The following is a 72089-nucleotide window of genomic DNA, read 5'->3' as shown; positions in this document are numbered from 1 at the left end:
AATATTTAATTTAAGTAAATCATTTATAATGATAGCTCAGCAAAAAGGCATAAATTTTTTGACCTAAAAGGAATATATTTTTCCTAATATCTGGCTTACTGCCACTAATTTTGTCCTTATTAAACCAACTTGGTATGGAAATCTTCCCCTAAAACTTTTTGTAGTCAAGTCTTAAGCAAAGAATATATTCATATATCTTCCAGCAATTATGTAGAAATAATCTTTAATGTTTGATTTCTGTATATTGATTAACAAAACTGTATTTCCTCCTTATAGTGGGAAATTGTTTATAGTAATTATTTTTAAACTTATTTTCCCATGTTTCTTTTACAGAGTGACATGAAAGGAAAACTATTATTATACACTTACATTTTCATATATTTCTCCAGATAACCAGTCATGTTCCACTCTAGACCTAATTAGGCATAGTAGTGATTAAATCATGAGAAAAAGGAAATTCCTATATTCAAAATGTACCAAGGTAGATATTACAATAGGCAGTATGTAAGCAACAATGCCCCCACTAAAATATTTTTATTTTCCCTCCATTGTATCCCCAATAGTTGCTAATTTCTTCTGTTCTTTATTGATCTATACTCCCTGATTTTCCATTCCTTTTCATTCTTCACTCATCAACCCAATAGAGCCTCTGCTACCTCGCACTTGACACTCTTCCAAGAGCCTCCCTTAACTGTTATCCTTCCTTCTTTCTCTTCCATTTTTAGTTATCTGATAATGCCTCTGGATTAATCTTTCAAATTCAATGCTCTCCCAAGTGATTAATTATTGCCTCCAAGACAAATTATAATATGTTAACTAGCTACATGAAGCCCTCTACATCTACCTGTCACATATCTTTCCTGGTTTATTTTGCATCCTTCCTTAAGATCAACCAAGTTCCCAGCTCTGTGTTTAACACCTAGGAAGCACTTAATAAATATTTGTGAATGAATGAATGAATGAATGAAAGTGTTCTGTTTCTTACATATTTTATCCATTCCACCAGCAATGTCTTTACATCTCTTCTACATAGCCAAATCCTAAGTTGAGTATGGGCCTAGTGTTGTAAAATTTATAGTGTTCTGTCTATAGTGATGTCTCCTTTCTATGAACCCATGAGCTTCACATCTTCTTTGGGAAATAAATTCCAGTAGATAAAAGACAGGAGTGATATCCACTAAATTTATTTAGCCTGGAATAATATAATATGTATTTAGGTGTTACAATACAAGCAACTGAAATCTGAAATCTGTTATAGGCTCAGAGTTATAGTAACATCACTGATGACCAAAATATTTCTTTTATGAGTCTATGACTCACCCTCTTGCCAAAAACTTTGGCCAAAAAATACAGAGAAAAAAAATTGTTCAAAATTGCTTTCATAAAAATGTAAATTATCTGCCTGGATTTGTGGGCATTGCAGCTTTCAAATAAAAGTGTGTAGGGATATAAGTAGAATGAGTTTAAAACAATCTTTAGATGTGTGAAGAAATGTATACTCTATTCTTTTCCCCCACCCCCAAGGAAATAGTATGCAGCCAAATCTTTTTTTGTGGATAGACTGAGGGGCATGTAAGGGTTTTTTTGTGGATAGACTGGAGATCATACATTTTAAGTTTGCTTGGGTTTTAAGTGAGCCATTCAACTCCTGGAGTGTCTCGTTTTATAAAGATAATTATATCCTGCTCTTCACAATGAGCCTGGAAGGAGAGATACTTCACCTTCTGACCTGTGCCTCCCCCAGGTGTTCTGACATTTGAATGGGGATGGGAATGAGAACTTACTCCAGTTTTCATGCTATACCATACAAAATAGCTCTCCTCTCTATCGGGATTTAGAAAAATCTAACTTTTAAGCATAATAAGCCCCCTTTCCCCAGTTATATAGCATAGGAATGACCAGGATGCCATATGAGACACAGAGTAGTGGACCCTTTCTTCCCACTCACAGGCATCTGAAGGATCTTTCCATATTATAGGGTCACATTACCACTTGGATCAAAAGCCTCACATAGCTTCTCACTTGGGACATCACAGAAAGAGTTCTTTTTTGGGGGCGGGGGAAGGGGGACGGAGTCTCGCTCTGTCGCCCAGGCTGCAGGTGCAGTGGTGCGATCTCGGCTCACTGCAAGCTCCGCCTCCTGGGTTCAGGCCATTCTGCCGCCTCAGCCTCCGGAGTAGCTGGGACTACAGGCGCCCGCCCCCAAGCCCGGCTATTTTTTGTGTGTTTTTAGTAGAGACGGGTTTTCACAGTGTTAGCCAGCATGGTCTCGATCTCCTGACCTCGTGATCCGCCCGCCTCGGCCTTCTAAAGTGCTGGAATTACAGGCTGAGCCACCGCGCCCGGCCACAGAAAACCTTCTTATAAGGTCAAATATTCAACTGTTCACAATGTGAACTCCAGCCTACCTGTTCAGTCTCATCTCTCACTGCTTTCTTACTTCATTGTACCAGACTATTTGCATTGCCCCAGGCACTTCATGTGTTTTATGACTGAGTGTTTCCCATACCATTTCCTCTAAGAACAATGTCTTTTTCTTGACTGTTTTTTTTAAAGTCCTAAGCATCTTTCAAGTTTCAACCTAATTATCAAATCCTTTGCAAGGCCTTCTTTAATTCTGTTGTCTAAGTAATCACTCTTCCTCTACCTCCTGACATTTTACAAATACTTCTATTATGAAATCATGAGAAATACAATATTTTCTTTGGCCCACAGCAATTCGTAGCCTATTTGTTCAAAGAGCATGAGGCCACATCCTCACTGTTACAATGGCTCTAAAAGTTAAAGGGTAAAGTCATTGACATTTTGAAGCAAATATACCATTAGCATTAAATTTTCTTTCACTATTCTTTTTAAACTATTGATAGATTTGCATGACATAAAATTACCATGCCAAAATGACCCTAAATAATACTGAGCTTGTTGCAATTGTGACCTAAACTCATCACATCTATCTCTTTTTTATACTGCCACATCCATGTAGCCTGATTCTGTCTCCTAAACTCAGTGGCTCGACCAGCCTTAAATGGTACCTACGATATTACACGAGTATTATGAGATCACAAGGATGAATAGATATATTCACTGTTCATGTAGTTCATATACAGTCCAGGAAAGGAATATACATCTAATCCAATAGGGTAAGTGCAATCATTGAGTCAGAGAGTATAGAGAGGGGAATGGTTAATTCTCTCTGATTTTGAAGATTAGGTAGTGGTAAAAAATGGGAGTCAGGGAGTATTTCACAGAAGGTAAGGTTTGAACTGGGAAATTTTTCAGGTGGACAATAGGATAAAAAAAGCATCCAAGTAGAAGGAATATCCTATACAAGGCTGCAGAGTTTGGTAGCAGCATGGGCTGTTATTCAGTGCCAGTGAAGCTTAGGAAGCAAGAATGGCATGGCAGGACATACGGCTGAAGGCATAGGCTGGGGCCACATCACAAGGGCCTGTTCACCATGCCAAGGAATTCAGACTTTAACTTTTAATGCTATAGATAGCAATCTAATGGTTCTAGGCAGGGAAGTTACATACTTGGCATTGTATTTGGATGATATTGAAGCCAGAGGAAGAGACACCAACCAGGAGGCCTTGACATTAATCTAGAAAAAAATTGAAGAGTATCAAAATTTAAATAGAAACAAAGGGGAAGAGAGAAAGGAAAAAAGTACTAATTTAAAGGTAGCAGTACAAGTTCTGTTTGTGAGTAGTACCAGGATGGCTCAGAGAAATCTAGCTTTTCAGTTCGAATGTCTGGTGGTGGCAGAGAAAGGCCCTATGTTCAGCAGTGGACAATCTGTGTTGGAGGAATCCGTATTCACCTTTGATGTGCTCATGCTGATCCCTGAAACGGCTTATTTTTAAAGCCATGCTGGAGGTGGGGTTAGAAATGATAAGAAGGAGTAGAAGGAAACGAGTCCACATAATCCCCTCATTCATTTGTTCTGATTCCAACATTCAAGCTTTTGGAATGATAGGTTTTGAAACCACCAAAATAAACATCTAATATAAAGATAAAGAATACTTTGCCTTTTATAATCCTGAACATGCTTCTTTCTGGCTCCCAAATGGAAATCTGTCCAATTGGTTCTCCTTCTGTTGAAGGTAGAATAGGGAAGCTGATATGTGTTAAATGTTAAAGCTTTATATAAATTGTGCCTTAATTTCTATAATAAACCTCCATAAATTAGTATCATTATTCCAATTTTACAGATGAGAAACCCAAATCTCAGAGAAGTTAGTAGACATTCTCATAGTACCCCATCTGGTAAGTGGTAGAGGCTAAGTATAAATCTACATCTGTCTGATTTCAAAGTTCATGCTTCTTTTATTATATGATGTTGGATGTTAAGTATTTAAAGAATATTTTGGCTCCAGAAATCAGGATTAGGAAAAGCTGACTGTGAGAAAACTAAAGAGCCACTCTGTCCCTTAAGCTATAATGTGCTCTAAAAAGCATTCCTCTACAGAAGCATTTCTGCCAAGTGTTCACACTCAGTTTCAGAAATGATCACACCTATCTTATTTCATTGAAGAAACCCTGATAATCTGCTGAAGCCAAACAAAAAAACTATGAATCAAATAATAAATGATCAATCAGAAAAATATAATTGTTATGAAAAACTTCTTGCAGATTTTTATGAAGTTACATCCATCAGTTGCGAAGTACTCCACACACATTTTTTTAATCAGACCGCCAATCTGCCAATACTAACTTCCAGTGCTCCTCAACTCTGGCAATTCTCAGCCCTAAAAGAACTGGGATGACTACAGAGGACAGATTTCTCTTAGAATCCCTGTATTAAGAAATCAAAATGCCATTTAAATCAAGAACAAACCTACTTAATTGATAGATTACTATATTCCATGCCTTAATCAGGACTCTCTGTTCATACTAATTCTATCCAGCATAGCACATTGATACCTCACCTTTATTTCTGGGAAACTTCAAAGCAGCCTTCACGTACATGGGAAGACGTGAGGGGTAAAATAACTGTTTGGACAAACGTTTGCATTCCCTCAATAGTTCTAACCACACTACACAACATATGTCAAAATTTTAAAGAGAACAGAAACTTTTAATTCTTTGTGCAATGTATACAGTTCCTGAGCTTTGATGTTTCTATTTATGCCCCTTTATTTGTACAAAATTGTCTTGTTAAAAAAGAAATCTTTTATGTCTCATTACTGACCTGTCAAACATTATTTTAACTTAAAAAGTAGCTGACGCCTTGCAGTAAACCTTTAAAAGCCTCCTGTTTAAAAACAATATGCCATTATACTGTACATATTTAATATGGTTATTTTTTTATTACAGGGAACATGTCACTGAGAGAAACTTTATACATAGGATTTTACTTTGGAATGAATGTAGCCACATAAGAGTTCAGCCGCTGCTGTCTCTTGTGCTGATGCTGAGTGCCTGGTGTCTCAGGAAGTTCAGAGCCTTTGAAAACCTTAGAAAAGTCAAAGCCATCTCCACTCCCTTTCAGGCCTCATATTAACACCCCAAATTATTCTCTTTACACCATTTTCTAACTTTCACAAATTTCAAGTAATCACTTAACTCCTGAATTTTTTTTTTTCTTCAGAATGAATTAAACATTTCTTTCAGGTACCATTTCTTTTGACTGCATAAAAATTACTCCCTCTCCACCAACACCACCAACCCCTACATTTTTTTCACTGTTTGGCAAGCATTGACTTGACTTCCCTTCCTTTCCCCTCAGCTCCCCTTGCCAGTTTGGTACCCCTCCGGACACACTGTTTGAAGTGTTGCCCAACAGTCTCATTGAGGAGGAGGTAACAATGCACAGAAATGCTGTGTGACTTAGTGAGCTTGAAAGATCTGGACATCAGAGGGAAGGAAGTGGGGGATCTGCATAAAAGAGGTTTTCTTCATGATTACACTGAAAGGAATTGTTCTGGAGGAAGTGATACATGTTCCCATTCCTGGGGGTAGGGTTATACTGAAAGGCAGAATGTAGCAGGAGATACTATAATTGGCTTCCTTACAAGTGTTTAAAAGCCCCTGCATTATTGTCAGTGGCACTTTTTCCATTTATATCCTGCAATTGTTAGTCATTGTTTTGAAAACACTGTAGTATTAGCCTTGTATTTTTTGCCATTATGTGAATTATTTCAAATGATGAGCAACCTGTAGAAGTCAATCTTATATTATACCACAGAGATATCCAATAGCATTTGCTGAGATGATGCTGAATGAGGGTACTTGCTAAACAGCTCTAAGTTTTTGAATGAAAGTGCACTGATTTTTATTAGAAAAGACTTTTCTTATTTTATTTTTAGGATTCTGAATAGAATATTCAAAAGGAGAATGTTTAATACCTGTGTCTATATTTGAGTCATTTTCTCTAGAAGACTTGGTGACTAAATTTCCCTAATTTTCTAACCATCACAGTTCTTAAACTCTCAGGATAATATTCTCTTATACCCTCTAACTTTCCAACTTTAATTTTTGGAAATTTCATTTTGAATCTATATTGTTAAAGTTGTTGCTGGTTTTTTTTTTTTTTTTTTTTTTTTTTTTTTTTTTTTTTTTTTTTTTTTCAGATGAACACTACAGTGCAAAGAACACAGTTTGAGAAATTTTAAAACCTGGGCTCTAGTCCAGAATCTGTTGGGTTACCTTGACCTTTCTTTCCTCAGGTCTTTCCTTTGTGAAATGAGAAGATTAGACTAAGTTTCTGAAATCTCATTAACCTAGATTTAAGGTTTCAGAAATAGAAACATAAGTAAATGCATGAAGTGAAGAACTAACCTCAGAGAGGAGAGTAAAACCTAACATATATGCATATTATTGAAAATTTCAGAGGTTAGGCATTGAGTTATTCATTCACTAGTTCATTCATTAATTTATTTATTCTTTCATTCTTCTGTCATTTTTTGGACATCAGTCTACTTAGGCTCCAAGTCATAAATGTTATTTCTATTCCCAAAGAATTCACAATGGTCTAATGAATCATCATTCTCAGATTTTTTCTTACATTCACTCCTTTGCCTTAGGTGCTACAAATATATTTTTAATCAATAGTGGTTTCTTTTTTTTACTTCCTACTTGGTAAAAGAAGTTTTGACAAGTAAAACCTGACTGATAAAGTAACATGAATTTTTAATATTTGAGATGCTAATCACACCCCTGCATTTATTTTTATTTTTGATTTTTGATAGAGACAGAGTCTCACTACATTGTTGCCCAGGTTAATCTCGAATTCCTAGCCTCAAGCAATCGTCCCACCTCAGCCTCCCGAAGCACTGGGATTATAAGTGTGAGCCGCCATACCTAGCCCAATTAGTTAAATTTATGATTATTAAGTGTCAACTGGTTCTGACAAGGTGAGTTACCCTACATTATTGTTGCATTTTTCTGTTAGGGCTTTCCCTGTGCCTGCCCCCTGCCATAGGAAATTGTTCAGGATGTACTTCACATGCTAATAAATTTGATTATCTCTTGCTCCTTAGTTATTGGGATTTAATTTAACCCATATTAATTTCAACATCTCTCATGTTTATTTATATTTCTCTAAATCTAGATAAATTTTATAATACATCAAAACACTTGTTTCATTTTATTTTAAAATAAAATGGAGACAATATATACAGCATGTCATAAAATTCCCAGACAAGAACTCACTGATAATGGGAAGGCAGCAGTTAATGAGTTCAATCATCTTCTCTAAGTAACTGTAAGTGAAGCTGTTCTGCTTTATACCTATCTTGTATGTGCTTTTGGGCAACAAAAGGAAATTGCTCAGAATACAAAAACAGAAGTTAGTATTATGAAAATAACCACAAGTTGATAGAATTGAAGATTTTAAGAAAAATTAGAGGGAAGTAGAATGTAGCATAAAAAATAGAGAACATGAATGACAATCATGGTTTCAACAGGTTTGAAAGATAACAGAAAATATGTGCCAATATACTGGTGACCTGTGAGTGGATAATCAGACTATCAGCAAATTGATAAAGCTGTACACAAAAACCAGAAGGTCTAAGAGCATGAAGAGAGCCCTCCCCACAGAGCCTGGTTGTTTCTGTTGTGGCGCTGTGGGTGTTGTTTGTATCCAGTAGAGTGCACAAGCATAACTCCTGACATAATCAAAGCACAGTTTTGTTATTGTTCCTGCTGTCTTTTAAAATATGTTCAGTGGTAGTACCAAGAAACTGTTAGAACTAATAAACAAGTTCAGTAAAGTGGTTGGTTACAAAATCAACATACCAAAATCAGTTGCATTTCTATGCATTAACAAGAAACTATCTTAAATTTTTTTAACTATCATTTCCAATAGTTACCAAAAATAAGAATACCTTGGAATAAACTTAACCAAGGGACTAAAAGATCTCTACACTGAAAGCTGTAAAACATTGATGAAGAAATTGAAGGAGATAAAAATAAGTGGAATGATATGCCATCTTCATGGATCAGAAGAATTAATATTGTTTAAAGGACCATACTACCCAAAGCAATCTCTAACATTCAATGTCAATGTCACCCCTAAGCCAGTAAAACTCTTAGAATAAAACGAAGAGGAAAAGCTTCTTGACATTTGTCTTGGCAATCATTTTTTGGGTATGACACCAAAGGCATAGGCAACAAAAGCAAAAATAAACAAGCAGGACTCCATCAAACTAAAAACCCTCTGCAGAGCAAATTAAACAATCAATAAAATGAAAAAGGCAACCTGCAGAATGGGAGGAAATATTTGCAAACCTTATATCTGATAAGAAGTTAATACCCAAAATATACAAGGAATTCATACAACTCAATAACACAATAACAAATAAAACTAGTTTTTAAATGGGAAAAGAACATGAGTGGATATTTTTCCAAAGGACACATATAAATGGCCAACAGGTACATGGGAAAATGCAAATTAACACTACGAAAAGATACCAGCTCACACCTCTTAGAATGGCTATTATCAAAAAGACAAGCAATAACAAGTGTTGGTAAAAATATGGAGAAATTATTGTGCACTGTCGGTGGGAGTGTTTTTCATTTAATTATGAAAAACATTATAGAGGATCCTCAAAAATATAACATAGAACTACCATAAGGTCCAGCAATCCTACTTCTGGGTATATACCCTGAAAAATAAAATCAGTATCTCAAAAAGATACCTGCACTCCTATGTTCATGGCAGCATTATTAACAGTAACCAAGAAGTGAAAACAACGTAAGTGCCCATCGATTTCCAGTGAACGTTGAGGGCATGATACTAAGTCAAATAAGTCAGACAGAGAAAGACAAACACTATGATCTCATACGCAGAATCTAAAAGAGTAAAACCCATAGAAACACAGAGTACAATGGTAATTGCCACTGGCTGAGGCTGGGGAAAATGTGAAGATGCTGGACAAAGATACAAACTTTCAGTTATAAAAATGAAGTCATGGAGATCTCATGTACAGCATGATAACTATAGTTAACAATACTATATTCTATCCTTGAAATTTGCTAAAAACAGATCCTAAATGTTCTCACCACAAAGAAAAATGGTAACTATGTGAGGTGACATATGTGTTAACAAACTTGATTGTCATAAGCATTTCACTATATATATACACACATAGTGAAATGTATGTATACACAGTGAAATATATACATACACACATAGAGAGAGAGACATATACATATATGTCTCAAATCATCATGTTGTATACCTTACACAATTTTGTCAGTTATATCTCATTAATACTGTGGTAAAAAATAAACAAACAAACACTAATCTCTTCAATCAAAAAAAAAAGTAAAATGAATTTAGTAGTGTTGATCTTTTCCTGACCCTGATGAGAACATAAGAAATCATACATATTTTTAATGATGATGTTCAGTTAATAATATTCTTAAGCTCGATTTGCAAACACAATTTCAATTTGGCAAGTAATTCCAAATCCCATGTATTATCAATCTAAACTTGGTGTAGCACTAAATATTCTTTTCTTCTCAGCTGGGTAGAACCTGTGAATTCTGCCATATACTGTGCCATTATGTTTTTCTTTGCCTCTACCTTTTCTCCACCCACAATCACATGGACCCTCATTCCCATTTCCTAAGAAATTGTTGTCCACTCCTCACAGACTCTCACTTTTAGAGTCCATCGCCCTCACCTCTCAGGAAGAGTCAGAACCGCTCCTCTCTTGCATGGGTATTCCACATCTGGTTTAACGAAATCAGTTTACCCCACACTCAATAGAAGAATAGTTACTATCCAAACACGATGTGCTTCTTTGCCTTTGTCTCTCTCTCCTTCTCTCTTTTTATCTCTATCTCTATTTCTGTTTAAGTAAGGCATGAATTAGGCATCTTCTAATGATGCCTTTTAATCATAGGGAACATGTTTGAAGCATTTGAATGATGCCATGGAATTACTTCACTAGATTTCAGGTGAAGAAGGTAACACTCTAATCTGTCCCCCTTTGTGATTAATGGGGACTGACAACTAGTAGCAGCACTCTGAAATGTTTTACGGTATAGCTCATGACTAAACTATAGGCTCACTCGATGCAGCATTATCATCATTCCCTGATGTTTTCTGTTTGGGGTTCATGCTCCGGGCCAGAAGCTTCATGGCTTTTATCCTGCACAGGCACAAGCGGCAGGTCCAATATATTCCTAAGACTGATGCTTCTCCTAGACCCTCTGTTGAATCCAGAGCTACTCAAAGCATCCTTGTCCCGGCCAGCACCTTTGTATCCGTTTATACCTTCTTCTCTGTCTTTGGCTTTTTCAGATAATTCTACTCGGCTACTGGTAAGCCTCTCTACGGTAACTGATGCATGTTTCCCAATGTTCAGACCCTTGATTTTTATAAACTATGATTCTAGAGTATTAAAGCTCTGCTTTTCCCACATAAAATTTTTTTAAAACCCTTCATATTATCAGAAAAATTTAAATGGTATGTTATTTAACAATATTCAATTGTTAACTTATTCATTTACCACAGATTCACAGAACTGTAAGCACAATTATATAACGGTAACATTACAAGAGAATGGTGGTATATGTGCACAGTGTATGTACTTGTATGCACATAAATGTGTGTATATCTATAGAAAATCAGATTATATTTATTATCCATCAAGTAATAATATTAAAAAGTAAACATTAAAAAAATGCAAAGATAACACTAATTACCACAATTACAATTACAACAATTACAACCTGTTTTAAACTTAAATTTTATCTGATATCATTTATCTTTATTTTATCTGATACCATTTATCTTTTTTTTTTTTTTTTTTTTTTTTTGAGACGGAGTCTTGCTCTGCCGCCCAGGCTAGGGTGCAGTGGCTGGATCTCAGCTCACTGCAAGCTCCGCCTCCCAGGTTTATGCCATTCTCCTGCCTCAGCCTCCCGAGTAGCTGGGACTACAGGCGCCCGCCACCTCACCCGGCTACTTTTTTGTATTTTTTAGTAGAGACGGGGTTTCACCGTGTTAGCCAGGATGGTCTCGATCTCCTGACCTTGTGATCCGCCCGTCTCGGCCTCCCAAAGTGCTGGGATTACAGGCTTGAGCCACCGCGCCCGGCCGATACCATTTATCTTTATTTTATCTGATACTTTATTTTATCTGATATATTTAAGGCCATCCCAGTTGATTAATTGGTTAAATTACACAAAGTGTATTTTTAATTTTTCTTCTTTAACCCTCATGTTTTAGTTATGTCTGTTGAAAAAAATGTCTAATTTAATATAGTTGAACAATGCTGACTTTAACAGGAACAACTAGTCTATTTGTGTTTAAAATAATAATGGATATATTTGAAATTAAATTTCAGATTGCTCTTTATGACAACTGTACTATTTTCTTTTCTTTTTTTCTTTTTTTTTTTTTTTTTTTTTTGGCAACGGGGTCTCACTCTGTCACCCAGGCTGGAGAGCAGGAGAGTAGTGGCATGATCTTGGCTCACTGCAACCTCTGCTTCCAGGGTCAAGCAATCCTCCCACCTCAGCCTCCCGAGTAGCTGGGACTACAGGTGCCCCACCATGCCCAGCTAATTTTTATATTTTTTGGTAGAGACAGGGTTTCACCATGTTGGCCAGGCTGGTCTCAAACTCCTGACCTCAAATGATCTACCTGCCTCGGCCTCCCAAAGTGCTGGGATTATAGGTGTGAGCCACTGTGTCTGGCCTCCTATTTTCTTACTTTGTCGTGAACTATACTATAAATATAAATATACATACGTATATATACACATAAATATATACATATATACATGTATGTATATATTTGGTGATGCTTGTGTTAGCCCACTTGCCAGCCACACAAAGAGGAAAAATGGTAATTATCAGCATGATCAGACTCCAGCATAGCATGGTGGACAATCCAGTGTACTCGGAAGTTTTCACTTTAAGCTCTGCCCACCTAGAATCCCTGGGGCTCATGGTGATGGCCTAGAAAACACTCAAGAGGCAGATGGTACCGTTGGATACTACCCTGCTCATTCTTCAAATATAGAAAATAAGTTTACATACAGAATAACTGCAGAGATGTTTCAACCCAAAAGCCACCATGGTCTGTGGGACTCCTCTAGAAAGTAGAGATAAGCTATTGGCTACCACCAGATGCTTCAGGATAAAATTCATGGGCCTTAATGTGTACCTAGTCAAGTACAGGGAGAGATAATGGTAATGGAGAGAGAAGTCTTCCCTCATTTCAAATATACTCTATGATAAGAAGATTATTCTTATTGCCAAATCTCTGGAGGCCTTTCTGTTTACCATGACTGATACTTGTCTTCAGAGCCAGAGGATCTTGCATAGAAATAGGATGCACAGCCAAATTAATCATTTCAGCCGAAATCCAATATTATCTACTTACAATTAGTTCCCTCTCAAATATGTTCAAGGTGTTTTTTAAATATTATTAAGAGATTTCCAAGAGTTAAATATCTGACATTTAGAGGAAACATACAAGATATGAATCACTGCTGTGAAGAGCATACATGAGGTAACGTTTTTGTTCTTCACAAATCTATGATACACACACTACCATTACTTTCATTATAAAGAGAAAGGTAACTTACACAGAGAGAGTAAATGATTTGTCACCATTCACAATCTGGCTTCACTCACAGTGGGGGTTTGGAATTGCCTGGGCTGGAAGCAAAGACAGTGCATTTAGCCACCAGGCGATTTTGAAAAGTTGATTAGTTATGTTCTTCAATCAGATCTATATTTATTTGTGTTTTTATACCTTGTCATTTCATTTTGGATTAGTGGCATTATATTTTACTTTATATTATTTGTTGTAATAAATTTCCATTTATGTGTATTTATTCTATAAGTCAGTATCAATTATGAATAAAACTTCATATAACTTAAAAAAAAAAGAAATGTCTTCCTTTTGTCATCATATTTTATACTCCTCAAGGGTTTTAAAGCTATCTAACTGGTTCTGGGTCATCTATTGGGAAATTTCTTCTTCACATCGTTTAACTTTAAGGTCTGCCCATCTGGAGTTGCTGGGGCTCATAGTGATGGTCTGGAAGACACTCAAGAGGCAGAGACATGTTAGAAATCCATGTCTACTGTGCCTGTATTACTTAGTCAAAAACATCAATTTTAACATTCAGTTACAGAGTCACGAACAGGGCTTCTGTCCTTGAAAGTCTGCTCATTTGGATCAGTCTGTTTACACATTGGAAACAGTGTTTATTAATAGTTGTAGACCAAGGTTGGCAAACTCAAGATTTTTAGCAGAGAACATGAATAAATGGCCCTGACCAGGTGGGAACTGCAGTATACCAGAGAAAATGTGCCTGTTCAACGGGATAGATGTCACTTGGCTATTGTGAGGGCAGTGAGGTCAGAGCTAAAAATGTTGACAATCCAGGTTTTTATGTCAAGTCTCCATATTTTTAATGTGGGCTGTTAATGTTTTAAGAACTTTGTTCAAACTTCACACTAAAAGATTAACGGTCTAGATTTATATAAAAGTATATCAGCTTGTGATTTTTACAAAAGGTAGTGTCCTCATCTGAGCTCAAGTCATTCACATACCTGTGCTTGCTGGCAAGGAGCTCAGGTGAGAGTAGGGAAAGCTGATAAACTCAAACTCACTCTGCCCGAAAATAGAGCTCAGAGTAGAAACATGGTATGCTCTTCACGTACAAATAATATAAACAGGGAACTCAGTACTAACATGGAAGAGGGGGATGGTGGATAAATATACTTTTGTTGTTCATGATTAAGAGCTATGTTTTACCTTTCTTGTGCATTTACAAACAAACAGATGAATAAAACAAGCAGAACAGGTTTCCTTTAATCACATTAATCCTGGACTAAGCACACTCCTCTTCCTGCTTTGCTTAAATTGTTCAAGTGTTGGTGGTGATATGTGTTGAAGGTCCTTATCATTGGGAAGTTGCATTTGCATCCTAAATTTAAAATAAATTTTTCAGATGTTATGAACCAACCAGACTTCAGCTGCTGAATCTTAGATGCCATCTCAAGAACTTCAATTAAAATATTACATTATGCACACGCATAGACCTCCACATCCACTACACCTTCCCCGCAAAACACAGATGGGAAAAAATTGATATTTAAAACAGTGCTACCTTGTCATAACAAATAAGTATCAATATAATCAGAACATTAGATTATTGAATATAAATAATTGTTTAATTCATAAACTTTTAGTCATTTCATCATGAAAATTGCATTGCATATCTAATGTTTAATCTATAGCCTAAAACAAATGCTTACGTACTGATCTATTTTCCACTGGTTTACAGTTTGATAGACTAACTTGACTTCTGATGGATTTTGGTTTACTATTAACTATGTAGGTTCAAGAATGGTTTAATAAATATTTGAGGCAACACATACATTAATTAGCTCCATTATAATAAATATATACAATATTTGTAAATATACATAATGACGTTTTTAAAGGTTATTATTTACTGTCCAGTTAACTTATTGCTTAAGTCCAATATACTGCAAGGTAGGAAATGGGGATTCAAACATATTTATCAAATAAAGAAGTGAATTAAAGGCCAGAGCAGAGAAATAATGCTACACAGTGACTTCTTACTCCAGATTAGCACAAACTTACAATGTGGAAAAGTGTATCCTTAGGTTGGTGACATTATTTGAAAGCTACCATAAGCTCCACATGTATACACATAAACATCTAAATAAAGGTGTGGACAGGTATATGAAGTTTTATGTCAAACTTAGATCTAAATAATTAAACATTTGTTGAGATGTATTTAATTACACAATAAAATCAAATTGTTTAAAGCTCAAGATTTTAATGTATAACAGCTAATAAAGTGTGTAATTTACAGCACTAAACTTGTAATGTTTGAGGAAGCACTACACTTCGGAATGACCCATACCTAAACAATAAATTAAAACTATTTTTATTTCTACAATTTTTAAATGACTTGCAACAAAGAAAACATAAATCATTTTGGGGCTGCTGAAGAACAAACGTGCTTGGTTAAAACATTTTATTCTTAAAGGTTCTTCGAATTTGCGATATTGAAAGAAAAGGTAGTTTTATTTGAGTCAAAAAATGGAAAGGAAGAAACTCCAGTCTAAGTGTTGCCACACTAAAAACACATTCCAAACCTCTTGGCTTTCTCCACTTTTTCCTTCAAGCATACATCAAAGATGCCTCACTTACTGGAATCACCCAACTGCCTGCTGTCTGCTTCATTTAAAAGCCGGAATATTTGGGATGGGCCCCAAAACACATATTCATTAGCAGAAGTTCAGAAAACAAGATGTTCGTATAGCATATGATTTGAAAGCTATGAACAATGCAGATGTTGCAGAAATTTTGATTAACAAGAGCTCTAGAAAGAAATCTCAAAACTTGCTAAAACCAAAATACTTTCCACAGAGATAACCTTTTCTACTTTGGGAGAATTATTTACGTGCTCATGGTAAAACACCTCCAAGTGCCAGAAATTTTTCAATAAATTTGTCATTATAGGAGTCGATGTCCTTAGTAACATCTAAGAAATGCTGATAGGCAAAATTTTCTGCTGGACTTGGTCCCAGGGTATGGCCTAATTCTATACACACTATGGGTCTACAGCTGGTATGCTGTAGGACCTCATCCAAAAGTAGCAAAAATAAGACAAATATGGGAAGTCTCTGATCAAAAGGGACAATAATACTCTATGAATTTTCTTAAATCCCCTTTCAAAGATTTCAAAGCCTCTGATAAATAATATGTCATGAGCCATTCAGGTGACAGGAGGCAGATAAAGGGAAAAATATCATTCTCCTTTATTGCATGAGCATACAGCCTGAAAAGATGAAAGGAGAAACAGCCATAACTCAAGCTTCTCTTCAGTTAAAAGGCACCAAATACATCTCCAAAAAATGCATCTAATCATAACTATGTGCTTAACTTAATCAAACACTGCTTATTTTCCTTTTTTGATATTTTTGGCAAAAATAAATTGTGTCACTTAATTTCTGGTTCCCCTGTATTTTCCCTCTCCAATCCAGCCTCAGACTGCCTGCTGGGGTTTCCAGAACACAATCTGGTCCTTTCCTTATCTTAATTAAAACCTTTAGTGGGTCCGTTAGTCTTCACTCAATTAAGAAAAGGATCCTCTGAGTAACATTCCTCAATTAATACCACTCCTCATTCATTCACTCAACAAATCTCTCTTTCTACCACATTTCCTACACTCTAAGATTCTCACTCTACCAAGATTCTTAATTATTGCTTGCACAAGGTGATAGACTTAAATGTTTTTATATCTTACTCAATTGTAATACTAGAAATGCTGTATACTTGTCTGATAAAAGAAAATTCTAATTCATAAAAAGATGGAACATACATTCTTTCCTTTGACAATCAATTCTTGAATAGTCTACCTGAGAAAATGCATCATTTCTTCCGTTGTGCTCCTATGCATTTTTTAATATCAGTATTTATTGCATTATAATTAATTGAATACATGTTTGTTTCTTTCACTGAATGTCAGGGACCATCATGGCTTATTCATGTCTGTAACTGACAACCTGAGAACATTGCCCGGAAAATGGAATGAACACAAATGACTGTTACCATTTGAATGTCCCTTCCAAAACTCCAGTGAAATTTAATTTCCTATGTGACAGTGTTGAGAGATAGGGCTTTTAAGAGGTGATTGAATCATGAGGGCTTTGCCTTCTATATTAGTCAGTGTTCTCTAGAGGGACAGAACTAGTAGGATATATATATATACACACAACTGTATATATATGTGTATATATATCCTACTAGTGTGTGTGTGTATATGTGTGTGTGTGTGTGTGTGTGTGTGTGTGTATCCTACTAGTATATATATGGAGTTAATTAGGAGTATTAACTCACACAATTACAAGGTCCCACAGTAGGCCATCTGCAAGCTGAGGAGCAAGGAAACTAGTTCATCCCAAAGATGAAGAACTTACAGTCTGATGTTTGAAGGCGGGAAGCATCTAGCATGGAAGAAAGATGTAGGCTGGGAGGCTAAGCCAGTCTAGGCTTTTCATGTTTTTCTTCCTGCTTTATATCCTGGCCATTAATCTGGGTGGATCTGCCCTTCCCAGTACATTGACTCAAATGTTAATCTCCTTTGGCAAAACCATCATGGACGCACCCAGGATCAATACTTTGCATTCTTCAAGCCAATCAAGTTGACACTCAGTATTAATGACCACACCTTCACGATTGGGTTAATATATTTATGGATTAGTAGATTAATGATTTAATGAAGTAATAGATTATCATGGTAGAGAAACCAGTGACTTTATAAGAAGAGGAAGAAAGACGTGAGCTAACACTTAACTCACTCAGTCCCCTAGGTATGTTATACCCTGTACTATCTCTGGACTCCTCAGAGAGTTCCCACCAGCAAGAAGGCCCTCATCAAGGTCTGCTGCCCCTCAACCCTGGGCTTCTAAACCTCCATAACTATAAGAAATAAATTTCTTTTTTTAAAATAAATTACCCAGGTTCAGTTATTCTGTTACAAGCAACAGAAAACTGATTAGACACTGACAATTTGTTGAATTGAAAGAAATTAGATTAAGAAATTTCTTTAAAACCCCATTATTTTTTCAACATTAAGATGTTATGAGTCAGTAATGTGTATATGTCACTGCACTAGAAGACATGAGCATTCATAGAATATAAAGGTGCCAGTTAAGATTCGCTTAATGATCAGAATGTGAAAGAACAATTAGGTATTAATAATGCAGTCTATATCTGATATAGTAGTTATGGTGAAACCTGATCTAAATAGAAGCCCCTGTTCTTCTTATTATTCCATATTGCTTGCTAAGAATATTTTCTATTCTCCTAAATTAACACTCTGTACCAAATGAAGTATTGATGCAGCTTTAGCACTTACACTGAGGTTCTCAGTTCTAAATAATTTTGGCACACAATTATCAGTATAGAAGCTATGACCATATATGTGCCTTTTACTGATGAATTTAGAGAGTGAACCAAAATTAACAGGCTTTACTACAATGTCTCCGAGTCATGGGTCCACAAACCCAACTATGCTGGTTCGTGGCCTATTAGCATCCTGGCCGCACAGCATGAGGTGAGCCACATGGAATGGATCAAGCTTCATCTGTATTTACAGCCGCTCCTCACTCACATTACTCCCTGAGCTCCATATCCTGTCTGATCAGCGGCAGCCTTAGATTCTCATAGAAGTGCAGACCCCATAGTGAACTGCACATGCAAGACATCTACGTTGCTCACTCCTTATGAGAATCTAATGCCTGATGATCTGTCGCTGTCTCCCATCACCCTTAGATGGGACTGTCTAGTTGCAGGAAAATAAGCTAAAAGCTCTCACTGATTCTACATTATGATGAGTTGTGAAAATATTTTAATATATATATATATAAAAAACAATGTAATAATAATAGAAAAAAAGTGTACAATAAATGTAATGTGCTTGAATCATCCTGAAACCATCCCTGCATCCCCTGGTTTGTAGAAAAAATGTCTACCATGAAACTGGTCCCTGGTGCCAAAACCTGTGGGTACCACTGACCTGAGGCACAGAGAAGTTTCTAAGAGCCTAAAACTACAAAGCAGACAATTTAAAATTTTTTAAATGAGTCTTCATGGCCAAACAAATTTAAACATCTCATCAGAAAGAATTGTACAATTTCTGTGCCTTGATAGTAGTTGTTATTTTACACCTGAATTATTCTTTTAAAACAAGCTTTCAATGCTGAATAAAACAATGTTGCAAAACTAGTTAATTTCAAATTATTATCCTGTAAAAATTCCATCTAAATTAATCCTAGTCAACGTATAAATATTATATGTGTATGTACTCCAAATTAAAGTAAATAAATGGGCTAATGTGGCATTTCTTTCAGATGCAGAGGGGACATTTGGCAAATATTTTAACTTTCTAAACTCTATATAGTAACACAAGTTACGAAGAATCTGTGGTTGTAATGGTAAGCTTTATCTGTCAACACATCAATGAAAAATCTATATTTGAATCCAATGAGTTCCAGGTCATTTGTGTATGAAAGCACATAATGTACTGTTTTAGGATATGGGGTTGATTGCCTCATTTACCTTTAGATATAAACAATAGAATTTTTCTTAGATAAATATGATGCAATGTGAGCTATGTACTCTGACATGTAATGAATGGTTTGGAAGCCAGTAAGTTCCAGGAGAAATGTCATTCAAAACATCAATATATGAGCTACATGCGAAATGATATTTTTACTCTGCTAGGGTATGCTTGAGTTTCAATTCAAGGAAGGAAGAATAAAATGGTATGTAGGATTATGCAGGAAATTCACATCTCAGAAACATGATAGGAAAAGAATATATCTCAAGAGACAACCTCAGAAAAAGGAGAGATTTCTGAGTCTTTCCAAGTTTTCAGAAGACCATCATACAAGTTTTTTCTATATGTAAAAAATTCATTGAGGGGTAGGGAGGGGGGAGTAAAAGGATTTCGATGAGCAATTCTCTATCTGCTTAGTAAATTTGCCAACTTTGTAGACCCACTGGGTCCTCTAGAATCTGTATAGCCCATTCTATTCTTTTAATTCTATTCTGAATTAAAAGAATAATTCAGGTGTATAATAACAACTACTATCAAGGCACAGAAATTGTACAATTCTTTCTGATGAGATGTTTAAATTTGTTTGGCCATGAAGATTCATTTAAAAATTTTAAATTGTCTGATTTGTAGTTTTAGGCTCTTAGAAACTTCTCTGTGCCTCAGGTCAGTGGTACCCACAGGTTTTGGCACCAGGGACCAGTTTCATGGTAGACATTTTTTCCACAAACCAGGGGATGCAGGGATGGTTTCAGGATGATTCTATATCACAGATAGATGAAACATGGCTTTTATTTATTTACTTATTTTTGAATTTGCTTTTGAGAGATACCGATGCAAGACTTTTTTTATTTTCCTAGAGTCCTACTCATGCACACACATATCTTTCTAGGCTCGTCTGAGACAGATTTATACAAGCAGGAAAGATTACATTCTCACCAAGTACATATCACTTATTCTTAAAATAAATTAATGGTTTGTCATGGGGAAAGGGGGACATGGGAAAAGGAGGGCAGTTAGAATTGCTCAAAAGAAAAAACATATTTTGTGTAAATTATTACAAGAAAGCAGTGGCATATATAAAATGTGCATAGGAAAACAAAAAGGTACATTCGGAGTCAAAAAGCATAATATATTTTATATCTTTAATAGTATTCCTATTCCACAAAACCAATTAATTTTAAGCTCTTCCCTCCTTGTGCTTGCTTTGAAAATAAATTCACCTACGGTAGTGATTACCACAGTTATTTTCATGGCTTTTCTTATGTCATATCCCTAAAAAGTGCAAAAATTTATTTCCCTGTATGCAAAATTATTTTGATGCAATTCACATGTATCCCAAGCTTCAGCGACATTTGGTTATTATTAAATGATTATAGTGGAATGGAAACTAAGAAAGAAGAAGCATTTCAGTTCTTGGGCACAGTCACTCCAATCTCTTAACTCTTTTGCAACCATGAATTATTTTGTTCCATTAACAAAGCAATAGCTTTCTTAAACTAGAAAAATAATAAAAGAAATGCATCAAAAGAGGTGTAAGTCACAGTATTTCTAAAATCATGTATCATTATAATATACATTCTGTCTAGAACTCCACTTCAGTTTCCTCCTTGACAAATTACACATATAAATCTCTTAGACCAATGTTTTCTATCAGAAATAATATATTTGGGGCAAGATTATTCCGGTAAGGAACAGTGTTACAAACTTGGTTGAATATTATCCTTGTCCAACTCCATTTGTGACAAAGTCTATCCAGAATTGCATATTTTTGTTGACTTTCAGTTAGCCTTTACTCTGAGCAAAAACCAAGGGTCAATACCAGCTAAGTGGTATCCTGGTCCTGAGGCTCGTACTTTATGGAGATCTGCTGGAGAGTAACTAATTATATAACAATTTTAAAGAATGCAAAAATCTTTCTGAGTTTTAATTCTGCCCACTTTCTTTTTACATATTTCATCAATTTGTTGAATTAGCACAAATATGTCTAATACTGAAAATGGGATGTTCCTTTTATATGTTTATGATGTGACTATATGTCACAAACTATCAAGGCTCTCAAGAGGAAATTGGTTCTGCTTGCTAACTATTAGTAGAAAGGATTGCTTAGAGTTATTCACTTTAAAAACTAAATTATTTCTTGGGTAGGTTACCTTTTAAAATGTAATTGATTATATCTACACTATATAACAAGATAATTAATTTATTTAGTTACTTAAACGTACATTTGCAATGAATTTATCCTGGCAGATTCACCAAGGAAATTAGTCTCTTAAAACCAGATGTTCTATCGATGTGCTTGATGAGTTAGTTTTTTGTTTGTTTGTTTTTGTTGGTTTCTATAGCCATAGTGGGTGGCTGGTAACCCATGCTTTGAAAATGTTTCAGTGTAAATAATCTTGGTCACATAGTATAGTGAAGAACTTTGAAGACTTAATAATTCATTTGTTCATATGCTAAAAAGAGCTACAGAAACTGTTTCTTTATAAACTCTTGGACCTGCCTATTCTATTGGCCCACTTCGATGTGGAGATTGGGTGGCCATGTATTCAAGAAGTAGTGTTGATTTTTGGTCTAGTTTTCAGAAGAGGTTGTCAACCCTTCTATTTTGTTGGTTGATTTTTAAAACATAGAGTTTGCCCTTAATCAGTAATAAGAAATTTTTCCTTGCCAGAGAACATATTTCCAAACTGTTTGCTAGCTAACTTCTATCATAAGCCATTTGAAGGGAATTTCTGGGGATTTTTTTGAAGGATAAAATACATATCTCTTTCTAGACATCCAAGTTTTAAACCCTAAATCATTCTACACTATCAAAAAGCTTCCTATTCATACCCTTTCTTAGCTTCCAACAAGATATTTACTTTGTTGTACTTCGTCCTCAGCTTATATTAATATTAATAGATATCCTGAAACAGGTTTATGAAATGTACTGCCCTAGGTAATTAATAATGATATTAAAATATCATCCACTACATCACACAGAATTTCCTACACAAAAACCCATTCAAAGACACGGGCCTTTGTGCTTGATCTTATAATTAACTAATGTGCCTTCTCCTTAAGTGATGATATGACTCCTGTAAACATTATAGTTCCTTTTATTTCAGCTACCAAGAAGCTCAGAGTTAAATTTATTAACTAAAACTTTATTTAAGCATTTACAATATGCAATATGCATTGTTTGTTCTAAATTATCCTTGAATTTGCTTTTCTATGTTTTTCATGGCCCTGACTTTTTAATTTATGTATGTATTTTGGGTTTTGTGTATGTCATTGAAAAGTGTCTCAAAATATTTTCTTGAATAAGATGAGTTGTAGTTAAAAAGAAAGAAAATAAGCTAGATGTTCCACTGTATTGTAAAAAGATTCTGAAAAAGATATGAGTAGAGAAGAAGAAAGAGGCAAGATAAAGTAGTGCTGAAAAAAATAACTGAGCACCAAAGGTAAATAAAATACAGGTAGTACTTAGTGAAATTAGAAGAATATTGAAATAAATATATAATAAGATTAGATGAGGCTGACAAAAAAAGATAAATACAGATTGGAATGTAGCAAACAAAAAGAAATATAAACCAAAAGACAAAGACAGTATGTTGGAATAAGTTGAATACTTTGACACACACAGAGCAGCAAAACCATTCAAGTAATGTACTGACAGAAAAGTCAACACTGCTCCTGTGCATTACTGATGTGGTATTCTAGGCGAAACCAAAACCAGGTTACCACCTTCTAATGCCTACAAGGGTTGTCTTAATGTGTGTTATATTCACAACAGGTTTTATTACATCACCAAACATTTAAAATCCAATAGTTACAATGTTACTCTGATGTTCTCAAATCCATGAATTCACTTAATAGATCAACAAACTCAAATTTAATGAACAGAATGCTTTGAGTTGTGATCCCTAAGAATCAATGAATCTGGAAGGATGCCAGAGGTTTGATGCACAAGGTTATGCAGGGAAAGATGGTGATGAGCCTTCCATGGGCCCAGTGCAGGTAGCCAATGCTCCTCTTTCCAGTGTATCTTCCCCAATAATGCATTTGTATTTCCTTTTTATCTCTCAATAGTTTACTTTTTTCAGTGACTTTTAGAAAGTCACTGAATTGCTAAGGCATTGGTTTTCAAAGTGTGGTCTCTCAGATCAGCAGTATCTGTCTTTCCTGGGAATGTTACAAATGCAAATTCTAAGACTGAGGAATAAAATATTTGGGGGGATAGGGCCTTGCGATCCGTGGTTCAGCAAGGCCTTCAGGTGATTGTAATGCACTTTGAGAACCACTGGACTAAAGGAGTATTTGAATATGAGGGGGTCATTCACAAGCACACTGAATGTGAGTGATAGGAATAGAGACAGGGTTAGAAAAGGAGAATGGAAAACTACAGAAAAAGAAAATAAGCAAGTGACAACTTCCCACTTTCTTGTACCAGAGATTCAAATGTGAGTTTGAGTTCATATTAATCTTTTAGTTTTCCTTTTTAATTTATTATTTGTATATTTGTGCCTATGTTGGTTTTCATTCTTCGTTTGCACTGAAAAGAGAAAGTCTGACACTAAGTTTATTGAGGAAAATAGAACTATCTAATACTTCACATTCTCTAGACTTCCTTAACTCATTATCCTCAGACAGCAAAGCACCCCAATTCCTAAGTCATTCTGCAAATGATCAAGATTCATTTTAGCTTTAGCTCCATACAGGGATCAACACCACCAGTGCAATTTAGTCACCCCTGCGGTAAGCCTCTGCAGCTGTTTAAACAGTGCATGGCCCATAACAACATGACAGTGTAGGGCAGGAAGTAAAGAAGGATTCTATTTCTAATTGAACCTCTGATGGGAGTTGAAATAGGTGGTATTTGATTTCTGAAACTAGAATTCACTTGCTTATCATAAACTTTCCAGCGGCACACTTTCTCTCTCCCTCTAAGCACCATCACTGTCAAAAACACTTCCATTCCTGCAACTACTCCTTAATTATGAATTCCCATATGGGATCTGATGCTATCTTCTTTGAAAACAGGTATTTTTAGTTTTGAAATGTCTCTACATTGTTATGGACTGAAAATTACAACCTACTTCATAATCACTGGAGATGATTTAGAGATAAAACAATGAAGATGGTCCTAAAAAGATCGACTTAAATGTTGACTTACTTAGCCTGAATGAGAGTAGATTAATAAATAGATTGACCACACAATTACCAGATTTTTAAATCTGGAAAACTTTTCAGAGATAGTGAAGGGGGTGACTGTTACAGACTTTGTCAAGACAACAGGCCTGCACTGGAACTTTCTTCAGTAAATAGGGAACAGGCTCACTATGACTAGGGCACTGACTGGCTAACTTCAAGTATATGAAAGATTTTAATGAGAAAAGTATTTATCATTTACTCTCTTTATCCATGAAGACCAAATAAGAAAAAAAGCAGGACACATTTTGTTATTGATTTATATGTTTCTTGAGGGTCCTGCTATCATTGGGCTCATTATCTGATTATTAGATATATGTTTATATGAGACAATTATTTTTAATAAAATTACCAGACACAATTAGATCATCTTTACTTTCAAAATATTAATTGTAAAAATTAGTGACTGTGAGAACTGTAGAGTTGCCACCCATGGGGACTCGTTACCTCTGCTTATAAGTTACTGTCCTTAAACGTAATAGGAACTCAGTCATTTTCATGAATTGTATTAAAATTCTACAGTTATACAGCTCTCTTAAAGAAAAATACTAAGATGTTGTTGTCACATTTTTTCCTAATCTACAGAGTTCAAAATTTCATTCCTATTCTTTGGAGGCCTCCCATATGTAACTATTTCCTCTAACTGTCTATACATTGTTGAGGGTTGGATTATAGAAATCCATTAAAGTATAGGCAAGGCAGTTTCACATTGTTTACTTGGTATTCTTTTAATAGTACATCCTCACCCACTGTTCCCTCTTTCTTTCACTACATGCTCTACATGCTACAAAACCTGAAATTTATCTGATGGATCAAATTTAATCATAAAATTTGACACCATCAGATTTAATAATAAAACCTGACATTCAGAACCTTGACTTTCAGGAGCAAGAATTACAACATATGAGGAAAAGTGGAAAGAAATAAGGAAGGGAAGAGAAGGGAAGGGGAGGGGAGCGGAGGTGGGGAGGGGAGCGGAGGTGGGGAGGAGGGGAGGGAAATGGAGAGGAGGAGAGGGGTGGGGAAGGGAGGGGAGGGGATGGGAGGATTGGGGAGGGGAGGGGAGGGGAAGACCATATGGCAGGGAAATTTTCAAGAGAAGACTTCCCCGAAACATTTTACGTATTTAACAAGTACTAAATATATCTCTACAAAACATAAAGGCAATAAAGGTGATCAATTCAGTGACTTTAGAATTTCATAAAGAGTTCATATCAGTGTCAAGAATTCAAAACAAATTGTTAGTTTTGAGGTTCTTTTCTTTTTTTTTTTTTTTTTTTTTTTGGCCTCTTAGTCAATTCACCTAACGTTGGAATAGATACATCCTAAGGGTCATCACACACAGAACATGATTAGCAATATGATACTCCGTTATTGATTAAATATATACTTTCCTCTTTTCTCACTATAATATTGCATGCAACTAAAGAGTAGTGCCAAATAAGTGATACGGAATAGTCCCTCATGGAGAGAGATCAGTTCTGTTTGGGATGTCCTTGGAAGACTTCAAAAAGTAGAGCTTTGTTGAATTGGGTGCATCATATAAAGAGATAAGGAGAGAGAGAGTAGAAAGTCATAGAGCAAACCAATTTTCTTAAAGATTCACAGTAGTCTTCCCTTATCCTTGGGGATGCATTCCAAGACCCCCAGTGGGTGCCCAAAAGCTTAGAGAGCACCACATCCAATTGCTGTCAACTGCAACACATTTTCTATTCATGTCTTTCACCCACAAATTTAATGTCTTTTCTATCATAACTAAGCATTTAGAATGCACTATGGTCATAACCCTTGCAGTATGAGGTGCAACAGCAAAACTAGCATGAATTCTTTTTCTTTCTTTACCACTTCATGGATAGAAGATTTGTTTTTACCATGTATTTTAGCAATCTCAGCATAATCATTTTTCCTTTCTTTCAGTCCTTTCACTGGTAGGAAGCACTTTATGACCTTTCTTTGGCATGTCTGAATTGCCAGCATCACTACTTTTGCACTTTGGGGCCATTATTAAGTAAAATAAGGATGACTTAAACACAAGCACTGTAATACTGCAACTGTCAATATTATAACCAAGTTAATAGGGATTGATATAAGGCTGCTGGGTGACTAATGACTAATGGGCAGGTAGGCTAGGCTGCGTGGATCAGATAGATCAAGGAATGATTGATGTCTCAGGCAGGATGGAGAGGGATGACACAAGATTTCATCATACTACTCAGAAGAGCATTCAATTTAAAACTTATGAATTATTTATTTCTTTCTATGTAATATTTTCAGACCACAGTTGACCACAGGTAGCTGAAACTGAGGAAAGTAAAAAACTGTGGATGAGCAGGGACTACTGTAAATGGGGGCAGTGGTGAGAGAAAAGGCCAAACACTCTATTGAGGTGAGATTTCTAGCTGTGGGGTTTGGATTTTATCTTGTGGGCTTAGGGAACCACTGAAAGTTTGTAGAAGGTGATTTTAGGGCCTATGGAAAGTAGCCTTGTAGGAATGTCCACATGAGAATCACTATGAAAACAAATAAATGAGTATGGGCTTTATTTTAGTTATCAGAGAATGAAGCTAATGAAAATCTAAAATAGGGTAGTGGTAGTGGTCAGTAAGGTGAAAGGAAAGGATAAATACAAAATATACTGTGAAAGAGAAATCTAGATCAGTGGTCCCCAACCTTTCTGGCACCAGGGATCAGTTTCGTGGAAGACAATTTTTCCACGGACGGGGAAGTGGTGAGGTTTCGTGGTGAAACTGTTCCACCTCAGATCATCAGGCATTAGATTCTCATAAGGAGCACACAACCTAGATCCCTCACATGTGCAGTTCACCATAGGGTTGTGCTCCTATGAGAATTTAATGCTGCCACTGATCTGACACCTCTTGCTGTGCGGCTGAGTTCCTAACAGGCCACAGGCCAGTACTGGTCCACTGCCAGGGGGTTGGGAACCCCTGATCTAGGTGCTACTATAACTATTGAACATGAAGGTCTAATAAGAAGGGGAAATTTAAACATTCTAAAATTATGAGTCTCCCTGACTGGGACTATTGAGGTACCACTGATGGGAGAAAGCCAGTGTGAAGAGGGGGAAGCTGGTGAAGCATGGAAATGGTATGGGAGAGAAGAGCATTGTATTACAGATGATGAGTTGACAGAAACTCCCAGAAGAAATACTGAGTAAACCATTGATATGAACTACTAGACATGCAAGGCTTGAAGCTGAGGAAATGGATCAGATCTCTAATATGGAGAGTGTACACACACAGCCAGATAGGTCAAGAGAAACCTGGGTGGAAGATGAGAACAGATCTGATAGAGGAGGTAGAGCAAAGCAAGAACTATCCATCCAATCAGTAAAATAGGAAGTGCATATGAGGTATTTCTAAAATGGAATCTGATACAAGCAATTGGTTAATAGGAAGCCAGAAAAGAGATGCTGAAGTCATCTAAGATTAATATTTACAGCCACTGTCCCTAGGACTGGGTAAACAAAGGAGAAGAGGTGGTAACAGTGGAACCCAGCATTTGAAGGAGGGTCCCCATGGAGTTGATGCTATGTCCTTTGGGGGAAGCTACTTGAAGCTGGTTATCAGATTTGCAGACTGGGGATGGGGGAGCTAGTCTGGCAGGTGCTAGAACTCAGTGGAGGCGGCACCGCTTAGCAGATGCCCAGGAGTGTATGCCTCAGTAAATGAGGAAACACTGGGGCATCTCATACTCCAGCCTTAAAGAAATCACATTCTAATTACCCCCGGAGGCTGAGACTGCAAGTGGTGAAAGGAGCTGGAGGCTGGAGCTGATTGTCCGCTGTTGCTGGAACAATGCTGATAGAAACTGGAAAAACAGGAGGGAAGTCCTGTCTCTCCTTTTACCTTCCAACCTCCCTTTCCTGCCCCCTACTGGCAGAACTTAACAGGAAGCCAGCTGATAAGGAAGTCTGGGAAATGTTATCTGAAGAGTCCCATGCCCACCCTCATAGAACAGTAGAAAAGGGCCTTTTGGAGTTGAGGAACAATAGCGAAATAATCAACACATCTAGAGAGGAATGTGTTACAGAAGCCCAGGGAAGAGTGAGGTTTCATAAAGAAAGGGGAGGAAAACTTCAACAAATGCTGGAAATAGGTCAAGGAGAATGAACTAGGCAAAGACTTTTGAACTTGGTGATTAAGATAAAAATGAAATGTTCTTAAATGGATAAGCATTGGAGAAAATTCTCATTTAAAACCTTAGAAACTACTTCCAATGTCTGTGACTCATCAGTTATGTCAGTTTCTCATTACCTTAAAAACTTGAAAAATAGTAAATAAAACTTTTATTATATCTATAGGAGATGATAACTAATATTCCAAAATATCTCTAAAAAAGAACAAGAAATTATGTATATGCCAAATAAAAGTTAAGCATACAATATTTTATTGAAACAAAATAGTTCTGACTTGCCCGATAAATTAATTTATAGAATACATTACTCTGTACTTTTTATTGTTATAAATACATTTTAGAATTCTTATTAAATTCCTTCTGAGTCTTTGGAAAGATTTGAGTAGTCCATGTTAGGAACTGATGACTTACTATTGTGTTAGGATGCCCCTGGCACTGTGGTGGAGAGTCTCAGCACGAAAGAGTGGCATAAAGAAAATATTCTTCCTCCCTCCTACAGAGACGAGAATTCCATCACACCATCATCTCTGTTCTTTCCCTTTCCCCCCACAGAGCTTAAAAAATCTGCCTTGAATGTACATTCCACAGTCCTCTGAAGTATTATAGTAATATTAATAAATTCTTCACATGACATTTGGACAAAAGCCAGTGACAGATATAAAAACTGAGGTGTCTCTTAGGTCTGAAATGGGTTTTTAAAAATTTCCATGTTAAACAAAAAAGGAAAGCTACATTTTGGTAACTGTAAGTGCAATGATTTCATAATAAGTATTAGGTAACCAGCTTATGTTAAATATCATGAGTGTTAATGTATTTATTTACATTACTGAACAGAGAAATATCATGCTAGTAGAATGGTAGGTCAGAGATTAAAAGACAGAAAATTATCCTGGTTTCATGCAACAGGAAAGAAATGGTCAAGCATTACAGTAAAGCCTCCTCTTTTGATAAACTATCCCCTTTTCCCCTTCCAGGCGATATATAATATATATATAGGGAGGTTTTTTCAAGCCCCTGAAGTGCTATTTTCAGAAGCTCTGCTTCAGAACACCCTGGACTTGTTCATTTCTTCTACCAGTTTTTGTTTTAAAAAACTATATGCAAGTGTGTTGTACACACACACACACATACCCACACACACACAGTGTAGAGAGATTACTTAAAAAGTTGGCATTTTATAGAAAAACTTTAGCACACCCCTGGCCAGTAGAGTTCTGTCCAAGTTAATCCACACTGATTCTATAAGTTATCTTATAATATAAAATGTACATATTTATGTACATAGTAATATATACCATTGCAGCCCTGCACATTTCTGAATAATACTCAAATTAACTGCATAAGCCAGGAAATATTATCCCCATATATCATATAAAGAAACTGAGGCCCAGAGAAACCCTGTCTTACAGCCAGTAAATGACAGAATTAGAAAGATTTCTAATGTCCAAACTCTTTCCACCAAGCTGCACTGCAAACATGCTTATCTACACTGCAACCTATAAAGAGCAATTGGTGCTTCTGATCTGTCATTCACAACACGGGGTCTGTACTAAGAGACATCGTTGGCTCATCTGTTTAGAAAAATTCTGCCTTTGGATCCATTCTTTACAATTCTTCTGCCACCAACTCTACAGAGACAGAACAGCAAATTGCAATATAAATCTCTTCAGGAAGATCTGTGCTGTGCTAAGACTGGGAGTGACTGCTGTTCTGTGTGAGGAGGCTGGTCCAATACATAAGAGAGAGGGGTCACTGATATTTTTAAAGTAGCAGTCGTCTTACCTTTGAAGCCAAGAATATAGTGTCAAGGTCACCGAAGACGTGTGGCTGTGTGCCGCTGCCTTGCCCGTTCTTCAGGGAATCCCCACTAGTTAGCACAATGCCTGGCACAGAGATCAACCAGATTCGTTGAGTTAATGAGCCAAAAGGCATAGACATATCTTGGATTTCTAAAAATTGTTTGGAAGTTCAAAGATAAGACCCAGGCTTAAAAGAATAGGACATTTTTCTGCAAGTTGTTCCTCAGGAAACTGTGTTTTCCACGTACAGGGAGTTGATTGTTGGATAAAGATTTCTAATCATGAGAATATTTTTTTCTGACGTAATAAATGACCAAGGAAATCACACTATTTTCTTTACCTCAAAGCAAACAAAGGCCTGATTAAACGTACATGTCAATTACTTGCAGCCTCTGAAAACATGAACTATCTGTGTAGATATATAGAAATATTTTATGGATACATTCTGATTGAACAACCCTGTAATAAACCACTGTTTCTCCTGTGATGAAGAGAAAATATTTTGCTTTGAATATAAATTTTATTTTTAAAGTTCCTTCGGGATTTATTAAATTGAAAAAGTGAGGGAAAAAATAAGAAACTGGAGTGTTTTTCAAGAATAAAAAATACTTTGGCAGTATCTTCTAACATCTAACATACCTGAAATTAGAATTGCTCTCAGAGGGCCCAGATCTATCCACTAAGGCCAACACTCTGATCCTTAGCCAATTGTATGCACACTGCACTGAGGTTGAAAGTGTGTCCTGCATTCCAGAAGTACTATGCTGGCTCTTAAACAGCAATCGAGGCTCCATTAGAGCAAATTGCAGCAGCCGGGGTCCAGTTATATCTTATAGAATGCACAAAGCCTGGAAAAATCATATAGCTTAAAGGTAGGTTGACCAATATGACTGAAACTCTGTATAAAATCAAACTCTTCTAGGACTTCAAGAAACCAACTTCAAAATGAAATCATGTGAGGCTCAGTTGCAGTTCTTAAAAAAATTGTGGGTGAAAAAGAATTATAGCAAGTGGTCCATGATTACCTAGGCTTTGCCTGTTGACTAAATGCATCATACTATACACCAAACATATACTACATGTTATACCTTATACTTACATAGTATACATACACTGCATAAGGATATTTTGGTCATTGATGAACCACATGTACAACAGTGGTACCATAAGACTATAATGGACCTGAAAGATGTCACCTAGTGACATTTTAATTTCATACTGCAATACATTACTCATATGTTTGTAGTGATACTGGTATAAACAAACCTACTGGGCTGCCTACCAGTGGTATAAAACTATAGCACATAAGATTATGTACAGTATATAACACTTGATAATAATAAACTACTTACTGCTTTATGTATTTACTATACTACCCTTTTGATAGTTATTTTACAGTGTACTCCTTCTTATAAAAAAGGTACCTATAAAACAGCATCAGGCAAGTCCTTCAGAAGGCATCCAGAAGAAGCCATTGTCATCACAGGTGATGATAGCTCCGTGTGTGTTATTGGCCTCCGTGTGTGAAGACCTTCCAGTGAAACAAGATGTCAAGGTGGAAGACAGTGAAATTGATGATTATGACCCTGAGTAGACCAAGGCTAATGTGTATGCTTCTGTCTTAGTTTCCAACAAAGCAGTTTAAACAATAATAATAAATTTTAGAAAAAATAAAACGTTTAGAATAAGAATATAAGGAAAATTTTTTTGTACATCTGTACAATGTGTTTGTGTTCTAAGCTAGGTGTTATTACAAAAGAGTAAAACAGTTTAAAAAATTTAAAAAGTTTATAAAGTAAAAAATTTAAAGTAAGCTAAGGCTAATTTATTATTGAAGAAAAAGTATTTTATAAAATATTTAGTGTAGCCTAAGTGCACAGTGTTTATAAAGTCTACAGTAGTATACAGTAATGTCCTCAGCCTTCACAGTCACCCCCACTCACTGACCCACCCACAGCAACTCCCAGTCCTTTAAGTTCCATTCATAGTAAGTGGCCTATCCAGGTGTACCATTTTAAATCTTTTATACTGTATTTTTATTATACCTTTTCCATGTTTACATACATTTAGGTACATAAATACTTACCATTGTGCTCCTGTTGCCTAGAGTATTCAGTACAGTAAACTCTGTACAGGTTTGTAGCCTGGGGCAAGAGGCTATACCACACAGCCTAGAGGTCTAATAGGCTATGCCATCTAGGTTTGTGTCCATACACTGTATAATGTTCACACAATTACAAGATCACTGAACAATGCCCATCTCAGAACCTATCCCTGCTATTAAGTGGCACATGACTGTCTATTATATAGACTTACATCATTTTTCAAATGCATGTAGGTAGAGTTGTGTTTAACATAATGCAAATTCAGTGAAAGTATTACTGGATAGATAGTTACCTTTAAACTATCACACATCTTCCCAACAAACAGATATGAAAAGGTTTTAACAATTGTGACAGATGTGAAAGGATTTCATCTAAAAAGTGATTCCTCATATTGCAAAAATGTGTGCAATAAGGGTGAGGGTACAAATAGAAGTTTGGCAGATTGAGGTTACAGTTTTGAGAACACGTTCATATGCTACCATATTTTTGTGAACTGAAAATAGTGTCTTCCTTAAGTAAAAATATTGTTACTGTATTAGTAACTTCTTCATAACAATGTTATAATATTCTCTATAAACTATACAAGTCAAATTATTTAATGTAAAATAATAATAAAAAATTTAACTATAATAACTAGAAATAAGTCTATAATGTATGAATTTCATTATAAAATACAGTATTGGCTTTCATAAAAATTCCTTTGTAGCAGTTTCAATGTTTTTCTAATCCAATACTCATTTTCTGTATAAAATGGTTGCTATACTTGATAGTATTTTTATTACAGATTTTTTTGTTTCTTTAATAAATTTTAATTTTGAGAATGTATGTTTTCATATATGTTCTATGTTTTTATATACATGTTTTATATATATGTTTTCATATCTATGTTTTCATATATATGTTCTAATAACCGATTTGGGGGAAAGTTAAATATATACTAAGAGCTAAAACTGTATTCAAAAATAAGTCTAATAAATTACAGCCGCAAATATTTTGCAATACCTTAGGAGAATAACAACACGTTCTAGAGTAAAAAAACTAAGGTTTTATATACTCATCAGTAACTTTCATTTGTAAGTTTTACAAAGTAGCAATATTTTAACTTAAATATAATTCTTCAAATGTTATGTCATCCAGAATCTTGCTGTTCAAAGTGTGATTTGTGAACCACTAGCATCAGCATCATCTCTGAGTCTGTTAGAAACATAGAGTTACAGATGCTACCACAGCTGTACTGAATTAGAATCTGCACTTTAACAAGAACCAACAGCAATACTTATGAACATTAAACTTTGAGAAGTGCTTACCTATAATGCTGAAAAGAAAATGGCAAATTTGCATGATAATAAAATAATATTTTAAAAATTGTATTGTAATATCCAATACAGGAAAGAATGCTTTGATTTTGAAATGCAGATGAACTGATCATAAGACTGATTTTTCCCCCTTACTCTGGTATTTTCTACACTATGAAAGGATATCACTGTCAGTTTGATTAGTATCAGTAATATACTTTTGCCTACCTTGTTCAAAAAACTTCTTAATTTCTTTATGTTTTGCAGGGCTATATGAATACTAAACTTTGTTTCTGACATAATTATGCTTAAAACAGTGTCAAATTATAACTCAGAAAATAATTTTTAAAGTGAACATTTTTATAATCTGTGGCTAGTATCCTAAAACTTGTTATTTATCAATGTGATTAATAATTTCCAAGGATTTTCTCAAACTACTTCTGTTACTAGTGGCACAATAGGATTTTATTGTTTATATGATAATGGCTTCAAATTTATGTTTAATAACTGTGTTTTCTTCATTCTCTAGATTTTCCATTGAGGCTGGAAAGTGGTTCCTATCTGGTATTTTTAAAATCAGTGTTATACAACAAAAATTCTACTAAATCATTTACTAACAAATGTGAAGAAAGAATGGAATAAAGCACCATAGATAGCCCTAGATTTTTTGCAAGGATTTTGTCTTGCAAGCCACTATATTTTCCGCTTATTTTGTGCATTATATATACTCATTTGTGTATTATTTTGCCTGGATTTCACATTTGTTAGTAGCATACTAAAATTGTACACTGTATGATATGCTCTTCCCAAAATATTTGTGTAGAAATATTTGTATTATGGAAATTCACAAATCTTAAAATAATCCTTACTTCTTTTATATTACTTACATTGGGAAATTTATTTAAAGTAATAGAGTAATTTCATAGTTCACTGACTCTAAGGCACCATTGATCATAAGATGTAACCTAACAGGAAAGAAATAAGCTGCCAATAAAAATATGCCAGATCCTTTTTTAAAAAATCATTGTTTGTAAGTTGCATTCCAAATTCAGAAGTGTGAAAATATAACACTTCATTAATATCTTTAAATTAATAAAATATAACTTAGTATGTCTTACATTGAAAATTATTTTCCATAAGAAAAATAAGAGGCCAGAAAATGGAAACACTCAGTATTTTTATTTATTAAAAGTGTGACTATTGACTTCTGGTTTTATCTCTGACGAGAAATCAGCTTGGAAGTCATCATTCCCAAATTTATAAAAAGACAATAGCTTAAAAATTGAAGATCAGCGACTTCCTGGATCCCATCAGAGGACTGAATGTACAAGGCAAACTACCATCCCAAAAATCTGGAGAGGCAGGCAAATATATAGAAACACAGATGAGATCAGATTAGTTACAACAGAAACCACTGGACCCATGCACTGATGGGAAAACTTAAACAGTAATTTGACGAATTGTTGCAAACCCTGCAGGCTGCAGTCTTGGAAAAGAGGAGCACAACTGCTTGGGTTTTATCTCCACCAGTTTATTACGGTGAGAATCTGAAAAAAAAAAATCACTTTTTATCTTTGGCAGAATATGGGGAAAGTATCCAGCTTGAAATATTCTCATGTGTTCTTTGTAACACAGGACTACCCTCAAGTAAAACAAACAAACAAATAAACAAACAAAAACAATGACAAAATGGGACACAAAGACAAGGACACTAGAGGAAATGGAAGGCTCTGTAGCCATGGGTTATACCAAGGCTTATATATTCAAACTGCAGGACACAGAAGACCAAGGAAAAAATCTTGAAAGCAGCCAGAAAATTTAAAAAAAAATCCCCTTATACATCTTACACAACCAGGGGAAGAAAGGTAATAATTCCAGTGAATATTTTGTTTAAAAAAATAAAATTAAATAAACATTCAAGGAAGAAAAGAGTGGACTGAAATTTTCAGAGTGTTGGAAAAAAAAGACAAAGCAAAACAAAGACCTCTCACCAATCTATATCCTATATCCGGGGGAATTATCACACATAGCAAAAGAGAAATACAAAGACTTTCTTAGACAAACAGAAACAGAGAATTCATTAACAGTAGAACTGCTATGTAAAAAAATATTAAAAGATGTTCTTCTGAGAGAAAAAAATGATACAAGTCAGAAACTCAGATCTATGTAAAGCAAGAAAAAATCAGAGAAGGAATATTAATATAAAATGAAATCTTTTTATAAATTCTTAATCTAATGGATAAATGTTTGTTAAAGTAATAAGAAAAAGAAATAAGAAAAGTAAATGTTTGTTAAAGTAATAAGAAAAACTATGTATTGTGTGATTATAGCATATGGGCAAGTAAAATGGATTACAGTAATTTTTAAGAAATAGAAGAGATATATTTGAAATACTATTACAAGGTTCTAACACTAAACACATATTGGACATATTTTACCCTCCTTCAATTATAATTTGTCTTAAAATTTTTCTTTTATATCTGAATTGCATTCTGAGTGAATTCTTCAGATTTGTCTTTTAATAAATATTATTTATTAGAAGTATAATTTGAAAAGAGACAGATTTTTCAAAATTTATGCTGCAAACCCTATGGAAATCACTAAAAAATATTTAAAGGAAGTATAATTCGTGTATTAAGAGAGAAAAGAAAATGGAATTATATAAAATGCATATTTAAAACCAGAGAAGGCAGAAAAGAGGGGAAGAAAAAGTGAAAAACAAGTTCAACAAATGAAAAAAAAGTTATAACCATGTCAGATATTAATCCAACTATATGAATAATCACTTTCAATATGAATAATCTAAATACACCAATTAAAATCAGTGAGAGTGGATAGAAAACAGACCCCATTAAATGATAGCTTCAAAAAACTTGCTTTAAATATAAAGACATGTATAAGTTAAAAGTAAAGGGATTAAGAAAAATATATAATAAAGGACACTAACTGAAAAAAAGCTGAAATAGCTATGTTATTCTCAGACAAAGTAAACTTCAGAATGAGGAATAATATCAGAGATAAAGGGGGGCACTATATAATGAAAAATCAATTATTTAAGAACACAATAATCTTTAACATGGATGCACCTAGCAACAGAGCATCAAAATACGTGAAACAAAAACTAATCAAACTGCAAAGAGAAATAGACACATTCACTATTATAGCTGGAAACTTGAACACTCTTTTGTCAGTAATGGATATATGAAGCAGACAGAAAAATCAGTAAGGATATAGTTAAACATAACAGCAATATTAATTGACTGGATTTGATTGACATTTATAGAATATTTCATCCAACAAGAGCAGAATACATATTCTTCTTGAGCTCACATTCACAAAGACAGACCACATTGTAGGCCATAAAACACATTTTAACAAATTTATAAGGATAGAAATGGTTCCAAGTATGTTCTCAGACCACAATGGCATTAAACTAGAAATCAGTAAAGGAAAAACTTAAAAATCCCAAAATATTTGGAAATTAAACAATACACTTCGAGATAACACATGGGTCAAAGAAGAAATCTCAACTTAAAATTTAAAAATAGTCTATTTTTTAACCAAATGAAATTTAAAATATAACTTACGAAAATATCTGTAATACACTGAAAGTTGTATTTAAAGAAAAATATATAGCATTAAATGAATACGTTAGAAAAGAAATAAGATCTGAAAATAGTAATCTATGCTTATTCCTTAATAAACTAGAGAAAAAGACCAATATAAGGCTAAAGGAAAAAAGAAAAGGAAAAACATTAGAGCGGGAATCAATGAAATTGAAAACAGAAAAACAATAGAGAAAATTAGCAAAATGAAAATCTGGTTCTCTAAAAAACCAATAACATTTATAAACATCTAGCTAGGCTAGTTAAAAAGAAAAGACAGAAAACACGAATTACTATTATCAGATATGGAAAAAAGAATCATCACTACTGATTTCACAAATATTAAAAGAATAATAAAAGAAAATTATGAGCAACTCTAGGCCTCTACATTTGACAACTTGGATAAAATAGATCAATCTTTGAATGACACAAACTACCAAAACTCACATAAGGAAAATAGGTAATTTGAAGAGGCCTATAGTTACTAATGAAATTGAATTAATAAAAATCTTCATAAACAGAAGGTCTTAAGTTCAAATACCTTTAGTGGTGAAATCTACCAAATATTTAAGGAAGAAATAACGCTAAATCTCTACTGATTCTTTCAGGAATTGAAAGCAGAGGGTAACACTTCCGAATCAACTCTATGAAGCCAGTACTATTTTAATACCAAATCCAGATAAATGTACAAAAAAAGAGAGCTAAAGGTCAATATCTCTTATGAACATAGTTCAAAAATTCTCAACAAAATACTAGAAAATTAAATCTAATATATATAAAAATAATTATACACTGATATCAAATGGGATTTATTCTAGGTGTGCAAGCCTTGCTTCACACTTATAAATTAATTAATTCAATCTCACATCAAAATGCTGGTTCCTAACAGACCATGGACCAGTGTTGGTCCATGGCCCAGGGACTGGGGACCCTGGTCTACAGTATCTCTGTTCTGAACCATGTGATTGCATAAGAAAAATCATATGATTGCATTAATCGATGCAGACAAAATATTTATTGAAATCCAGGAGCCATATACACATAGAAATTCTCAGTAAACTAGAAGAAGAGAAACTTTCTTCATTGATAAAAAAAAAAAAAAAAATCTAGAAAAAAAACTAACATCACACTTAAAGGTGAGAAAATACATGCTTTCCCACTAGGATCAGGAACAAGGCAAGAATATAATTTCTCTCCATTCCTATTCATCATTCTACTAGATGTCCTAGCTAATGTAACAAAACAGAAAAAGGAAGTAACACGTGAGAGTATTGAAAATTAAGAAATAAAATTATTTTTTGTTCTCATATAAAATAATGATCTATGCAGAAAAACTAAAAGGACTGACCAAAAGTTAAAAAAGAAAAATGAAAAATAAATTGGAAATATTATTCCAATTATATGACATTCTGAAAAAGGCAAAACCATACAGAGAGTAAAAAGCTCCCTGGTTTTCAAGGATTTAGTGGGAGTACAGGAGAGTTAAATAGGTGACACACAAGATAATTTTATGGTGTTCAGACTATACTGTATGCTACAGCAATGGTAGATGCACGACATTACATTTCAGTCATAAGTCATATAGCTTCACAGTACAAACAGTAAGTCAATGTATGCAATTTTTTTTAAAAAAACCATTTAGGAAGTAAAGGGGTCTCAGTAAGAAATGTATAGTGTAACAAGATAATTTAGCTGTATTACAAATTTATAAAACAACAACACTGAAGTGGGTGGAAAGAGAGACAGTACAAACATAACTAACTTTAGACATGAGTCAAGTATATAAGACTAAAGGTAAAAAAGAACTGGATATAAGCACTGTAATTGATAAGGTTGTTTCCCACAGGGGTACGGGTGAAAAATTCTGATTACTCCTATGCATGTATATGAGGGTGTAACAATTAAGTAACTGAATGGTACATGGTGGATATTGGGAGCCAGGTTTCTCACTGGTGGAGTGGGACACAACAGATAAATGTGGAGAGGAGGCTAGAATGATCCATGTGGCATTGGATTAGAATTGGAGACATCAAAATGAATACATGTTTAGCTTAAGACAGATGCAGATGCTTACATAAAAAATACTTACGGATATGTATATTTGCATGCACTTTCTCTGTCAGCTGAGAAAGCTTCCAAGTCATGAGACCTCAGTAGAAACAGGCATACTTAGTGCCAACATCTTGATTTTTATTACATTCTTCTATAAAAGAAACTAGAGCTTCTTTGGAAACATATGCAATTTTAAGATGGGGAGAGAAAATCATAATCTTATATTTAGAGAAAACTAATGACTCCATGAAGAAAACTCATAGAACTAATGAACAAATTCAGTAAAGTTGCAGGATACAAAATCAACACACAAAAATCAATATCATTTTTATATGCTAACAGTGATCAGTCTGTAAAAGAAATCAAGAAGACAATTCCATTTACCTAAGTAAATAAATAATAAAATGCCTAGATATTTAACCAAAAAAGTAAAACATTTGTACAAGAAAAACTATAAATTACCAATGAAAGAAATTGAATAGGACATGAAAAGATGAAAAGATATTCCATGTTCATGAATTAGAAGAATTAATATTGTTAAAATGTCTATACTACTCAAAGCTATCTACAGATCCAATGGAATCCCTATCAGAATATCAATTACATTCTTCACAGAAATACAAAAAACAATACTAAAATTTGTATGGAACCACAAAAAAACCCAAATAGCTAAAGCAATTCTAAGCAAAAGGAACAACACAGGAGCATAATACTGAATGATTTCAAACTATATTATAAACCTACAGTAATCAAAAAAGCATGATGCCAGCATTAACGCGGAAATATAGACCAATGGAAAAGAATAAAGAACTCCAAAATAAATTCATGAATCTATAGCCAACTCATTTTTTAAAAAGGTGCCAGAAACATAGATGGGGAAGGACAATCTCTTTAATAAATGGTCCTGGGAAATTTGATATCTATATGCAGAAGTATAAAACTAGATCACAATCTTTCCCCGTATACAAAAGTCAACCCAAAATGAATTAAAGGCTTAAATGTAAGACCTGAAACTATGAAACTACCAAAAGAAAACAATGGAGAAATGCTACATGATAGTGCTCTGGGCAAAGAATTTTTAGGTAAGACCTCAAAAGCATAGGCAGCCAAAGCAAAGATGGACAAATAGAATGATATCAATCTAAAAATCTTCTGTACAGCAACAGAAACAATCAATAAAGCAAAGAGACAATCTACAGAATGGGGCAGAATATCTGGAAAATATCCATCCAACAAGGAATTAATAACCAGAATATAACAGAGAACTCTAAAACTTATTAGCAAAAAAAAAAAAAAAAAAATCCAATTTTAAAAAATGGGCAAAAGACCCAAATAGACATTTTTTTAAAGAAGACATACAAAAATGGCCAACAGGATATGAAAAAATGCTCAACATCGCTAATTATCAGGAAATGCAAACCAAAACCATGAGACATCATTTCATCCCAGTTAGAATGGCTATTATCTTAAAAATATTAGAATACTGGTGAGGATGTAGAGAAGGGAAAATGCTCACACACTGTTGGTGGGCATGTAAAGTCATACAGCCATATGGAAAACAGCCTGAGTTTCCTGAAAAAACTAATAATGGAACTACCATATGATCTGGCAATCCCACTCCTAGGTATGTATCCCAAAGAAAGGAAATCACTGCAACTGCACTCCCATGTTTCTTGCAGTACTATGTACAATAGCCAAGACACTGAATTAACCTAAGTGTACATCAACAGATGAATGAAGAAAGAAAATATGGTATATATAAGTAATAGAAAATTATTCAGCCAAAATAAGAAGGATATCCTGTCATTTGTAGCAACATGGATGGAACAGGAGATCATTATGTTAAGTGAAATAAGCCAGGAACAGAAACACAAATATCACATGTTCTCCCTCATATGTGGGAGCTAAAATAGTAGATAGCATAGAGGTAGAGCATAGAATAGAAGCTACCAGTGGCTGAGAAGGAAGGAGGGCAAAGGATAAAGAAACATTTGTTAAGGGGTATAAAGATACAATTAGATAGAAGAAATAAGTTTTACTATATTCAATAGTACAGTAGAGAAATTATAGTTAACAATAATTTATTATAAATTTCAATGTTTGAGGTGATGGATATCCCAATTACTCTAATTTGATCATTACACATTATGTGCAGGCATGCAAAAACCACGTGTACCCCCAAAATATGTACTATTAAACATCAGTTTTTAAAAATAAAAAAAGAGAAAAAATATAAAGAAACCTAATACATGACACTTGATATTGGCAGTGGAAATGAATTAGAGGAAATTGTTGATACTAAGTAATGGCACTGAGATATTTGGTTTTCCATATGAAAAATATATGATATATAAATAAAATACACATACCATTAAAAAAAGAAAACCTACAAGATAGTGCTGCAGCATCTTATAGTGCCAGAGAGTAAGGAGGTACTCCAACAAAAGAAGAGAAGAAAGGGAGGGAAAGGAAGGGAAGGGAAGGGAAAGAGAGGGAAGGGGAAGGGAAGGGGAGGGAAGGGGAGGGGAAGGGAAAGTCATAAAACTTAATGAATTTTCATATTCTGCTTTTGGATAATGAAAGAAGAGAGCTTCAGAAAATAACAAATGTCTGTCTTGCAAAATATCTCTTTTAGATTTCAGAATTACAGTAATATTATGCATCACGAAAAAAATAGCCTTGCTCATAGATTTCTCAGTTACTTGTGTTGCACATTTCTAGAAACCAAACAGGTCAAGTTTGTTGTTACTCCTTTCTGTCCTGCTGAATCAGCACAGAAAAGCTAGTACTGGAAACAGAGTACTTTACTGCTGTCATAGTTGGGATATGGAGATTTTGATGCTTACTCCTTCTCACCATTCCCTTGTCAATCTCATTAGAAGTAGGTCAATATCTATTTTTCTTACAGTCTAGTACACGAGATAGACACTAGACATATATATTTTTGATTATTGGCTAGCTTCATTAATATGCTAATACAGGAATAGTCATAAAGCCTTAGCATGATTCTTCAACCACACAGAAATGTAAATTACATGACTGCAATAATCAGGTAGATAGGTAAAGCAAGTCGACTTCAAATTGTATTCTCCAGTATTTTATACAAAGAAAACTGATACTCATGGTTTGAAGTTGACACAATGTTTAATACAATAAAACAAATATTTGTTATTAGGAATCTAAAAGCACAACTAAGCGATAGTTATAATGATTTGGATTTCATAATTTATATAAGCTCAAAACTCTGCATCCCTGCACTGCACATACAAGCATCTGCATGTCACGTGTAATTCCTTCCACTGGCCATGCCACACAATCACTGCTGATGTGATGTTGTCCTTTGGTTGAAGATAAAAGTACTTCCTGATAGATTAGTAATATTCCTTAAACTAAAATGAACAGTGCTGAAGCCTAAGGCTAGAGTCTACTGATGCTACTCATTCACAAAGGAAATAGAATTTCAGGAGGTTCATTTCTCATTAGGTTATACTAAATATAAAGCAATCTCAACATAAAATATAATTGGTTTACCTAAGCAAATAATTTTCTTTTCCAACGGCACAACATATCAAAAATTTTATTATGTGCCTTCTTTATAAACTGGCAGTTTGATACTCTTGAGGATTTACTGTAGTAATCATTGAATCATTCAAAATAATGCTTCATAACAGGATGTTTGTATGCAGCAGAATAATATATGCTAATTGTTTGCAGCCTCTCATTTTCCAGGATGCTAACTTTTGTCCATTGAACTTACTACGTAACACATGATCAAATATAGGTTTGAATGACATTGTTTCACAAATAAACATTGCCTGCTGTTTACCCTGTATTGCCATTGTGATCTTTCTACCATATTATGAATATTGAGCCTGAGTGAGGACTTTGATAACAAATAAGTTGGTGAAAACATTTCTAATTAATTTTTAACTTGGTTAAAATTTTTATGACATTTAAAACAGTTTGGGGAACCTTATAATGTTTGAGATTATGAAATTTTTATAATTATATACATTTTTATATAAAATTATATACAACAACGACACCATCGAGACAAATTTAAAACAGTACAGGGCCAACTTTAAAATCAGAACACACACATACATACACAGATCCTTATATAATAGGAAGCAAGATGCATATTTTTAAAAGCATAAACAGGCCAGGCACCATGGTTCATGCCTGTAATCCCAGCACTTTGGGAGACCAAGGTGGGCGGATCACTTGAGGCCAGGAGTTCTGACCAGCCTGGCCAACATGGCAAAACCTCATCTCTACTAAAAATACAAAAATTAGCTGGGTGTGGCAGTGCACACCTGCCATTCCAGGTTCTCAGGAGGCGGAGGCAGAAGAATCACTTGAACCCAGGTGTCGGAGGTTGCAGTGAGCTGAGATTGCACCACCACACTCCAGCCTGGGAAAAAGGGCGAGACTCCGCCTCAAAAAAAAAAAAAAAAAGCATAAACATTTATTATGCATGTCGACTTGCACATCACACAAAGTACTTCTGAAAAAGAAAGATTGTATGGCCTCCGTGAAAAAATTACTCTACCTCCATCCACCAACAATCATACACAAGGAGAAAGAAAGAAAAAAAATGAAACAGTAGAGGAGATAAGTAAAATTTCCACTGACCCTTGTTATCTTAGAGCCTACAAAGCAAAAATAAACAACTATAGAAATGTGGGACAGGGCTTTCACTCTGAATCAACAGTAACTCTTTTAATGTAATGTAACATTTACAACCAGCATTGCCATGTCCTTGCTACTTGATGCAACAACATACAGCAACTCTAGGGAATCAGGCACAACACATGTTTTAGTTTTATCCAGTTTCACTATTATGACTTTGGTCACCATAACTAAGAATAGACAAGTGAGCATAAGAACGGAACAAGACAAAATGTTAAAATATTTTCTCATCTTCGAACGTCCATTGCATTCCTACCATTGTATTATGGGCAACTGCTAAGGAATACAATTCACTCCATTCTTAGTATTCTAAACATCTATAACCCCATTACAATTGGTTATCTTGCAAGAAGAAGAATTTAACCCCAGGAATTTCTCACTGATGTCAATGTAAAGTGGTATTAATTATACTGTTCATAAATTCTATCTGTAAACATAAATAATCACAAAAATATTGAAGGGAAAATTAATCATACAGGAAATCATACATGATGGTGAGGACTGTGAGATGATGGGGCCGTGGGAGAAGGGCTGAGCTGGAACCTATTTTTAGTCTTTTTCCACATTCACCAATGTAGAATTTAGGAAAGTACTAACTCTCTCTAAATCTCAGCAATTTCCACTCTATAAAATGGAGATTATAATACCAATTACACAAAATTGTCATGAATATAAAATGAGATACTGTATATGAAATGTTAAATCAATTGTAATGTGAGAAAAAAATCTATGACATTATTATTAAAATATCAGCTTGTGTCCCTTTGTTCTTTTCAAGATTTGTGAATAGCAATATAAAATAATGATGTTAGCTGTTGGCACAATAGTCTAACATAGTTCAGTTAATTTTGAAATACATTTATATCAAAATTATCCATGAAAAAGCCATTGTGTATGTAATCAACAGCTCATTGACACGTAGTATGTATTGTTACTCAGCATTTGCTATATTATGTTATGATAAATACAAATCTCTAAGCCTCGGGGACTAACCACGCAAGGGTTTATTTCTCATTCATGTGATATGTTTATTGGTTGTGAGGTATCTGTGGCTCTACCCCATGTTTTTTCTTTATTCCCAACTCCAGGCAAAAAGAGTAGCCAGTTCTTCTCCAGGAAGTGGAACAAGAGCAACAGCAACATTATGTAACAGCTCTGAAACCAGATCAGACACGGAGTCCATTCTGCTCGGCAGCCCATTTGCTAAAGCAAGTCTCGCAGCCAACGCATGTCATTTGCGTGGGAAGAATACTACACTCAGGGGGAAGGAAGCAGGGAGGGGTCCCTAGAGGCATTATATATTTTAAACAAACAATGCAGTCTACTATACAATACATAGATATGCTATAGACACAACTATGCCCAAGACAAGATTTTACCGATTTCCTACATACTAATTTTTATAAATGACCTGAAAAAAACATAGTGGGAAGCCTGTAAATCAATATTCGAGCCACATGGCATAAAATGCTATGAATAGTTTCTCTTAATTTTACAGATTTTAATATTGGGGGCCACCAGAATGGGCCTTCAAAATCAAAGGAAAGATAGATGGACATTTAACAATTTCAACAGGAAAGAATTCTCTTTGACTCTAGTTCCTAACCTAGCCTTACCACTCCCTAGCTATGAATCCTGGGAAATCACCACAGCGGTCTGAGTTGTCTCAGGTGCCAAGATGGTACAGAGGTGTTCACTGGTATATCAAAAAAGGTTTAAGGGAGGGAAGAAAGCCTAAGTAGAGATCCCCAGAAATGAAGCGCACTGATCACTAATCTTATTTACTCGATAGAGCAATCACCCAGACTAGGAAGGAAATATCAATGGGCTCCCTGTGACCTAGGTGGACTAGAGTTTTGAGAGAATCTTTGAGTCTATATGTAACAAGGTGATTGAATATTAATTCCTTTGCCTTAGTAAACCGTAACGAGAGAAGATATGCAAAAGTTTTTGAAGTATAGTAAAAGATATTAGAATAATAATTGCCACCAGCTTCATGATGTGCAGAATGAGCAAACTATTTAAGCCACTCTACCATTCTATATTAGTAAATGTACTCCCTTGACTAGAAAAGAATTTAATGTAATTTTGCAGAGGATAGAGAAGTCTACTGGGACATAGTCTCCTGTGGATATTTAAATATTATAAAGTTTGCCAACCAAGAAAAGGCCAGGAGGGAAAAGAAAAAAACAATCATAAAGGAAAGCACCTGTCTTGAGGGAACTAACCCACAATACACTAAAAACACCACTGCCTGCTGAGTTAAAAGCATAGCATTTCTAAGATTCTACATTCAAACACAATGACGCAAAATATTCAGAGCTATCATGACACAGAACCCAGATTTTTTAAAATTAGGAAACTTGAATATATTAATATATTTGTAAATCCCTATAGCATAAAATAATGAGTTTACCAATCAAAATAAGACCCAATAAATTTCTAAAGTAGTTTGGTAAGACACCGTTGTGTGGCTCAGCTATCTGTGTTTTTTAATTTTAGTGCGTAGACATAGGTGGAGAAAATTTTACCAAACAACAAAAGAAACAGGGGAGTCTAAAGGACAAATCTTTCGTTGGAAATGTGAAATTGTACTCCACAAAACCTTTTAATGGTTTCCTTCTAGAAGTAGGTTACTTCTGGCTTGGGTACCTCGTTTTGGCTGGATCTTTTGCCCAGGGTTAGATAAACTCTAATGTGGCTACACTTGAGAACTTAGGTGGTGACAAGTTTCATCTCTTTCTCTCTTCACGCATTCTCTGGTTTCTCTTATTTCTCTCCTTTCTATCATTTTACTTATTTCCTTTCCTCCACCAAAGCTTTCGGTCTACAAGGCTGAGCACTATGCCAGGGAGGTTTTGACCATCTCTTAATAATCTTTTTATAAATATTGTTTGCCTAAATACACGTTAAATTATGGACAAATATGAATTTTGCTATAGTTTAAAATTAGGAAGCCTCGGCTGAGTCTGAGATCTTTTGCTATACAAAATTTCTGTTATAGTCATTGTTCTTGAATTTGGCCTCTAGTGTTGCAATCCAAAATAAGCCAAATTTGAAAAACCTTGACACTTCAACATATAAATAACAGTGTCTCTTTAGCACCTCCAGGAAACAATTATAAAAATATTTCCATGGTGATTACAGCCACTTGATTTTGATACAGCCCCACATAAAGTTCTGTTTCATGAAAAAGAGAGTAAGGCCCACAGAGATGTGCTGCAAACTTATTTGTATTTTATATTTAAAACATACATATATTTATATATTTAATGTAAATAAAATATTACACTTGCACATACACATGTCAATTATCTATTAAAATATATTTATATTTTGGTTTAGTATTATTTTAATATCATCTCTTTGTCAAACTTGTTTGCGTTTTTCCCAATGTGTCTCTGTATCAGAAAAAAAATACGAGTTATAGATAATATAATTTCTATTTGGACTCTTATAATCTCTTTCAAATCTTCAGGAAAATGCCAAGCTGAAATCTCTGATCTTAGAGAACAAAGTGTCTCAATGGAAAATACCAAAACATAGATAGGAGGAATAATTTAAGAAAAATTAAGCTTTAATTTGGCAGAAGACTGTATCCTCCTCTAAACTTCTTAATACACGTTTTGTTGTCCTTTAGCACAAATTGTAAATGGAATTAGTATGGTGATAATGCATTTACACAATATTTTAAGTACACTGTGTGTTAGGGACTCTATGTACTGCCCAGGCAACAGACCCAAGTATTAAAAAGCATATGGTAAACATATGCTGGTCATAAATATATAATGGTGGTTTCACATAAGTAATGCATGTGTGAGCCAAGCAGATAAAATGACTTGGAATATGTACTGTTTAGGCACTTCAATGATTTTGCCCTTCACATCTCTATTGGTTGTCAAAATGTTCATGTAATTTCCCATTTGATTTAGAAACGCACTAATATTCAGACTTTTTTTATAAACATTTTTTATTAGAAAAGGATTCATTCTATAAAATGTGGATAAAAATCTGCAATTTCACTCTGTGTGAGGTTTTCTTAAATGTAAATAATAATCCATCGTTTCACAAAAATAAACCAAAGAAATCCCCGAAAACGTAAATTTATTTGAAAGAAATAAAGTATAATGCAATTAGAAAACCAATATCCTTTACGATATGTGAAAGTCTTACTTAATTATATCTTCCAAGAACTTTATTTTGATGTCAAGTTCTACTTTATAGCATTAAATGCTATTGGAATACTATCTTATTTTAATTTAATTTAATTTCTTTTTAGCATAAGCATGATTTTTTTATTTTTTAATTTAATTTTTAATTTCAGGGGAACATATGCAGGTTTGCAATACAGGTAAACTTGTGTCATAGGGGTTTGTGGTAGAGATTATTTCATCAGCCAGTTATTAAGGGTAGTAGTCATTAGTAATGTTTTCTGATCCTCTCCCTCCTCCCATCCTCCACCCTCCAAAAGGCCCCAATGTGTGTTGTTCCCCTCTGTCTCCATGTTTTCTCCTCATTTAGCTTCCAGTTATAAGTGAGAACATGTGGTATTTGGTTTTCTGTTCCTGAGTTACTTTGCTAAGGATAATAGCCTCCAGCTCCATCAATGTCCCTACAAAGAAAATGATCTCATTGTTTGGAATACTATCTTATTTTTAAATGGTCATACTAACTTTTTTTTTTTGAAATAAACAAAAATAATCTTCAATGTATTTATTTAATTTTTGGTTTTTTTTGAAATTCTGAAAATTTTTACCTTTTTCAAGTCTACTAAAAGACTTGAAACTGAGAAGAATTAGAATAAAAGAGATTTGTTTTAGAATATTTGAGCACTTTCAATGGAACTCTGTTGATGTGTAGCTGAAAATATAAACACATCATTGATACATCTAAGAATCAGAAAAGCATTCAAAATATTGACTCAATAACTGGTAAGTTTAATAATCATTTTTAACACACACATGAAAATGAATTAGGACTATATATACACATCCTATATATAAGTATTATCTATGTGTATTATATATGTATATATAATATATATGAATAAATAACATTCAAATAGCAACCAAAATATTGCTCTGACAAAATGTATGAAAAAATCAACTATTCTACTGTTTACTTTGGGAATATTTGGATAAGAATTTTTTGGATTTATTTAGGAGAATATTGTTGCCTCATAATTTCCCAATTGAATTATTACAATAATATACATTATCTAATTCTATCTTAACCATCTCTAATCAATTCTCTATACTTCTACCAAAGTCTCCCAGGGTATGACTATGTCCTACTGATTAAATTGTTCTCCATTGTTTTCAAGATAAAATTCAAGTTGCTGGAGCACACCATTCAGGGGTTTTCATCATCGGACCTCTGTCTGCATCTTTTCTTATTTCCTGTCATTTTTCCTACCTATATTCTGTTGCCCAAGTGATCACTGTCACTCACCTTTCTGTGTGTCTTCACATATCATTTTCTAAACCTAAAATATCCTTCCTCCTTATTTTAACCAAATTTAATCCTAATCGTCTTTCAAGATTTAACTCGAGAATCACTTCTTCCTAGAAGCTTTTATGAACCACTTCTCCCATCCCCTCTCTGATGTTCTTTCCAGTTCCAACTCCCTCACTGACATACACATTGCAACCCTTAAAACACCAAAAGCCAACAGATTGCAACACAGGAAAATTATCCACTGACCTGAATTAGTCAATGCCAAATCTATTCTTGCTTTGGCTTTCCTCTCAGATAATTCCACGTGTGTGTGTGTGTGTGTGTGTGTGTGTGTGTGTGTGTAGAAACACATATTTTATACACACACACACACATACACACAATTGAACACCTGCACTGATATCAGAGGCTAGGACAAAAGACCAGCAGGTATGCATTCAGTACAACCGTATCTCTTTTCACCATTTACTAACACCCGCCCCACAACACACGAAACTCTTTTAGCAGTAGAGATAAGGTTATTTCACTTTTACTTCCTTGAGTTACTGTTGCATTTTGCCTACCTATGGCCTCTCTTTTGGAGGTGACTTCTAATACATAATGATTATTTTTTTACTATTGGACCTCAAAATATTTCAGAAACACCACGAAAATTTCTTTAAGATTATTAGAGATCATTATTATTCTTTTAAGAAACACTCATGAATACTTCAGGAGTGTCAAGGCTACTGAAATCCCTTTTTGAATGTAATTATCATTCACTAATTTAGTCAATTATCACACAAAGAATGGAAATTCTGATACTATACTTTCTGCTGCTAACTCACATTATTTCAAGTTCTTGAGCTTCAACTAAGATTTAAACTAGACTAAGGAGCAAATCTATTTGCATGTCACTAATTGAGCTTCTAGTTTTGTCTGACAGATCCCCACTTTATAAAACTGTCTTCTAATTAATTGATAATCGGATACAAGATTTCTATTGTATTCTTTGACACTGAAAGAGAAAAGAACTTCACCAGCAGAAAAGTATTATTTAACCCTGAGAGATCCTACATAGTTTCAAGATAAATAAGTAATTCATCGTCACAGCACACAGAACTGGCCCGAAGTCACCAATGTGATTTACATTGGGTAGGAATAGCTGACATGTGACTCTGGTGGTGAAGAAAGAGGTCCTCTAGGGGCCACCTATGTCAGCATGAGCAGCATCAGGCCCCCATGCACTGCCTCCCTACTCTTATGGCCTGGAGTCAGACTCGCATCTCAGATCAACATTTTAACAAGCAGAGCAGGAAAGAGGATCTGAGCATTTGGAAGCACTAACTTGGTTTTTATTTTTGGAGCAAACTACTCTATTACTCCAGGAGAGGGAGGAATGTGCCTTGTTTTTAGACAGCAGTGTTAAGATAGCCAAAGACTAAAATGTAAAATGGGAAGAAAAGGTTAAGTCCTAGAAGAGCATCGGTTTTAAGTGTCTGCCAAATAGAAATAAATTTGGTCATTCTCTGTTACTTTCCGTTTTGTTTTGAAACTGACTGAAACTTTTTTGGTTAAAGAGGGACCTTCCTAAGTGAGCAGAAAATTAGGTGTTTTATTTATGGAGGAGTCTGCCTAAAAGGCTCTGAAAGTTACCTTACCATTTCTAAATAATATAGCATATCACTATATCATATCAAAACCCAGTTTAAATTTTATGTTATTGAGGATTGATTTTTTTTCTGTTTAGGATTGAGTTTTCCTTGTAGTCATTGAAAATGCAAAGGTGGAGGGTCAGAGAATAATAATAAATTGAATAACATTACTTTCCTTCCCCCACCTAAGCCTCGTTGACCTTCAACTGACAGTGTGTGCTGCCCACAAAAGCCATAAATATCCTCCTGGAATGGGTTCGTTTACAGTGTAAGGACACTTCGTGAAATATGCAACATTAGTCTATGTGCTGATTAAAATAATCTTCCTACGTTTTAATCTTTTAGAGCATCAGGCAGAACACATTCTTGATGTACAAAGGACTACCTGAATGTTCTCCTGAAATCAGCTATTAGGAAAATAATTTTAATTGCATTTAGAAAGGATTTTCACATATGGTAATTTTTACAAGTCATTTATAAATCCACGTGAATTGCATTATCTGATTATTTCATTATTCACGGTCAGTTAGAAATGTTTGAAAAGGGATATTAAAATAGTATATAATACTCCCTAAAATTTTAGAATGTTAGTATTATTACAACCCCCTATATCAAGCTTGTCCAGCCCATGGCCCATAGGCTGCAAGTGGCACAGGATGGCTTTGAATGTGGCCCAAAATAAATTCTTAGACTTTCTTAAAATACTGTGAGGTTTCTTGTGGTTTTTTTAAATCCCATCAGCTATCATTGCGTTACTATATTTTGTGTGTGGCCCAAGACAATTATTCTTCTTCCATTGTGGCCCAGGGAAGCCAAAAGATTAGACACCCCTGCTCTACATAATCCTACAATTTATTTTTACCATTCACTTTTCGTTTCCTCCTCTCTGCAAGTAGAATCAGATAAGTGGAAATATTGAGTAGTGGTGGACACACTGTTAGTATCTGGTTTGAGAGATGAGTAATTATGAGAAGATGTGGAGTGTTGAAGAGGACAGCAATTCTAATACCATGCTGGCACTCAACCAGCACAGCAACGGATAGAAGTAAAACATGCTTGAAAGGAAAGAATCATATTTGGGGGCCATGTTTCCTTTAGTAAATTTTCATCTTCTTGCTGAACCTACTTCCACAGAGATAATCAGTAAAATCTCACTTACAGATTAAAAAAAAAAATCCAGAATCATTGAAAGTCACACAACAGATCCAGGACTCAAGTTTCCTGAGCTTTTTCTATTATGTTATATTTTCTCATTAATCCATGTTTTTCTCAAAGAAAGAACCATGGCAGGACAATGAAAATAAATGTAGTTTTTAAGAAACTTTTATTTTCCCACTATTCAAATTCAGAATGTTCTCTCAGGGCAATAATTGAAATCCAGAACATTCTCTCCCAGTAACAACTGAAATCCAGAATGTTCTTTCACAGAAATATATCAGAACTCAATATTAGACCTCTTAGTGCAATCTTGCTCAAAATATCTTTGAGCCAGTTAGAGAAAAATTATAACAGGGAAAAAACTTATTGAGTCCTTTTACAGGACACCTGGGGACAGATCAAAATGAGCACTCACCATCAGGCACTTTAAAAGAGTTGAATGGGTATGGTGGGAAAAATAAGACATGGCACTATGTTGTTCTCTGTCTTTCTATTTTCTCACTTTTGTACCGGTTATCTTCTCCTGTGGCAGATGTCATGAAAATGATGTTCTTTGGCCATAATTTCATGGCCCTGAGGCTGAGGTTCTGGTCTAGTGAAAATCCAGTGGGTCACTAACATCCACGTAGAAAGGATGTGGTGTGTCAACTTCAGCCACTCTGCTTTATCTCCAAGCACATCCCATTCAGCTCTCGCTCCTTCTGAAACTCCTTGGGCTTGTCTGAGTCCTGAGCTTGGTGTATGCACCTCTGTGGAGAAGGGCACTGGCTTCTTCTGTAAAGTATCCACACTGTCAATGTTGGAGGCAATGAGGAATGGACAGTTTGTCCTCCGGGTTCATTATGCCCTCACGTGTTCTAGTTTGTCTTCATTCTTCTCTGCTTCAGGTCCATCATTTCTTTCTGACAGCTGACCTGTGGCAACTTAAGATGACCACCAGGCAGAGTCAGCAGTCTTACAGAAAAGTCTTCATCAGCTGCCTCAGTTGAATAATATCTATTCCCTTCAGCAAATCCCTCATTCTATACCACTCATAGTGGTTCTGCTTCCCATACTGATCCTTGACTGATACAGGATCATGTCCAAGGAACAGGACTGCACCCTAATCAAGGAACTGATGACAAGTCTCTGGCTAAATTTAAGAAATGATATTGACCAGAGATTCTTATATGCCTTTTGTTCTCCCCTTTTGAACAAGAATGTCTTCTGTGGCTGTTCTCCAGCTGGTCCACTATTGTGTGTGGGAATAGATATTCACCTCTTTAAGTCACAGAACTTTGTATTAAGAAGAACCACACTTGAGGAACACATGAGGAACCATTTCACATGAGGATCTGATTAGTTGATGAGAACCTGGACTTTAAACCTGAGCCTGCTGATGTGAGTGAGATGAAATTCAGAGTTTTGGGAAAGTGATGAGAGGATTTTGCATGTGAAAGGACTTGATGCATTGTGGTCCAGATGCCACAATATCATAGCTGGTCTCCTAAAATGTCTCCCCATGAACCACATCTTCGCATATTTATGTCCTTGTGTAGTGCCCCCTTTGAGTCTTGGCTAGTTCTGTGACTCAATTTTGACTGAGTGTAGCAGAAGTGATGCTACAGCTACATGACTTCTGAGTCATGTAGCCGATTCTGCCTGGGTCTCCTGGAAAACTCGCAGTGGGGAAGACAGATGTCATGTAAGAATTTTGACTCCTCGGAAACTACAATGCTGTGAGAAAGCGCAATACCTTTCCAGCTCCTCAGAGAAAGCAAAGGAAGCAAACCACGCTCACAATAGAATGGTTCCTTGCTGGCCTATATTGCTGGGAAATACATACTAAAGCATTGTATTCAGCTGCATGGACAGTGACCTTGTCTCCCTCCTCTCTCTGTACGGGTTTTTGTATTCTTACTTTCAGACTCCCTTCACTGCAATTTATTATACACATCATTATTAAATTATCTAAAAATATTATATTCTTTATGTCATCTTACTATTAAATAACTCTTCAAAGAGCCCCATTATACATGAAGATAAAGTCTAAAATCTTTCATCCATCTTTCATCTCTATTTCCATCTGCATTTTCTGCTACCCTATAGAATGAATTTCCCCACTCCATGCCATGGTATAGGTTTGCTTACTAGGCCCTTTGAAAAGAAAATTTTCAGTCCTTCCATTAACCTATATACCCGTCCTTCAATGACCAACTTAAATCCTACCTCCTGCATGGAGTTTTCTAGTCTCTCTTTCTTCTCTGACTTTCTATCATACTTACTAGAGGAATTTTAATTATACTTCTCTATATATTTTATTCCAAAATGATTATTATCTTGAGAAAAAAAATGCTATGTGTTATTCATCTTCATATTTATCCAAAGAAAAGTACCCATCGTATTGGCAAACTTATTTACTTTTTCTCTTTTCTATTCTTAAATAAACTAGTTTAAGAGAAAATAAATTGTTTCAAACCATATAGAAGTAATCATACTGACAGGTTTCAATGAAATTTTTAGTATAACTATTGCTATTACTGGCGTTCCACTGGACTGTATTTGCTATTACACTCAAGAGATGACTAAGGAGTAATTATACCTAATCTTTAAAAGCATGAAAATCTCATTTTAATTAAAAATATTATGAAATCCCTTGATGCTAGTTAATGCATTTTGACACAATAAATAACTAATAGCTATTCCACATTCCAAGATACTTTCAAATGAATTCAAATTTTATTAATCACAGCAGCATATATAACATTAAAATTTATATTACAAATATCTGTGGTGTATGCTATTTATTTATTTTTTGTTAATAGTTATTGAAGTAAACAGATTCTGAAGCAACTTGCAATAACCTCATTTACCCAATTTTCCACTCAGAATTCTACTCACATTTGATATCTCTTTAATGGATTTTTTTCAAGAAGCATGACTGTTTTTCTTAATATCACTCTAGAAAAGTTCAGCTTAATTTGGCAACAACCTAGATGCTCAGAAATAGAGAAATTATTACGTAATTACATAAGTTCATCCAATTATCATGAACAAAGGAATATCACATTAAATATTTAAAATAATGTAGAAAAGTTATTTTTGTACTGTTGCATAAAAAGTTGTGTGTATATATGAACACAGATATTTTTAAAAACTATGTATGGAGAATAAAGATTACATATTAGTTTTTTGACTTCTTTAATGAGACTATGAGTATTTTAAATCTATATTTTTACATGTTCTATAATGAACATATATTCTGGATTTACTGAAAACAAATTAATATATTTAATTTTTGTAAGTTCAGAGATATCACTCAAACCTTCTTGCTTTGTGGCTCTACCAGCCATTGATAATCTTAGCGTCAGAAACTATTCATTCAGGTCGCCTAAATTACCATTGAAGAGAATGTGCTTGCTAAACATATTGATTATCTAAAGAAGTATTTTAAAAAGCTATACTATATACAATATATCATGCACTTCACTTCTTATATTTTATGATTTTTGTGAACAAGACTGGATTTCACCTCGCCATAGATTTGACAGGTTTAATTAAGGCTTTGATCATATTCCCTCTTAGCTTTTATGTTTCTAGCTGACACATCCAAATTTCTTTAATCGATGTTCATACAGAAAACCCTTGATCATTTCACTTATTTTTCTGTGGGATTCTTCCACGTCTATCTTCTCTGAGGAGTGGTGACCAAGAGAATATAGAATATTCCAGTTCTTATACAATCATAGGGTGATGTTTTCTGGTTTGCTTCCAGTTTTCTTAATGAGGCACACCTTTGGTTTAGTGCCTTGGGGAGTAGATTCACATTATTCCAAAATCAATTTTTAGGTATAATTAACACCATAAGGGCATCAGTTCTGCACTTCTTTTTTTTTCTTTAAATAGATATCTTACACCTACATATATATTAAAAGTTCACCTGTCATTGTTTTACATTCATAACTGAGAATTCATCAGTAAATGTATTTCCCATGAACTGAGCATCTCTTCTAGTCAAAATAGTGGTGTTAAATTCTGTTAGCGATTTTATTATTCAGATAATTTACTAACCTATATATAATTTAAAACATCCTTTAGAGGATGTCCCCATTACCATCTTCCAGTTAAGAAAGTGCTTATTTATGCTAACCATTTGTTTCCTGTCTTTAAGTGCTTAACCCACAATAAAAACATTTTTCCCAATGCCATGTTAACTATTATAAAAAGTTTCCTCTGACATTTTGTCTTATATGTAATAGCTTATTGTTACAGTGTGTATTAAAGTAATCCGACCATGTATTACAGATTCTAACAACTTGTTATACATCCTACTGAAAGTCATTTTTATACTTTCATACTGAAAGAACTTAAATTCAAGGGACTCTAACTGAGAGATGTTCACTAGTCCCTTACCGTGGCTTATTAGAAAGCCTTTTCCCTCATAACACAGGGCATTCTGAATCTCAGTGATTCTGGAATGAATTAAAGTATATTTGGATGAATTCCTTCTTAATCCTCTTACAGCTGCCTTTTTCTGTTTTATTTTTTCCTTTGGTTTGTTTATATTTTTTCTAAATGATTAAGTATGAAAATAATCCATGAGTTACAAAAGACAAAGATGTAAGTATCCATGTGATTACAGATGAAGGAAAAAATCAGAATATATTCTTAAGTGAATATACCACAAAATTCCATCAAATCTATGATCGAAATAATTGTAACTCACCATGTGGCAAGAAAGGAAAGATCTCAGTTCTATATTTTACTCTTTAAAATTTGAGAAGAGATGCTTGTATTTTTTAAAAAGGGAATGTTGATCCTTATAGAGCACTTTAAACAAAAATTAACCTCAGATGTATCATTAGACCTAAATTTAAAACCCAAAACTATAACATTTCTGGTAAAACATGAGAAAATCTTTTTGAACTATGATTAGATGAAGATTTCTTAGGAAACAATACAGGAGAAAACACAAAAGAAAGAATTGATTTGGGATTTCATTAAAATTTAAAACTTCACAACATACTGTTAAGAAAATTAAAAGACAAGCCTTGGGCTGTGATAAAACACTTGTAAAACACATATCTGGAAAATGACTTGTACCCAGAATACATATGAGGATGATTATAACTCAATAATAAGAAAACAACACAACTTTTTTAAATGGGCAAAACATTTTAACAGATACTTCATCAAAGAAAAGATGACAAATAAGTACATGAAAAGATGACAAATAAGTAGATAAGAAGATGCTCAACTCCAATATTTATTAGGGAATTTCAAAGTAAAATCACAATTAGATATCACTGCTCTCCCGAATGGCTGAGATTTCAAAACGCTTATACCATATGGTGACTAAGATGTAGGGCACTCTCGTACACTGTTAATGGAAATGCAAAATCATAGAGCCACTTTGGAGAACTGTGTGTTAGTTTCTTATAAAGTCAAATATATTTAACTTATCATGTGCTTTAGGATTCTCATTTCTAGGTATTTACTCAAAAGAAATAAAATTATATGCTTCAACAAAGACCTGTGCATAGATATTGTATTAGTCTGCTCAGACTGCTCTAAGAAAATACCATTGACTGGCCAGCTTGAACAGTAGAATTTTATTTCTAACAGTTCTGGAGCCTGAGAACTTCAAGATCAAGGGACTGGCAAGGTAAGTTTCATTCTGAGGCCTCTTCCTTTGACTTGTAGTTGGCTATCTTCTCAATATGTACTCACATGGTGAAGAGAGAAAGCAAGCTATTGGGAGTCTCTTCCTATAAGGACACTAATCCCATTGTGATGGTCCCATCCACATGACCTCATCTAAACTTAATTACCTCCCTAAGGCTCCATTTCCAAAGACCATCGCTTTAGAGATTGGGGCTTCAACATATAAATTTTGAAGATATATAAACATTCAGTCCACAACAGATAATGTATAGCAACTCTGTTCAAAATAGCCAACAAATAGAAACAACTCAAATATTGTTAACTACTGAATGAACAAATTGTGGCATATCTATACAATAAAAGACTGCTTAGCGGGCGCCTGTAGTCCCAGCTACTCGGGAGGCTGAGGCAGGAGAATGGCGTAAACCCGGGAGGCGGAGCTTGCAGTGAGCTGAGATCCGGCCACTGCACTCCAGCCTGGGTGACAGAGCAAGACTCCGTCTCAAAAAAAAAAAAAAAAAAAAAAAAAAAAAAAAAAAAAAAAAAAAAAAAAAAGACTGCTTAGCAATAAAAAGAAGGAATTATTGATACATGCAAAAACATAGGTGAATCTCAAAAAAAGAAGCCAGATCCAAAAGGCAACACAGTATGTGATTATATTTACATGACATAGAAAAGTCAAAACTATATTCAGGAATTAAATTGGTAGTTGCTAGGGGACAGGTGTAGAAGAGGTAAACTGACTACAAAGGAGCACAAGGAAATTTTTAGGGGTGAGGAAAATATTCAATTTTTTATTGTGGTAGCAAACAGTATACATGACTGAATACATTTATCAAAACCCATCAAACTGTACACTTTAAACTGGGAATTTTACTGTATGTAAAGTATACTTAAACAAACCTGACTTCAGTTTGGAAACAAAAAAGAGAATATGAAAAATTGAGAAGAGTAACAGGAAGCCTAGGCATAACCCCCACAGCCCTACACCACACCAGAAAGGCAGATTGGGTAGCATTAGTCCTGAGAGGGTTACTGACTCATTCAACATTCACGAGCTATTTAATCTGTAGTTGTCTGTCATATACAAATGCATGGCCCAGTCTCTCTTCTCAAGAAGCTCAGTGCCTAGTGGAGTAGAACTGCTATATCAGTGCACCCAGAATTCTACAGAAGTGTGAAGTACGATAACAAAAATAACATGCTTGTCTAACATTTCACCTTCCAAAGCCATTTCACCTTCCCATATTTTGGATGAGGAAAAATCACTGCAATTTAATATTCAGAGGTGTTATGGACTGAGTTGTGTCCCCCACAAATTAATATGCTGAAGCCCTTACCTCCAATGTGATGGTATTTGGAAATGGGGCCTCTGGGAGGTTAAGTTCAGATGAGGTCATGAAGGAGAGACTGTCATGATGAAATTACTATCCTGTTAGAAGGGACACCAGATAGTTTGTTTCTTCTGTCTCTCTCTTCACCATGTGAGCACACAGCAAGAAGAAAGCTCAGAATGAAAGCTACCTTGCTGGTACCTTGATCTTAAGCTTTCCAGCCTCCAGAGCTATGAGAAATAAATTTCTGTTGGTTAAGCTACCCAATCTATGCTACAAGGGCCCTCAGCTTTCAGAGTTTCAGTTAACAGTAAGGAGACTTGGAGAGAGGCACTATAATGATCAAACTCCCTGACTCAATGCCAGATCTTCTGCAACTGACACTAAACTACGCTAACAAATACATTGGAATCAGGCCACTTTCTCATTAGAATAGCAGGTTAAAATAGTAAAAATTAGAAGTCGTGAAATCCTCAACATATTTGATGCAAAGATGTCTGGAAGGGGAAAGAGAGTCGGTAGTAGAGAAGGGAAGAGAGCAGCAACTTTACTATGAATACCACATAAGGCAACCTAACATTTAGGGAAGAAAACATGGGCTTTGGAGAAAAGCAGACCTAGATTCAAATCCTAGCCCTTTCTCTAACAAGCTGTGTGTGATCTTGAGCAAGTTATTTAAACTCTGAAGCTCAGTTTCCTCATCAGTAAAATAGAGATAATAAGCAATTCCTACTTCAGGGGTTGCTGTGAGCATTAAATGAGATACTATATACAAGAAATACTTTACATACAGTAGGTGTTCAACAAACGTTACAGCCTTGCCTGTATAGCCAAGGCTGAACCAAGGCTGAACTTAGAAAGCCAGCTCACTGAAGTACAGCTGAACAGCCAAATGAGCTCTATCAAATAGATATAAACTGGAATCCATTTCCCAGCAGGACCTCATTCAGATAATGCTTAAAATAAGTGAATTATCGAAGCTTAAAATCAAGACACAGTTCCTGTCATATTATGTACAAATAATAAATATTTGTAGTAAAAAGAACTACAGCTAAGTGATTTGATTTAAAAGGACTGATGCCTGATGACAGAATGAGAAGCCTCCATACCAGAAAAGGGAAGAAATGTTTTAAGTTAGGTAAGAATAGAAGAACCTTGTCAAAGTACCTCAAATATCACCACCTTATCCTCTACATTTACTCACCCTACTTATCAACTGATGCCGATGATAACATTCTGAAAAAGGAGAAAGTGGGAAAACCTAAAGACCACTGAGAGATTCTGTAGAGCAAGAACTTGTTAATTTCTGAGACAGTTGATCTATATCCAGGAACGTGAAATAACACGAAAAAATACTTGAAAATAGAATTATCATTTAGAATTATTCCTAATAGAGCCTGCATATAATACACAATTCATAATGACCGAGAGTCCATTAGTCTCAACTAACAACACAAAGAAACTTCAAATACTCTTTAAATTCTGGACTTCAGAACTCCAAAGGCCAGTGTATAATACACTCTGTGAATGGTAAGCACTGACCTCTAGTGGCAAGCATGATTAATCACAGCTCTGTCCTTCAGTGACCCCAGGGAAAAGGGTAGAGGCTTCCTTAGGGAACTCGGTTCTGGATGCTGGCAGTGTCCAATGAGATCAAATTTACATCTTAAAAAAAAAAGAAAGAAAGAAAGAAAGAAAGGAAGAAAACCATGAGCACTTCTCCTAGCTCCGGATGGAAATCCTAAAGGGGTGGTTTGTTGAGTTTGATAGAATACTGTAAGAAAGTGAGAATAAAGACTCTGGCCTCTCCAATATTTAGAATTTGGATATATGACCTCCTGAGCCCACCATACATACATGAAAAGCAGTGGAGACTCAATGATCATATATATACCTCTGTTTATTCCTTCATAATATTCCACGAGGAGCTTCTGAAGATGCTAGTCAGTTAAAAACAGGGCTAGACACTCCTCTATGCAGAACAATGATTGACTTTGGGGAAGGTACAGAAGAAACAAAAGACAGTGTCCACCCTCAAGTACATCAGAAATTAATAGAGCAGAGAGGATGCAAGTTAATTTGTTTTTCTACCTCTATAGAAGAATCAAACACTCAAGCAATGGCAAATTTAAAAATATGGGGAAGGAGACAAAAAGCAGAAGAGATACATGAAGTGACTATAAATTTGTGGGTTTTAATTTTCTTAAGAAAAAAGTAGTAGAAGTGATCTTAAAGATAAATTATGTATTCCAGTTCTATCATGTATAAAGAGAGGGATTAATGTCCCAAATCAATAAGCAGAAAACCAAAATTCAAAACCCCACATCAGACGACATGACCCACCTTTAAGAGTTAAACGTTTGTTCAATTTGGACTTTAAAAGAAATCTGGAATATAAAAAATAGGTTATTTGAAAGGAAACGTTTTTTCCTCTAGCTACACTTGGAGATAAGCTCAATGAATGAACTACACATTTGCCATTGCCTAATGCAAATGGATAAAGAATGAAGGTGGTAATGGATAAAGAATGAAGGTGGTACTGGATAATTTGTGTATGCTTTTATTTCATCTTCTATGTAAAGTTCAGTTATATACATCCAAAATGATTCCAAATATATCTCATTTAAGGTACAATATTCTTTCTTTCCTTTTTCTCTTGCATATGAATATCAGCCAAATTCAAATTACTTCTAGTAGACATTTCCCCTTCTCTTTTTCTTTCCCTCGCTAACAACATTTGATTTTCTGTTTTCACTACAGGCAGCAAAGCCGAATAGATTGTTTAATACTATTTTCCTAGAACATGTAAAAGTAAGAAAGAGGAGAATAGAAATCTGTGGAAAAATCTTTTCTTCAAGATTTCCATGTAGAGGTCTCAGATTGTTTGGATGAGTTTCAAATAAACATCCCTCTTCTTAGTGTAGTTTGATGCATATTTTTAGCGTTCAGAGGGGAACACTGATCTGCTAAAATTGTCATATTTTAGCTCCATTATAATTTGCTAATCCCTTCAGGCTACCGGACAGGCTGCACGTCTATTCAGATAGACTTTAATATAAATAATGTTTTAAACAAAGTTGATAAAAGTTTATTTTTGGGAAGAGTAAAATGGCATAGAATAGAGGGATGGCTCATCCAATACTCCCCTTCTCCTTCATGGTGTAGGAATAAAATACGTTATACTATGTAATAAGCTCTGTTGTGAAACCTATATTTAGGGGCTAAATTCAGGGATTATTTATTATGATTAATAAAAGGTTACCATATAGACACAAAAGAACTTTTATGTTTAAATATATAGAAAATTGTGAATACAACTCTCTCTATATAAAACACAGTATTGTAAATGCATAATGCAAAACTCCACTGAACGTAATTTATTCATTTTTGATGACTGATTAGGATTTTGCCATGTTTCAGTATTACTCTGTGAATATCAATTACCATTGGACATGGACTCAAATGTTGGTTTAAACAGGTATTATTAACATAATATTAGACAAATAACCATCAGACTTGATAAGTTTAACTCCCACTGGGAAGAGAGTTTTACTTGTGATTCTATCACTCAGAGTAGCACAGAATGAAGCAGAATGTTAAACTTGGCTTTGCAAGAGAGCCTAAAACCATGCAGCAACTTCTACACAAAAACTTTGTGAATGAAATGTTCACATTTTTTACTATGAGAATTTCCTTTGTTTTGACAGTCATTTCACTTCTTGAAATTTCCCCTAAGAACATTATGCTGCAAACAAATATGTATGAAGATAATCATTTCAACATGATTTAAAATGCCAAAATAATTGGATGAAGCTAAATGTTCAACATGGGGAACCGTTAAATACAATAGTGTATAGCCAAATGATGAACTCGTCTGTGCCATTACAAATTATGTTCCATGAAGTTTAAAAAACGTGAGAAAAGACTCATATCGAAACCACGATGAGATACCATCTCACACCAGTCAGAATGACTATGATTAAAAAGACAAAAAATAACAGAAGTTGGCAAGGTCGCACAGAAAAGGGAATGCTTGCATATCATTGGTGGGAATGTAAATTAGCTCAACCACTGTGGAAAGCAGTTTGGAGGTTTCTCAAAGAATTTAGAACTATTATTCAACCCAGCAATCCCATTACGGGGTATGTACCTAAAAGATAAATTATTCTGCCAAAAAGACACATGCACTCGTATGTTCATCACAGCACTATTCACAATAGAAAATCATGGAGTCAACCTAGATGCCCGTCAATGGTAGACTGGAAAAAGAAAATGTGGTACATATACATCATGGAATACTAAGCAGCCATTAAAAAGAATGAAATTATGTCTTTTGTAGCCACATGGATGCAGCTGGAGGCGATAATCCTAAGTGAATTAACACAAGAACAGAAAACCAAATACCACATGTTCTCACTTAAAAGTGGGAGCTAAACATTGAGTACACATGTATATTGATATGGTTTGGATTTGTGTTCTTGCTCAAATCTCAAGTTCAGCTGTAATCCCCAATGTTGGAGATGAGGCCTGCTGGGAGGTGATTAAATCCTAGGAGTGGTTTCTCATGAATGGTTTACCACATCCCCCTCTGTACTATCCTCATAATAGCGAGTGAGTTCTCATGATATATGGTTGCTTAAAAGTGTATAGCACCTTCACCACTCTCTCTCGCTCCTGCTCCTGCTCCAGCCATGTAAGATGTGCCTGCTTCCACTTCACCTTCCGCCATGATCATAAGTTTCCTAAGGCCTCCCCAGAAGCTAAGAAGATGCCAGCATCATGCGTCCTACACAGCCTGCAAAGCTGTGAGCCAATTAAATATTTTTTCTTCACAAATTACCCAGTCTCAGGCATTTCTTTATAACAGTGCAAGAATGGACTAATACATATATAAAAGTGAGACAATAGACCCTGGGGACTACTAGAGGGAGGAAGGAGGGAGGGACAGGGGTCAGAGTTGAAAAACTATCTCCAGGTACTATGCTCACTACCTGGGGATGGATCATTCATACACCAAACCTCAGCAACATGCAATTTACCCATGTACCAACTCTGCACACAAAGCCTCTGAGCCTAAAATAAAAGTCTTTAAAAAAAAAACTCTGACAGGCCTTGACTGATAAAATTATTTTTCCTTATTCTGAAATTTAGTACTAGAAAGTTCACTGGGCTGTATGTTATGCTATTACTCTAGCCTAAATTTTGTCAGTAATAAAAGTAATATTTTTGACTCAAAAATGTTAAGTAAAAAAAAGTTTGTATGTACAAATATGAATTTAATTTTATTAAAATATGCATAAAAATTGAAAGAACAAAATAATAAGCACCATTTTAATTGGGTTGTGGATTATTGATGTTAATTTTGTCTTTAAAACGCTGTTTCTTCAAGACATTTTGAGGCAGAAAAACAAAAAATGGTATTTAATACATTTTGTCTATGGTGAAGTTACTAAACTTTTGTTTTTGGTTGAAATTGCATGCATATTTCATTCCTTTACGGTTTCTTCTCTCTCAGCATGCATTTCATACCAGACTACAAGGCACACAATAAGGATAAAGCTTTAGCGTACATAATTCTTTATAGCTTTTACATTCTTTGCATTTTTTATTTGGCCTTAATAACAATCTCAAGAGGAGGAAGGATATAGGTACTTATAAGCTTCTTAAATGTTTCTGTTATGAATATAGATGTGTAAGTATATTAATGTCCATAGCAAATGTTCTTAAAATAAACATAAAGTATCAAACACTAAAAGAATCATAAGTTTAAATCCTAGTTGCTCTACTTAGACAAGTTAGATCTCAACTCCAATGTCACCTTTTCATGGAGATCCTCCTCTGATGTGCACTGTCCCCACCCTATGCCTCAGTCAATCTTCACATTACCCGTCGTCATCTTTCTAACACTTAACAGTATCTGAAATGATTTATGTATTTGTTACTTGTTTAATGCTTATATCTCCTGTCACCACCACTTGCAAGAATGCACCTCCAGGGAAAGAAGAATCTTATTCTCCTCCCATCCTTCTACTGTTTTTACCTCAACACCTAGAGCAGTGCTGGGCCTAGTGTGGGAATTTCATAAGTATGCACTGAATATGTGAATGAACGAGCAAGATCTCACCTCCCCTGTAAAATGGAGATAATCATACCTACCTTACAGGCTTATGTCAAAGAACAGATTAGATAACATGTGAAAAACCCTCATATCTTAAATGCTGTCATTTTATTATTCCCCTGTTAACTTATTATAGCATACAGGGGTCCTGCACAAAGTTTTTTCCATGTCATGATAATGTTACCAGTATTATACCCCAAGAGCTTCCTAGGCATTTTTATTTTCTAAAATGCAAAGTCGCATTATGTGAGCTAATAAAATACCTATTAAAGAACTCTAATTAAAAGCACTGACGGTAAACAGTGACAGTAATCTGTATGGGTTCTAACTAGATAGATTATGTGACCATTGAAGAAAAGCAAAAGCCAGATCAGCTCTTCTAGATGGCTGAGGCCAGGGCTGATAAGGCTCTTTAAATGCTGAGAGAAATACATCACAAGATGTCAAATAATCAACAACCATGTTTGGAAGACTTACCTATCCTCAAGGTCATGCTAGGTGATATATTCACAAGTGGAATAACTGTACAGCCTGGCTATACGTTATTTCCTTTGTTGTCTCAAAAGGATACTTGGTCTGAAAGAAAATAAAGGCCCTGTTTTGACTTTGATAATTTGTGGAACCCAAAAAGATTTATAATTTTATAAATCAAAATGTTGCCACATTTTAGAGCCCCAGAGAGGCTAAAGAAATTATTCAAAGACACACAGCTACTTAGTGGCTCAGTCATATACATCTTTTAATTCAGCTAAATTTGAATGCCATTGACGGTGCTTGAAGGCCTTTGGCTTTGTACTAACCTGCTATACTTTGAGAGCAACCCAGGAACATGCACAATGTTGAACATCCTGGGAATATAGTTCACTGAGCAGTTGTTTGGTTAGTTAGTTGAATATTTCCTCGGGCTGAACAAAGTTTCCAGCTGTCTCTGATTTACCTTAACTTGAAAATAGAGATAATAATGACCTTGGTACATTTTTAAAATCTAGAGTTCCTGAAGCCTTATCCTATGTACTAACCTAAGTACAGCACTCATATTTTTTATCGTAAATGTTCTATACAAAATAACATAATTTCTTAATCTCCTGCCTTCACAAAATCTATCTCACTGAAATGCCTTTCTTGCAAACCCATGCTGTAATGTTGGAAATCTCTTTGCTTTGGCCTAATTTTAAGCTGGATGTGTATAATTTGACTTGACTTTCTCTCTGCTAAGTTATATTTGAACTCTCTCTCTCTGTTAGACTATTTTAATTCCAAATGAATCTTTTCAAAGCACCTGACATTTGTGGTATGCATGACTACATGGTTACAGACAAAATAGTAAAATATATAAAAGGCTTGTTACACATCTGGAGAAAATAAATTTTTTCAATGCAGGAAGGGACATTCTACATTACACATTAGCTTCCCATTTTGACCATTAAACACTAGTGCACTAATATTTAAAACAGTACGATAAAAGTGAACAATTCAGAATTGCTTATAATTTGATTTCTGATTGTATGGGTATAATATTATAGGTAACAGTTTTTTGTAAGAAATTTGTATGGAACTCAAACATCCATAAATCTCAGTAATACTATACAGTGCTTACTATATTGTGCAATGAAATTTGATAACTATAAAAAAGACAAACTCAATTATTACTTAGTGTTTGCATTATTACTGAATTTTCATTATTTTTAAGTAAATCCATAATATACACAATAAATGTTAGTCTTTTGCTAGTCAGACCATTTAACTAAGCCAGAATATTTTATTCTTTAACCGTTCGGTTATGCAAGAGATTACTGAAATGCAAAACTAACAAGAAATTAGTCAACTGTTTATTCCTTCATTCCTAACAAAATGGAAAGTTTTTAGTTTAATACAAGTTAATAATTATTTTTGAGTCTCTATTATGTGTTCAACATTGCTCTAGAAACAAACATTTGTCACTGAAAACAGTTCTTGAAATACCAGTTCTTGAAAACAGTTCTTGAAATACTATGTTTGGAAATACTGAGCTATTTGGCATTTGTTGGAAACTTAGAGTCAATTGTTCATATCAGTGACTATATGCTCAGGCAAAAAGTCTTAGAACTAGTATTGGAATCAACTCAGAATAAAACTTACAGTGGTGAGACCTTTACAAAAATATATTCAGTGTATTAAAAATTCTGTAGGCATTATGATTTTATGTGTACTGTGCAATATTTGCTTCTAATTATATAACAATAAAAGACAGCATTCTATTGGTAGGTCTTACTTCTATCCTCAGTAGAAGAAAGTGAATAGCTGAATGGCCTACTGCTTTCAGTAAAGACCCTCAGACCACATCACTTGAAACTGATTTCAAAGAAGCTTCCCCTGCTCTCAGATCACACCATCTTGTTTTTTCCTGCTAGAGGCTAGTCTTCCATCAATCAATTAGGGGATTTTAAAGCTACACTTAAATTTTAAAGCTACATTTCAAATTGCACTGATTTGGCAACTTGGCCCAAATTTAGCACTTCTTCACCTTGCTTTTGCATTTGTTCACTTCCTCTTAGGAGTTTTATCACATTCCTTTGCAGATGGTGACTACATCTATTTATTCACTTATCCCATTAAAGCCTAAAACAGTGGTTTGCATATAGAAAGTACTCAAATACTTTGTGAATAACTTAATAAATTATTAAATAAAATAAAAATAAGTAATCACTAGGAATTATTTTTCTGCATAATATTATTCTATAGTTTAGTGACTTAAAAGAACGATTTATTCAGCTCATGAGTCTGCTGGTACAATTTATGCCAGACTCAACTAAGTGATCTTGGCTTGCACAAGCATCTATAGTCAACTAGCAGGCCAGGGAGATAGCCTGATTGGTTAGTCCAGGGAGATAGTTAGGACAATTCAGCTTTGCTCCACATGGTCCCTTATCCTCCATCACAACAGCCTAGTTTGTTATCATGCAGGGCAGGATTCCAAGAAAGAAGGGCAGAACTATGCAAGGTCATTGGAAGTCTAGGTTCAGAACTCAGTACAGTCACTTCCACAGCATTCTATTGGCTAAAGAAAGTCATTCAAACTGTGGGAAAATAGACTCCACTTCATCATGACAGGAGCTTCAAAGTTTTATTACAGAATGTGTTCATATATGGAGGAGTGAAGATTTAGATACATTTTTTGCAACCAATTTTTTGAAAGAGTTTTTTATTTGTTGGTCTTTGTTTTTACTGAGAATCTCACAAAAGAAAATGTAACTAACTGTAACAAAAGGGAGGGACTTATAATATATATTATATATTATACTGGAACAAAAGGTATGAGCTACAGTTGTTCTTGCCTGAAAGAATATGATGTCCCCTTTGTAGAGAAGTTGTTCTTTCTAAGGATCCAGCCCCAACAATAGAAAGAAAATAGATAAGCTAATTGGCTGCATTTCCTCTCTGCCTAGTATTCCCTATTCTATGACAGGTTTTATTATTGCTACCTACACAGTGCTAGAAAGAGGCAAAGGTTCAGCCACAGTCATCTGCTCATCAAGTCTCTCTGCCCTCCACTTGGAGTTGGATTTTTTACTGGGACACTGGAATGGAGTTGAAACCAACCAGCTTATCAAAAAAAAAAAAAAGGAAGATAATAAATATATGCATGATGATAAAATAAGAACTTTGGCCGAATTATATTTAAAGGAGTTTAATTGAGCAATGAACGATTCACAAACCGGGGAGCCTTTCAAGCCAGAGTAGGCTCAGAGACTCCAGCTCAGCCATGTGGTGGAAGAAGATTTATGGACAGAAATAGGAAAGTGATGTACAGAAAATGGAAGTGAGGTACAAAAACAGCTGGATTGGTTACAGGTTGGGGTTTGCCTTATTTGAACACAGTTTGAGCAATTGGCTACATTTGATTGGCTGAATCTCAATGATTGTCGCAAGTGTAGGCTATGGTCTGTTTACACCTCTACTTGTTCTAGTTCACAATGTACAGAAAATCCTTTAGGCCACACTTAAAACATGTAAGGAGCAGCTTTAGGCTAAACTTGATTGAACAATGGTTTGCACCTGCATACCCTTCAAGATTCATCTGAACCATGTTTACACACTTCTTGAATATTCCATGCTGCTTCCTGCAACAGGGTCTCATAGCCCATATTGCTCTCTATGCCTGGAAAGTTCTGCTTTCTACCCACTTCATCTGGTTAGCTTCCATTCTTCCTTTAAATGTTGTAGCTCAGACAATCCTTCCTTGACCCAAAACTATATGAAAGTTGTTCTGCTAGATGTTTTCTGAGAACATGCTTTCCTTTCATCATATTTATCTCCATTTGTACAATTGTGTGATTATTTAATTGAGATCTATCTCTCTCATAGACTAAAGGCTTCACGAGGGCAGGGGCAATTCTGGTTTTACTCTCCCTTGTATTTCTGTTGCTCACATAGTGCTTACCTCATAGCGGTTGTTTGCCAAATGTGGGTTGGTTAATGAGGTAATGCATGCAGAGATAATAAGTAACTAACTGTGAGATTTTTAAGAAGGAGTAAAGTTATTTTAACATTTCTAAATTATGCACATTAAATATTAAATAAAGCCTGGGAAATCAGGTGTCTCTGTTTCCAGAGGGATGATACAGTTTAAACAGACTCTGCTATGATTTTTCCCAATGTGCTTCCAGATTGGGGCCAACAAATTGCCCAGATTGGAGAAAGACTAATTCTGTCTTGATGATCACCTATACTCAGTCTCTAGCTTCTTCATGAATCTGTGCCAGGTGTAGAGGTGGTATTTGCAATGCACACAGCTTTCCTATGAGGTCATTACTGATGGAAACCATCAACACCTCTGCCCCTGGGGGAGGGCAAGAAGTCAACCCCATTCAAATAAGCATTCCTCGGACTCCTGCTTCAGAAACACTCACCAGCTCCTACCACAGATGTTTTAGTTTGAAGGACAGGATAAAGGATGAGACTGAGGGGTGAAAATCAGAAAAAAACCAGTACAGATGCATTGGGAAGGAAACTATGGAAGAGTTTTCTTGTGTCAATAGTATCCTTGTCATCCCTCCACTTAATTTAGTCAAGCAATAGAATACTGTTCCAAGTAGGTGCCAATTTTTCTGGGCAGATATCAAAAAGTGGTCACTTATTTCATCTCCCATAGAATAGACTTACTAGATGGTAAAATTCCTTCTTAGCATGCTAGTGCTATATTAATTTTCAAGGCTAGTTTATTCTGCAAGAATAATCATTGTGTAGTTCTAGATATTATTATTGTTGTTGCTCAATACAGACTAATTGTAAGCAAGTGGATGTATAGACCAAATGGATGTATAGATCAGATAATGCAAAATGCATGGTCAATAAGAGGAGAATTCATTATGGTAAATATGACCAAGGAACACATTTCTTTGACTATCTAGCTATCTTGATGTATTCAGTAGGAAGTTTATGAGGGACTAAGGTAGCCTGCCTAAACACGGGTTTTAATAAGTTAGTATGAAAGAAACATCTGGCTTCATTCAACAAACATTTGCTGGACACCCCTGACATACTAGGAGCCATGCTCTGCCCAGGACCTAAAATCATATAGGACATTTCCCAATCATAAGGAGTTTCGAGTCTCGCAGAGTTGTTTGTCAAGTGATGGGTGAGAGGGTGGCTAATTAGGAAAAAAGAATGACAATGAAGATGAGGTATTACTTGAAGCATAAGAACAAATCATGTTCAGCTACAAAATTCCAAGAATATGAACATAATTGGGGTGTTTATGAGAAGGAAAAGGCTCATATTACTGCAAGTGATTTTCAAGAAGCTGAAAAAGAAAAGCTGGCATTTTGGAGAATGTAGACTCAGAAACCTTCAGAGGAAGCCTTTGAAGTTTTAGTGAGTGGGGTTCTGGTTAATGTTTCCATAGCAAAGCTCAGGGAGTTGGGTAGGTTATGAAGACAGCATCAGGAGACAGACACCTCACCCACTTCTGAAGCTCAACTGCTCAGAAAGGTTATAACCCACGGAAGGTCAGAAGACACTATAGGTGTTTCTGCTGGGCCAGAAAACTGGACCCAAATAGGTAGAAAATATAATTCTTTCCAATTAATATTTTCAAATAACATAAGAGAAGCAAAATATCCTATTCTAAGGGATACAAGGTAAATGTGAATGGGAAGTGAGAAAGTGAGCATGAATGCACAAGGAAGGGAGTGCTAACTCCCGTTCAAGAGAAAAGTCATACCACAGTGACAGGCCTGCTGTGCAAAAGCCCATTTAGCAAGAACAGCCCAGACCTTCCTTTCAATTTTTTATCA

This window comes from Macaca thibetana, chromosome 5, assembly GCF_024542745.1.
Source record: "Macaca thibetana thibetana isolate TM-01 chromosome 5, ASM2454274v1, whole genome shotgun sequence".
Taxonomy (NCBI): domain Eukaryota; kingdom Metazoa; phylum Chordata; class Mammalia; order Primates; family Cercopithecidae; genus Macaca; species Macaca thibetana.
This window is presented reverse-complemented; position numbering follows the sequence as displayed.